This window comes from Phyllopteryx taeniolatus, unplaced genomic scaffold (genome assembly GCF_024500385.1).
Source record: "Phyllopteryx taeniolatus isolate TA_2022b unplaced genomic scaffold, UOR_Ptae_1.2 contig_27, whole genome shotgun sequence".
NCBI classification, from domain to species: domain Eukaryota; kingdom Metazoa; phylum Chordata; class Actinopteri; order Syngnathiformes; family Syngnathidae; genus Phyllopteryx; species Phyllopteryx taeniolatus.
Window position 1 is genome coordinate 1 of NW_026903195.1, and position 66168 is coordinate 66168.

General features: G+C 45.1%; 2 protein-coding genes across 2 annotated transcripts; both read right to left on the minus strand.

The window, feature by feature from the left end:
• Nucleotides 1-6583: 6583 nt before the first annotated feature.
• On the minus strand, nt 6584-8042 carry LOC133473513 (uncharacterized). The gene is made up of 3 exons (XM_061765183.1): nt 7577-8042; nt 7253-7498; nt 6584-7170 (listed from the first exon to the last, which is right to left on the minus strand). Exons 1-3 carry the CDS (start codon nt 7660-7662, stop codon nt 6606-6608), a joined length of 897 nt encoding a protein of 298 aa, XP_061621167.1. The 5' UTR covers nt 7663-8042; the 3' UTR covers nt 6584-6605.
• A 16650-nt stretch (nt 8043-24692) lies between these two features.
• LOC133473514 (peptidase inhibitor 16-like) lies at nt 24693-47600 on the minus strand. The gene is made up of 5 exons (XM_061765184.1): nt 47287-47600; nt 44182-44249; nt 43059-43168; nt 42671-42762; nt 24693-25667 (listed from the first exon to the last, which is right to left on the minus strand). The coding sequence occupies exons 1-5, from the start codon at nt 47492-47494 to the stop codon at nt 25141-25143; spliced, it is 1005 nt and encodes a 334-aa protein (XP_061621168.1). The 5' UTR covers nt 47495-47600; the 3' UTR covers nt 24693-25140.
• Nucleotides 47601-66168: the final 18568 nt, after the last annotated feature.

Genomic DNA, 66168 nt, shown 5'->3' on the forward strand with positions numbered 1-66168 from the left:
TTTCAGTGTCCCAAACTCAGAATGTCCTGTAAATTGAAATCCACCTCCTCATACTCTGTAATGTTTACACAGGAGGATTGAAGATTTGGGAGCAGGTCAGGCTTAGTCATGCAGAAGTATGTCCGGTATTTCTCATATTATATTTTAATTAGGCAAACACGCGCAATGTTGGCCTTTGTTACCACAGCACCAACAGAATTTCATATCACAATAAATTACGATTTCTATCAATTCTAACTCTCCAACGCCTCTGCCGCGTCCCCTAAAATTAACTCTAGACTCTGCCTTGATAGTATCTTTCTGCTCTTTCGTCGATGAAGACATAAATTTTTTTTTCTTCTTTTCTCTAACACTCCTCTCCGCGTGGAGGATGGATATAACATATTCCTCCAGTGGCCCCAGTTAGCTAGGTTAATCCAATGTTTATTCTACCCATCTGTTAAAGTGTTCTTTTGAAATTGCAAGAAAAAGGCGATATTTAACTGCTGTTGATAAGGGCCTGAGGACTAGCATCCTCATCAAGAGAGCCGCTGTTTGCTTAAAACAAGCAGTCATTCCTAACTCTATATCTCAATAAAGTTCGGCTCATCCTTTGTGTTGTCACCACATACAAACAACAACCCTATAGTAATCCGTGTAATTGCTACTTATTGCCGAACCGGCGTGTGGTTCTCTCTATCAACCCCCTAACTCAATATTGTAATTCTTTAGTCAACATGTGGTCATTATAACACCATGGTGCCTTTGGGTCCCCATCCCTCGCAAGATGCCAATCAGGCCCCATTGCCGGGCATCCAAACTTGTTGAGTCTCTGGTCCATTAAATGATAAGATTGTCTAAGATTTTCTATTTCCTCAAGAACAACTGACAATGTCTACTTTGCAAGGTGTGATGCCGCTACGGCCTCACATCCTCATTTGTCCTGGTCCTATAGACAAAAGACGTTTCTATCTCTGTCGATCTTCTTGTACATTTGATTGCACGTACACATCATCGGAAATAAATCCATATCTCCCTCGTCTGAGGTTATATTGTATTATTGTGGAGTGGAGAGAAAATGTTTCTCCCAAATGTCTAGACAATTCATGTGTACCAACCCCTCCCGCTCGTAAAATTCAGTTGTGTTAGTTGCTCTGGAGTTGGGAGGATTTCGATGAGGTGGCAAAACCGGGTACAATGGTGCTGATGCTTTTGTTTCCATTACTGTTTGTGACCAACGGTCCTTCAATTTCTTTTCCTCGCTAGTGTCTTATTATTGTCCGGTCTCGTCATCTTCCTGTCTTTGAAACATCATAGTTTGATGTCTACCTTCCGGCTCTTTGTGTTCCTTTGTTAAGTGTTTCTTATTCTCCCCTTTGTCCTTTTCTTCACATTTTGACGCCATGTTTAACCAGACAGATAAGTCGTCAAATCCATCTTGTTGTATTTTGTGATATAGCATTTTGTGTCAACACACTTTATCGTGTTTGAAGTTTCATCACTATTTTTTGCGATTAGACTGGCCAGCGAAACCGTATTATTGGTATACCATGTGTGTTTAAGATGTTCTATTGTGGAAGGGTTTTGGAGTTGAAACATATTTCAATCTTTACATGTTATGGCCTATTTTTAGGATCCGTTTATTTGTTGTGTATTTCCATTTTGTGAATTGAAGTCAGTTCATTTAGCACTAGAGTGACCTAAATACGGACATTTATTCCAAAAATGACGGTGACAATTAATGATCTGAGTTTTGTAATTCTCTACGCTATCTACCCTATGTGGGCGGAGAATTCTTGTGCCTTTGCTTCCAAACTCAGTTGTCACTTACAATCTGTCTTATATATTCATACTTTTATCACATACACACGATATAATGAAAACGTTTTATAAACACACGAAAAACACGGAAACACAGAACACAGAAATACAGAAAATACGGAATTTAAGTACGTAACTGGACTTCCGCCGACCCCACGATTTTATCGGATTCCGTCCACCATCTTTCTCACTAGCGCCAGTAGACTAGTATTACACAAGGTTAATTCTGCTCGCAGACTTCTTCGTCGCGCAATCATTTCACTCCTTTTATATTCCTTTTTCTAAAATTTTTTTAAAATATAACTCACACCAGAAAGTCTCTTCAATCCTGTGATTAGTCGTCAACCCCTATCCCAGTTAGAAGTCCGAAGACCATCCCGAAAGGGTCTCACATGCCGTGGCCACGGTCTCTTAACTGGATGTCGGGTCCTCCACAACTTGAATCTTCCGGTGTGTTGACATCCGGCTTCGAATGACCAATTTTAAGTTGGATTTATCATACCCAACATAGTAATAGACACAAAAGGAATGAAGACCGCAATTTTACATTTTCTCATGAGGAGGGCGTATGGAGATTGTTCAGATCACATTCTCTCACACAACGCTCTAAACAATCCCCCCCCCCCCCTCGCGCCTGCAATAATTTGAAATATGGAGGGATAGTACAATCAATGTTCTAAACAATAGACACAACACAGAATATTTGAATAATAAGAGGTTTTATCCTCAACATAGTAATGCTAAAGCAAAAGACACAACACATAATATTGGAATCAACACCTGTCACGACCCGACCACATCTCGATCACGTCCTTGGTCCAAGCAGTCCTTTCCATGGATGAATCGAGTCTTCTTTTTTGAATGCCGAAACAATCTAAAATTGTCCATCATACTATGCAAGCTAAGCAAATAAATGAATAACTTCTATAATATATTTAACCGTGCGGAACCTCAAAGTACAGGAAATCAAACAAGGAAAGAGGTTAGGTAAGAAGAAGTGGGACACTGAGAGGATTGAGGAGAGGAGAAAGAAATACATGGAGATGCGACGTAGGGCGAAGTTAGAGGTAGCAAAGGCCAAACAAGAGGCATATGATGACATGTATGCCAGGTTAAACACTAAGAAGGAGAAAAAGATCTATAGAGTGAGTTGGAAAATGGGAGTGATTGATCATCCAGGACCAACGCACGAGTCCTGCCTCCACCCAAAGAAATAAGGACTAACTGTTTCTTTGTCACAGCAAATGTCTTTTATTCTTGTAGTTATTTATAGGCCTCCCACATCAAATGCCGCTTTCTATGAAAAGCTGGAAATGTTACTGAAACAACTCAATCTTGCAAAAGAGGCGATAATAATGGGTGACCTAAATGTTAGTTGGGAAGTTAACAAAGTTAGGAAAAAATTGAAAAGGGTTATGGATGATATGGATTTGACTCAGGTTATTAATGGCCCTACGAGAATTACAAACTCCACCCGAACTCAGATTGATCTAGCCTTTACTAATAGGCCAGAAAGGATCTTGAAGCCATACAATATGCTCACAGTATTGTCTGATCACAATCTTATAATGGTTTCAAGAAAATTAAATAAAAAGCGCTTCAAACCCTTGGCCACCACTGAATCCAATAGGATACCAAAACATGAACAACAAAATTTCCAAGATTCCATCCAAGAAGTAAACTGGGATGTATTACTCGCTGGTAAAAATTTAGATGAGGATTGTTCTAAATTTGCCAACAAAATACAAGAAATTATTATACAATTTACACGGATAATTAAACTAAAAGCTAGAAAGAATGGCCTGCCTTGGTTAAACACATTTATTCTGAAACTGATGAAAGAACGCGATCATTCCTTGAAGTTGTCGGTCAAATCAGGATACAATAGACAGCACTTTATCTCACTGAGAAATAGCCGGGCTGGCTTGAGGAGGCTGACGTGAAAAGCAGGGTGGACCTGCATCGACCTTGGGAGCCTAAGCTTCATGGTGACAGGGTTGATGATCTTTGTGATGGGGAAGGGCCCAATGAACCTGGGAGCGAGCTTCTTGGACTCCACCCGGAGTGGAATATGTTTGGTCGAGAGCCAAACTCGCTGACCCACTTTGTAGTTCGAGGCCGGTGTCCTCCGACGGTCAGCAGCGGCTTTGTAGGATCGTCCCTGGTGCAGCAGCATCTGGCGGGCTCGCTCCCAGGTCCTCCTGCAGCGTCTCACCAAGGTCAATGCCGCTGGAACTGTGGACTCGGGGGCTATGGCAGGAAACAGAGATGGTTGGTAACCATGCACAACGTGAAAAGGCGATAGACCAGTGGATGCAGAGGGGAGGGAATTGTGGGAGAATTCGACCCAAACCAGTTTCTGAGACCAGGATTGCGGCTCCTGTGAAGCGAGACATCGGAGCCCAGTCTCCAGGTCTTGGTTCAGCCTCTCGGTTTGGCCGTTGGTTTCAGGGTGAAACCCAGATGACAGACTGACGGTAGCACCTATGAGATTGCAAAACTCCTTCCAAATTGCAAAATGAATTGGGGACCCCTATCAGACACCACATTCTTGGGGAAACCATGGAACTTGAAAACCTGATTAATCATCAACTCGGCAGTGTCTTTAGCTGAGGGGAGTTTTGGAAGTGCAATGAAGTGTGCCATCTTAGAGAACCTGTCAACAACTGTAAGAATGGTCGTATTACCTTTAGAGGCCGATAATCCTGTCACAAAGTCTACGGAAATGTCTGACCAAGGAGGTTGTGGTATTGGCTGGGGTCGCAACTCCCCAGAAGGACGTTGACGAGAGGGCACATACCTGGCAAGCATTGACGTAATTGATAACATCCCTCCTAACATTAGGCCACCAAAAGCGCTGTTCGACCACTGATTGCGTTTTGGCAATGCCTGGGTGACATACGGTACAATTCGTGTGAGCCCAGTGGATGACTCTTCCCCTTAAGGTCGGAACCACATAAAGCCTGTTTTCAGGGCAATTTCAGGGCTAAGAATGTTTTTCAGAGCCTCTTTAACCGCAGTTTCAACGTCCCAAACAAAGGCGGAAATGAAACATGACTTGGGCAAAATAGTCTTAGGGTCGGACAAAGAATTCTCTTCGCAGAAAATACGTGACAAAGCATCTGGCTTACCATTTTTAGAACCAGGTCGGTAGCATAACATGAAATTAAATCTAGTGAAGAACAGAGCCCATCTATCTTGCCTCGCATTTAGTCTTTTAGCAGATTTAATATACTCAAGGTTCTTGTGATCTGTCCATACTAAAAACGGAGTCTGTGCCCCCTCTAGCCAGTGCCTCCACTCCATCAAAGACACCTTGACTGCCAGCAGTTCACGGTCACCAATTTTATAATTTCTCTCAGCTGGGGTCAGTTTTTTGGAGAGAAAAGCACAAGTATGTAATTTACCATCCTTGAGAAATTTCTGGAAGAGCACTGCTCCTATTCCGGCATCAGACGCATCGACTTCTACCACAAACTGCTGTTTGAGATCTGGCAAAGTAAGGATGGGGGCGGAGGTAAAGCTCGATTTAAGTTTCTGAAAAGGGTTCCATACAAAAGGTCTGTGTGGCGAGGTAAGATCATGCAAAGGAGAGGCTATAGAACTGAAATTTCTGAGAAATTTTCTGTAGAAGTTAGCGAACCCTAAGAACCTTTGTACATCTTTGCGTGACGTGGGAGTAGGCCAATTAATAACGGCATCAACTTTGCAAGGGTCCATTTTGACTTCACCTTGAGCCAGGACGAAACCCAGAAAAGAAACGGACGCCTTGTGGAACTCACATTTCTCAGCCTTGACATATAGTTGATTCTGCAGTAACCACTGCAATACAGAGCGGACATGAATAATGTGAGTCTCCTCATCCGGGAAGAATATCAAAATGTCATCCAAATAAACAAAAACATACACATTCAACATGTCACGCAGGACATCATTGACAAGGTTTTGGAAAACAGCTGTAGCGTTAGTAAGTCCAAAAGGCATTACCAAATACTCATAATGTCCCGTTGGTGTGTTGAATGCTGTTTTCCATTCATCCCCCTCCCTTATCCTGACTAGATGATACGCATTTCTTAAGTCTAGTTTGGTGAAAATCTTGCTCCCTCCAGGAATTCAAAGGCGGTTGAGATGAGAGGAAGAGGGTCCCTGTTTTTTTACAGTTATCTCGGTGAGACCCCGGTAATCGATACAGGGTCGCAGGGTCTTGTCCTTTTTGTGCACAAAGAAAAATCCTGTTCCCGCAGGGGATGAAGATGGGCGAATGATCCCGGCTGCCAGTGATTCTTCCACATACTCCTTCATGGCCTTGTGTTCCGGCCCTGACAGAGAGAACAACCTCCCTCGTGGGGGTGTGGTTCCAGGCAGCAAGTCAACAGCAGTCATAAGGTCTGTGGGGTGGAAGGGATTTGGCCTTGGACTTGGAAAAAACGTCTTTAATGTCATGGTAACAGGTGGGCACTTGAGACAAGTCAGGTTCAAAGTCAATAAATACAGGTGTATGAATTTCTTGATCTGGAGAGCATAGTGTCACTTTAGGAAGAACCCGGGTAGGGTCTTCCTTAATGAAATTTAGATTCAACTCTCCCATCCCCTTGCTACCGGCACCGGCAACTTTGACGTGACACAGGCACAGGGGGGATTGTTGGGAGGTTGAGGCAGCAGATGGCGTACGGGCCAATGTTGGGTCTGCATGTGAGAAGAAAGAGAAAAATGAGAGGATGCATGGAAAGGGATGACGACTGAAAGACGCATACGCAGATGTTGTCTCCAGCATTACCTTTGATTGTGCCTCGTCCCTCTTCTTCTCAGCGAGCCAGTCTTCCACCGAACGCCCTGCCGACTGAGAGCAAAAGTGCTCGTTCCTGTAACAGCTGTGGCCAAATGCTTTGGACTTGGGGTTTCCACAGAGCTTGCATGTATGTTGAGTCGCATTTCTCCTTTTGGGACCACCACTGCTGCCAGGGGGGGTGCTGACACTTGGAGTGGCAAAGCCCAGCGGACGAGGACGAAGCGGACACAGCAGACGAAGCAGACACAGCAGCAGCAGCAGCAGCGGAGGAGGACGAAGCGGACACAGTGGCGGAGCAGGGCGAAGCGGATGCAGCAGCAGCGGCGGCGGCGGAGGAGGAGGAGGATGAAGCGGACACACACGCTGCAAAAAGCTCTGGCAGGACAGGCCCTCTGTGAGTGACTGCCAGACCAGAGGTGTCGTTCGGGTGGTGGTATTCCAGGCCTTTACTGGGCTGCACCGCCTTCTCCAGTAAAGGCTTGGACGGTGGGAGTGCCTCTGCTGCGACCTGGTCTGCGGTGGGCGCTGGAAGCACTACGCACAGGCCCCTGGCCAGTTCCTCCTTGCTTCTCCAGTTGTACCTATTAAAATAAATAAATAAAAGGCAAAATAAAAATGCACAAAATATACAGGCTCGGATGCGTGCAAGTGAGCGAGTCTTACCACTGTGAAAGGGTCCGTTGATTGACCTCCACCAGCTGGATCGCAGCGGCGGTCAGCAGCTGCACAGACCTGCAGATCTGTTTGATGCGCCCGAAGTCACGCATCACTAGCCCCCATCGGCTCATCCGGATTCCGGCCAGGCTGTGCCCCTGAGCGTGGATGTGGCACAGCTCGATGAAAATGGCCTCCATCAACCTGCTCACACTCGGGAAGTGCGCCACCTCCGTGCCCTTTCCGATGGCGAGACTATCCACAGAAAACGCTGCCACATGAGTTGCCAGCCTGGAAACATCTCACATACCTTACAGGACAAACCGCACGTACCGTTTGGCACTGTCCACGCCCGTCGAGTGGCGATTTCTGGCCGAGGTCTTGAAGCGGCCCTTGGACAACCTGTCCTTGTGCCGCATGGGAAGGGCAAGGGGGGCCTTGTCCCTGGAGTCCAGCTTCAGCCACAGATCCCTGATGTTGGCCACCTGAGACTGAGTGACAAAGGGACACAGACGCAGCTTCACCAGCGCCGACGCCAGGCGACAGACGTGCTGGTAGCCTGTGCGTCCGTCTGGTCCGAGGACGTCCTGCGTCAAACGGGCGGCTTTTGGTCAAACTGGCTACTTCAGCAAAAAAGACAAATGGATGGAGAGGCCTCCATCCTCTACGTGGGCATCTGGAGGTGGTGGAGGCGCAGCAGTCCTGTCCCTGTCCCTGTCCCTGTCCTGGCACTCCATCATAGACTCAGACAAGGCCATGAACTCCGGGTCTCCTTCGTCCGGCTCTTCCACGTCGACCGCCCCGTCCTCCTCCTCCTCCTCCTCCTCCTCCTTGTCCTCCTCCTCCTCCTCCTCCTCCTCCTCCTCCTCCTCCTCTTCCTCCGCCACCTTGTCCATCCAAGCAGTCGGTTCCTCATCCTCCCCCTTCTTGTCACGACCAGGGTCCGGATGGAGTGCGGCGCCGGTCTGGGCGTACAGGTAGTCCAAGCCGATGAGCTTCCCTGAACGCGAGCAATTTCAAGTCAGAACGTGTCACGCCGGTGGGAGAGAGAGGGAGGGGGTTGGCCTGGCACATATAAAGTGGCGTTTTGGGGGGGTCCCACCATAGCTGGAGCTCCGACGTCAGGATAATTTTCCCACGGGAGCGTTTGACGTAGAGCGCTTTGGCCAGCCATTCGTTCTCGGTCTCCGGCAAAGTTTGGCGCCAGCCCTTCGGCAGCACGTGCGACAGACGGACGATGACGACACGTAATAAGTGTGGGGCACCCACACAGGCACCCGTGTGCCTGCCCGCGTTGCAAAGCCTACCTTTGTGTCGGGGGTCGTCTCTGTGCCAGCTGTCTGCCCTCTGGCAAGTGCACCTACGCCAGAGGCGGACGCGGCGGAGGTTGCGGTGGCTGCTGACGGTTCCTCAGACACTGTCGAGTCGAGACATTGCTGTCAATCTAATTTCATTCTCACTCAGACTGCGCAGTAGAGACATTAAATTCACTCACGCTGAGACTCGACTTCTGCGGCAGCTTCCATTAGCTGCTGGTCAGACGGCTTACCCTCTCCAGTAAAGAAACGCCTGTAAGTGTCAACAATCATTTTTAATAATGATTATGGTCTCTATGATGAACACGTTTACCTGCGTTGTACTTGGCCTGTCTGTCTCGGCCCAGAATGTACTGTTGGAAGGAGTGCAACCGCGAGCCCTGGAACACCTTGGTCTTCCTCATCCATGCCACGTATCGAGGATAGGATCATTTCATTTAACCTAACCTCCCTCATTTTGGTTCATGACATTTTTCACAGGCAATAAGACAACTTACGATCGATGCTCCTCACCGGGGGAGTCGTACAGGAAGTGATAGGTCTCATGGCGGTACTCCCCGAACTCCAGCAGCTTGTCATCCATCTCCCTGACCACCGGCGCGCCCATGAGCATCATGCGGTTGCGGACGGCCAGGGGCATGTCCGGGAATAGCTGCGCGTAGGATGCCAGGGCGTCTTTGTTCCGAGCCAGGGGCGACTGTGACGTGTCTCCGTCGTCCCGCTCCTTCTGGTGAGAGGCCAGGACAGAGCAGGCGTAGCCCACGTCATTGCTCAGCACCCACTTGAAGGTCCGACCCCGGTACTGACCAAACTGGAGCTCACACTCGCTGATTACCAGCTGCCAGTCTCCTCCACCCTGGACCACACGAGCCTTGGCGTCCGCGGTCACCTGATCCGCCATTTTGCAGGTCGTGACCGTAGCTGCAGACCTACGATCATGACCAATTTGTCATTATAATCAAATAATGTCACACGTGATAGCAATGTACATTTATTGAGAGGGGGGGGGGGGGGGGCATCGTCATCATCATCATCATCACGCTCATCCTACAGTGTACCTCGAGGCTCGGGCTATCTTGGAGGCTTCCTTGGAAGACTCCAGAGTCAGCTGTTTCGAGAAAGCCAGGTAGCGGAATTGAGGAGGGAAATCCATTGTGCTGAAAATAAAATCATATTATAATTTCTATCTACCATTAACAACTTTCTGACTGACTGGAAAGTCACGTGTGTCAACACAAACAATTAATGTGACCCAATAACAACGACGTAATAGGCTGAATACTATTATATCATCATTCAGTTAGAATTTTTCACAGACACCTGTTGAACTGTTGCTGTACTCATGACTCAGGAACAACGTGTGTGGACACAAACAAATTCATTCGCTACAAAAAAGTCATTTTAACCCAATAAAAACGATGTAATAGGCTGAATGCTATTATATCATCATTCAGTTAGAATTTTCACAGACACCTGTTGAACTGTTGCACTAATGATTCGGAAGCAACATGTGTGGACACAAACAAATTCATTTGACGACGCAAATAAGTAATTGGACGGACCCAATAAAAACTATGTAAAGTGAAGAAATTAATCAAAGGAAGCTTACCTTGAACGGCAATGGCGTCTGTATTACAAACGGTGGCGGAGGGTGGGAGGCACCCTCACTGAGGACAGCCAATCGTGAGTGTAGAGAGTTTATGGTGTACGCTGATTGGCCATCCTAATAAGTTAAGTGGACCCATCAGCGAACCCCGAGTATGGCTTCCCACGGGGTATTTGAAACAATCTTCCCTTTGTTTTAAGTGGTATTAGTAATTGCTCTCCCCACATTCCATTGGTAGGGTCCGACTCCTTACGTTCGGGTTAAAGTCTAGGTTAAGGTCCTGGATTAAAGTCCTTAGGTTCGAGTCCAGTTAAAGTCCAGGTTATAAAGTCTCCAGGTTCGAGTCCGATGTGGTTAGAGGTTCGAGTCCCCTACAATTACAGGTTTGAGTCCGACAATCAGGGGTTCGGGTCCCAAGGTTCGAGTCCGATAATCAGGGGTTTAGCTCCCCAACAATTTCGAAGATGTTCAAATATTGTGAAAAAAAGAGAAGCGCTTCTAACGGGTATTGGAAAATGGGAGGTGGGAAGAACAAAAACGAATTACTAGTGTACACGTCACCTATTATGTCTCGTATGAGGGAAGAATATGGAGAGAAGTCTGTGGAATGCATGGAGATGTGGATAAATGAATGTGGTTTCCCGGCCTGTGTACAACAACTAAAAAGATTGAGGGAAAAAGAAAGTTGGTTGAGAAAGAACAAAGAAAGTCAAGGATTTGGAACTTTTAGATAGAACTGTCAAATGTCTGGAAATGTGGTTTACTGTTAGATTTAGTTAGAGCGTCAGCCTCACAGTTCTGAGGACCCGGGTTCAATCCCCGGCCCGCCTGTGTGGAGTTTGCATGTTCTCCCCGTGCCTGCGTGGGTTTTCTCCGGGCACTCCGGTTTCCTCCCACATCCCAAAAAACATGCATTAATTGGAGACTCTAAATTGCCCGTAGGCATGACTGTGAGTGCGAATGGTTGTTTGTTTCTATGTGCCCTGCGATTTGCTGGCAACCACTTCAGGATGTACCCCGCCTCCTGCCCGATGACAGCTGGGATAGGGTCCAGCACGCCCGTGACCCTAGTGAGGAGAAGCGGCTCAGAAAATGGGAAAAATATTTGATAATAAGAGGGTTTTTTCCCAGACATAGTATTCTAAGTAATAAGACACAACACATAATATTGAACCAACACCTGTCACGACCCGACCACATCCGATCACGTCCTTGGTCCAGGCGCCCTTCCATCGGATGATGCTGAGTCTTCTTTTTGAAGGCGAGACATCTAAAATTGTCCATTATACTAATGCAAGCTAAGCAAATAAATGATAACTTCTACAATTTATCTAACATTTCCCTCCTGTTTATCATGTATTTGCACAAATTCTCATATCATCTTACAGTCACTTCATTTCGATTTTTAACTGTAGAATCATTTTTATGAAACAAATACATTTACACTCAGAGTAAACTTGTCATATATGAATGTTGTAGTTTAAACATTGTAATCATCTGTATCAGGTAACAAATCAGGTAAAGCAAAATCATCATTATCATCATAATCATCATTATCATCATACAGTATACATCAGCTCCATACGATTTCTCCATGGGGGTTATGGCTGTGGTGATTAATTTACTGATTAATGCCAGAATGCATGGGATACAACAACATCCACATAATGTCAGAATGGCTGCAAAAACAGCAATTGATATCAATATTGGTGTAATTAGGGTTTTATATTTACCAAAAACGTCCATTCGAGCTGTCCCACAAGGAGTGTTGATTGAGGGTCCGTAGACCATCGATGGCTCTGGTCAAGCTGCCATCTGAAGCAGTATTGTTTGTTCTCCAAACATACCGCAAACACCTCCCTCTCTTGCGAGGAGCATGTCGACAGCTATGCGGTCTTTGGAACGTCCTTGAGCTGCTCGTGCACAGCTTTCAACCCACTCTGAGTCCAATTTCCTAATCTCTGTACATTGAAGTGGATGTAGTTTATCCCATCAACATTTTTATTAATCGTACACCACCAGCATATGAAAGACTCAAATCCTCCTGCAACCTGGTCACCCAATTTGTATTGATTAGGAACCCCCACGAGGAACACCTGGCGTCGATGTATGTTGGATTATTTTGCCCCTGCCATGACAAATCTCTTTTTTGTATATGTTTTTAGATTGGACAAAAACATTGGTGCCCTTTCCATTAAATCTTGAACAGGCATAGGGTATACTGACACATGCAATATCAAAGTGATAATAGCGCATAATCTAGATATATCTTTAGGTAATCTATCAAACAGTCTATCATCTCCGCACCACCACCAGATGTCGCTCCGTGACACTGGCACAAAATTTGGTTTGACTTTTAAGATTACTTTACACTGTGTGTCGTTCAGTGGTCCTAATTTTTTTTTCCTTTATTAATCATGTTTATACAAGTGAAATTATTTGGTGCTACTAAAGTAGAAAACATCGGTTTGTGTTTATCTGCTTCTTTTACGGGATATATAGGATCCCATGATTTACAAGGAACCAATCATCAGTAGTTATGTTGTTAAAATTAAATGAAAATTTGTCCACCTTTCTTTGAAGTTTTCAATGGCATTTTTGGTTTAACACTGTTCCTATAACACAGTACACAATATACAATACACAATATAACACAAGCCGTTTTGCTTAGGTTAAACTTCTTTCTATGTTCTTTTGCTGTTTTTTTTTTTTTTTTTTTTTTTTGACCAACTGGACCAATCATAACTTGTTTCACCAATGAGGTGTTCACATCCAAAGCCTATAGTTGCATACCAGTCATATCCAAATCCCCAATTCTGCCCATTCTCTTGAGCATCATTGGTGAGAGCCGCATATGGAATTATGATTAAAGCAGCTTGATTTTGGGGGGCACAAAATATTAAACCTTTTTGCCGCGTTTGGAGGCCATGTCCACAATTTTGATCATCAGCTGTACTCCTTTTGATACGAGTTAATGATTTGAAAAATTTTTTTTTTTATTATTGGGTTTGTCATATTGGTCCAGTTGGTAGGTGATTTTCTATCTAAAAAATGGGTTTTATCATTGAGGGTGGGACGTCCCATGTACCACAAAAACAAAACCAACATCATAGTAGCCAAAGTTGCTACGTAACAACTTAGCGAATCTCATAACCAACGTGGGTGTGCCTTTCTGCTGAGTTCTCACTAAAAGGGTTGGTGTCTTTTTTCTTCACTGACCAGCAAGCGTTTTCAGAATCTACACATCTGCTCCCGCTCCGTTATCAGACTTTTGCTCACCTTCCCTGTTTGAGTACTCAGCTGAAATGACTCTTTTACAGTGTGTTAAATGAACCCACGTGTTTCTTTCTGCTATTTTTTAGGGCTGTAAAGTGTCAATCTATCTGTGCCACCATCCCTTTTTTTTTTTTTTTTTTTTCTTTGCTAATGTAAATTTCATTTTGTAGTTTTGCACTTTGTTTTTCACAATAATTACGGTCTTGTTGTGGAATACTCATATTGGCTATCAGTATAGATTGTACCATCTTTATTTTTCATTAGTTTGCATGCCTCGGTTAATGCTACTAATTCAGCAGCTTGTTCAGCCAATTCCTGTCAATCATGCTGCGTGCCTTCATCAAGTAAGGGTATTAGTGTGGCTGGATTTAAGGTTGTGAGAGCAGACACTGTATGTGGGACCTTAAGGGTGAACTGCTCTCTAGTTGAAAAATAAGCTATTGGTTTTAGCTTATCACCATATTGTTGTGTAAGTATGGAGGTCATGCAATAGCTTTTACAATCTACCATTTGAATGAATGTTTTATCATTAAATTTGGAAGGCCTAGCGCAGCACTGGACACCAAATGTTGTTTAATGTCACAGAAGGCCTTTTCTGCCTCTGTACTCCATTAAACAGGTGATGTCATTTTAAGGTTGTTTTTATACATTAATTTTGACAATGGTGCAACAATTTCTGCATAGTTTGGAATCCATGCTCTACAATAATTTGTCAGACCTAAAAATGATTATTATATGTTTCTTCGTCTGTGGTTTAGGATTTTTTAAGACTATAGCTCTCCTTGTCTTCTAATATAGTCTTTCCTCCTATACTTAAATTATGGCCTAGATATTTAACTTGTCTTTTACATCATTGCAATTTATTTTTTGTTAACTTTATGTCCCTCTTCTGTTAGATGATGCAGTAAAGTCAATGAATCCTTGCATGTCTCTCCATCTGTAGATGCCAGAAGACATGCGTGTTGTCATAACTTGTGAATAATTAGTTAGACTTTCACAGTAACCTTGCGGTAATCTAGTAAAAGTATATATATATTTTTTTTTTTCTCAAATGTGAATGCAAACCAAAATTGACTGTTATTTTCTATTGGTACTGTAAAGAATGCATTACTTATGTCTACTACTGTAAACACAGTAGCGTCTGGTCTTAATGAATTTAACAATGTGCGTGGGATTGGTACGCATGCTGCTCTCTGTATTACTGCAGCTCATCACATTCTTTTTTATCTTCTATTTTTGTGATAAGCTGCAAGGCTGCAGACAACAGGGCCTTTTCCATGTTTAACTGTGGTTTGTCTGGGATATCGATTGTGTAATAGAATGTACTTTCTCTGTTTTCCAGTGTTACATCGAGGTCCTCTCTTTTTAATTTATGTTTAATTCATGTTTGAGTACAAGTCCTAGTTGGAATAAGCCGTCTCTTCCCAACAAATTCACAGGGCACTCCGGGACTTCGAAAATGGGCATTCTACAAGGTTATTTCAGGTTTTTCAGTGTCCAAACTCAGAATGTCCTGTAAATTGAAATCCACCTCCTCATTCTCTGTAATGTTTACACAAGAGGATTTGTTGAGTTGGGAAGCAGGCTGGCCTAGTCATGCAGTAGTTTGTCCGTATTCTCTTTTATTTTTCTTTTTTTCTTTTTTAGGGCATTCACGTGCAATGTGGCCTTTGTTTCCACAGCACCAACAGATGGTATTATCATAATAATTTCGATTTCTACCATATCTTACTCTCCCACGGTCTCTGCCGTGTCCTCTAAAATTCTCTCTCTCTCTGCCTTGATAGTATATTTCTGCTTCTTCGTCGAGGAAGACATCTATCTTCTCTTTTTGTTTTTTGTCTAACACTCTTTCTGCGTGGAGGGCATGATTAACATATTCCTCCAGAGGGCCAGTTGCTAGGTTTATCCAATGTTTATCTACCCATCTGTTAATGTGTTCTTTCGAATTCGCATGTAAAGCATTTTTTAACTGTTGTTGATAAGGTGTGATGCCGGCTACGGCCTTTTTCACATCCTCATTAGTCCAGTTTAACGAGAAGAGTAAGTCGTCAAATCCATCTTTTTGTATTTGTGATATATCATTTTTGTGTTGACACTTTATTTCGTTTTGAAGTTGAACTATTTTTTGCGAATTTAGCTGGCCAGCGAAACCGTATTTGGTTATCCACGTGTTTAAATGTTCTATTTTGAAATGGTTTTGTAGTTGAACATATTTCCAATCTTTACACGTTAGGTCTATTTTTTGATCCGGTTTACTGTTATTTATTCCCATTTTTGTGAATTTGGAAGTCAGTTCATTTGCACCTAGAGTGACCTAAATACTGACTTTATTCAAAAATGACAGGGTGACAATAAATGTCTGAGTTTTGGTAATTCTCAAGCTTCTACCCTAATTGGGGCGGAGAATTCTTGCCTTTGCTTCCAAACTCAGTTGTCACTTACAATCCCGTCTTATACATTCATACTTTTACACATACACACAATATTAATAACGTTTTTATAAACACACGAAAACACGGAAACACAGAAATACGGAATTTAAGTACGTACAGGACCCCGCCGTCCCCACGGATTTTATCGGATTCCGTCGTCCATCTTGACCACTTGCCAGTGACTAGTATTACACAAGGTTTGTTCTGCCGCAGACTTCTTCGTCGCGCAATTCACTCACTCTTTAATCCTTTTTTCCCCAAAAATTTTTTTAAAATTTAACTCACCACTCGTCTTCAATCCTGTGGATTGTCGTCAACCTTCAGATCCCAGTTGAGGAGGACGAAGACCAGTCCCGTAAAGGGTCTTACTTGCCGTGGCCACGGTCTCTTAACTGGAAGTCGGCTCCACAACTGGAATCCTCGGGTGTGTTGACATCCGGCTCGAAGGACCAATTTAATGTTGGATTTATCTTACCCAACATTATAAAAAATAGACACAAAAGGAATGAAGACGCTGGTTTCTTTTTCTCATGAGGAGGGCGTATGGGAGATTGTTCAGATCACAGCCTCTCAACACGCTCTAAACAATCCCCCCCCCTCGCTCCTGCTTTTATTTGAAATAGGAGGGATTTACAAATCATAATGTTCTAAGCAATAAGACACAACACAAAATATTTGATAATAAGAGGGTTTTTCCCAGACATAGTATTCTAAGTAATAAGACACAACACATAATATTGAACCAACACCTGTCACGACCCGACCACATCCGATCACGTCCTTGGTCCAGGCGCCCTTCCATCGGATGATGCTGAGTCTTCTTTTTGAAGGCGAGACATCTAAAATTGTCCATTATACTAATGCAAGCTAAGCAAATAAATGATAACTTCTACAATTTATCTAACAGAACCACAATTTGTTTGCACTCACAGATTAACAGTTTTGTTTGAAATAATGTTTGTTTCAAATGCTGTCAAATGATCAAAGCAAATGTATTTATATAGCACGTTTCATTAATTAAAAATGTAACACCAAGTGCTTTACAGCAATTAAAAGGACGAAAAAGCTTTAAAGGTATTTGAGAATGAAGAGATAAGACTATCTGACTGACAAGACGTGTGTTCAATTTATGGACGAAAATGACTTGGTGTGAGTGACTGTGCGGTCTGCTGATTACTGGTGTGTTGGCGTGTTTAGCTATGTGTGTTGTGTTTGAGAGACGAATGCTGGAATTTTGGCCAAGTGTTTGATGAAAGTACGTTGTTTGATTACAGGAAGATCTGTTTTTCGCTGTGGCTACAGTATATATCTGTGTGCGTATTAGAACTTAAGCAATGTGTTTTGAGCTGTTGCTCCAGGGGAAAAGAAGTTATGGAAATTTATTTATTTATTTGAGGATTCGATTGAGGATTAACTAGTGTGATGCTGTGATATTGTTGATCAAGAGTTTTGTTTTGTTTTTATGAAGTAGTGACAATGAGGCCTAGAGACCTGAACGAGAGTAACCTACTGATAGCAAGATAGAGTCCATTGGGGGGGGGGGGGGGGGGGGGTGCATTCAGTGTGCATTCAAAGTTAAACATAGTACAACTTTAACAATTTCAACATCAAACAGATATTTAATCTTTAAAAGGATTGTTGTATGCTGCAACCTCCAGTAATGACTTTGTGCAGCTGTGTGTTTTTATTTAATGTTGTGTTGTCTGTGTGTTTATGCGCAGCTATGTGTCATGTGCACATTTCTCTGGCGGAGCAAACTTCAGCGCGATTAGAAGAATGTCAGCCTTTTGCTTATCTGTTGGCGCACGATTAATTGGGAACGTTTTTTGTTTAACTCTGTCAAAGAACACAGATTTTTCACAACACGCATACGTGCTTTACATCGCGTCCTTCTTACGAATTGAACTTCATTTGCAATGTTCTTTTCTGCTTCCTTGACATTTCCCAAGTCCCAAGTAAAATCCCACCAATTGGGCTACCAGCAAATATAGGGTTAATCCGCAACTATCCGCCGATTTGATTGAACCTAAACTGCCCACCCGCCAGCATCCACTTGGCACGGACACTGTTGATGATATTTGTCCAGTATTGGAGTCGATACCCATTGGGCCAAATTCTGTCCGGTATTAACCACTTTTTGGTTGTCGAGAATGTTTTTTTGTTTTTGTATTTTATGAAAGTGAGCATGGATGGGACCATGTGTCACTTTATCAAAAAAAGGGGGAGTTTTGTCTGGAATTGTTTTTGGTTTTGTGTTGTTTTGTGCTCTGGAGTATGAAGGTCGCATTACACGTTGTTGCAGTGTTATTATGCTCGACTCGTTTGGTGCTGCTACAAAAAAGGACAAACTCCGACTGCAACGGACAATCAAAACTGCTGAAAAGATTGTCGGTACCCCCCTCCCCACCCTGGAGGACTTGCACGCTGCCAGAACTAAGACAAGAGCGTGCAAAATCCTCTTGGACCCTCCACATCCTGGTCACCAGCTCTTCCAGCTCCTTCCCTCAGGAAGGCACGACCGAACAATGCAAACTAAAACAAGCATACATTCCAACAGCTTCTTCCCTTTTGCCATCAACTTCTTAAACAGCTAACTTACAATTCCATTGCAACATGCTGCCAATTTTCTCTTGAGTTTGTTGGCACATTTCTGTGGGGCCAATTATACATTACCCGTGCACTCACATAGTAGTCTCGCCACGCTGCACTATTTGCATATCTGTTGTTGACCAATACTGGCCACTCATGCCAGAGTAGCATCTGCACCACATGCACACTGACTGAGGAGTATCTGCAACATTTGCACAATCGACATTGTCTCAGATTATCGCACTGTCGTCACTTTAAACTGCATACATTCCTTGAAGTCTCGGCGCCCTTTGCACAATGGTCATTGCACCTGACTATTGCTATATTAGTCATTCAAACTGCTCTAATTGCTAGAGGACTATGCATCTTTTTGCACAATTGCTAAAAAAATAATAATAAATGTATCGGCATTGCCAGATTACTAGCAACCTTTTATTGCTCAGTGACTGTTTTTCTCAATGTCTTTATGTCTCAAAAGTATTTTCTGTCAATTGACTGTCTGTTGTTGTACTAGAGTGGCTCCAACTACCGGAGACAAATTCCTTGCGTGTTTTTTGGACATACTTGGCAAAATAAAGATGATTCTGATTCTGATACATATGGTGATTGGTCTACAAACATTTAATGACAATAATTTTGAACTCATTATGGAACATTCACCTATTTGGGTTGACATATGAAGCGATATAAAATTGTGCACATTTGTGATTAGGTCAACATGGTATGATATAGTGGCTGGCCACATACAGTATATATACTACAAATTGTAGACAATAGACTTGTAGACAATAGAATGTTCATGTTTGAAAAAGCCAGACATGGGCCTTACTGAAATTCTTAGCTGATACTGGCATACAGTTAGCAAAGATACATTTTAAATGTCGTCTGAAAAACAAAATTTCTAAATTTAAAATCCCTGAACCTTCAGACGAAAAACCTAATAATGATACAGATGTTACGTTTGAGCATGACAAATTACTGCAGGTCCTGGATCAGTAATTATGCTTAACTGACTGTGTCACTGGCATCCCTTGGACAAAAAATGCTGAGGCAGAATAGCCAGTTTTGAAATTAGGGCCCTATAAAATCATGTTTTTCAACTATTACAGTTGTTTTCAAAGGGGGATTGGTAACACAAAAATGTTTGCAAATATCTTAATGGTATTACACCAGAACACAATTAACAATTTTGATTTGCTTTCGTGGGCCACATAAAATGATGGGATGACCAGTTTAACACCTGTGGTCTAGAGCTTTTTTTTTATGTACAGTATTTACATTGAGTAATGTTTTGATTATCAGTCTCAAAGATAATGATAATATACAAATGTTATATTAGTTTAATGCTGACAATGGATAATGGGTCAGCCCATATTGACCCTATACTGATAATGTATCGAATGAAATAACGATCAATGCGCTTACAAAATACTGTCTAGATATGGTAGACATGTTAAAGTAAAAATTTAAGTAAGTGTTGGTAGCACAATTGACCAAAATTATTTTAAGAATTTTATTACAATTGTTCGAAAGCTTTTCTCTGACAACATCTTTCTGACAGATTTCAATTTGACTGCAGAACACATGATAGCTACCACCCGGAAATAAATACTGGGAAGTCAATTAAATTAGGTCAAGTATATATGAGGATGTGTGTGCCCCCTATCCCTTTTTTAAGATTGTCTTTGCAGGCACTCCATTGGACCGGATCCATTCGGGTCTACCAAAGCCAGATCTGGTGATGGGCATACAAATCGTTCAGGTATAACACATTATCGACTAATCAATTTCAGGAAAAAAGTCCAATCAGCACTCCCAAGGCTGGCCGACGGACCCCTGCATGTCATCAAACATTGCGACTTCATGCTGATTAAGAAATTCTGACGGAAAATGTGGCGACATCAGTTCTGGCTGGGGCCTTTCCAAGTCCTCCTTCTGACCCACACTGCAGTGGAATTTGCTGAAAGAGCTACGTGGGTTCACACGTCACACTGCAAGAAGGTCCCAGCGCCTCCTCTGGTCCCGACTCCTCCACTTCCCTCACCTTCTACGACGTATGACCGTAAGGGTCGGCCTAATAAGGCTAAGTAATCACCTCTAAGAAAGAGGATTCACTGTTAGCATGCACTTTTAGCTACAATCAGTGCTCGTAACTCATTGCACATTGATAGGTCATAGAGGAGCAGAAGATAGGTCATAAAAGCCGAGCAACAACCAATCATCTATCTGAACTGATGCGCGCGCACACACACACAAATGTATGTTTCATATATACCAAATATTACTTCTCTTAGTTTATACAACTTTCACATGCTTTATTGTTCCACGTTGTGACAGTTTTCCGGCCATGCCGTGCATACTAGTTGTTCCCAGCCATGTTGTGACGACTTGCTGTTTTTCGATAAAGATATGTTGAGTGCAGCTGGACAAAGATAATTGTTTTGCTTTTCTTCTGTCTTTCTCACTTCAATACAACAAAGGTGTTTTTTTTGTCTGGGCTTCAGTAAAGGGTGACAAGTCGTAAGACGTGTACCGTTTCCTCTCTTTGCAAAGACTTTTCCTTTTTTCTTGTAATAAAAATCCACAAAGACAAGATTGCTTCCTTACTTATTCTGTCAGAAAAAGATTTGCCAAAACAACAGGTTGGCCAGACAGGGGGATAGAGATGGGAAGGATGTGTAGCAGATGAGGGTGATTAAGGATAGAGAGCGACATAGATGTGTTGACTTGTACCAGGAGTGTGCTGGATAGATAGAAAGAATACTTTGAGTAGTTGATGAAAGAGGAAATTCAGAGAGAAAGAAGAGTAGAAGAACCTTCGGCCCAGTCTGAGGTCCTGAGCACTCTGGAGAAGGTTTTCATCCAGGATATCCCTGTACTTTGCCGCTTTCATCTTTCCTTGGATTGCAACCAGTCGTCCTGTCCCTGCAGTTGAAAAACCCCCAGAGCATGATGCTGCCACCACCATGCTTCACTGTTGGGACTGTATTGGACAGGTGATGAGCAGTGCCTGGTTTTCTCCACACATTCTGCTTAGAATTAAAGCCAAAAGGTTCTACCTTGGTCTCATCAGACCAGAGATTCTTATTTCTCACCATCTTGGAGTCCTTCAGGTGTTTTTTAGCTCCATGCGGGCTTTCATGTATCTTACACTGAGGACAGGCTTCCGTTGGGCCACTCAGCCATAAAGCCCCGACTGGTGGAGAGCTGCAGTGATGGTTGACGTTCCAGAACTTTCTCCATCTCCCGACCGACTGCATCTCTGGAGCTCAGCCACAGTGATCTCTGGGTTCTTCTTTACCTCTCTCACCAAGGATTTTCTCCCCCGATTGTTCAGTTTGGCCGGACGGACAGCTCTAGGTAGGATTCTGGTCGCCCCAAACGTCTTCCATTTAAGGATTATGGAGGCCACTGTGCTCTTAGGAACCTTAAGTGCAGCAGATTATTTTTGTAACCTTGGTCAGATCTGTGCCTAGCCACAATTCTGTCTCTGAGCTCTTCAGGCAGATCCTTTGACCTCATGATGCTCATTTGCACTGACATGCACTGTGAGCTGTAAGGTCTTATAGAGACAGGTGTGTGGCTTTCCTAATCAAGTCCAATCACAATAATCATACACAGCTGGACTCCAATGAAGGTGTAGAACCATCTCAAGGATGATCAGAAGAAATGGACAGCACCTGAGTTAAATATGAATGTCACAGCATAGGGTCTGAATACTTATGGCTGTGTGATATTTCAGTTTTTATCTTTTAATAAATCTGCAAAAGTTTCAACAATTCAGTTTTTTTCTGTCAATATGGGGTGATGTGTATACATTAATGAGGAAAAAAATGAACTTAAATGATTTTAGCAAATCGCTGCAATATAAGAGAATATATGTGCATGAATGAGAGGGGTGGAGGGGGAAGAGTGAGGCTACGGGGAGAAGAGATACCGATAAGAGATAATTTTAAATACTTGGAGTCAACAGTCCAGAGCAATTGTGAGTGTGGTCAGGAAGTGAAGAAACGAGTTCAAGCAGGTTGGAATGGTTGGCGGAAGGTGTCAGGTGTCTTATGTGACAGAAGAGTCTCTGCTAGGATGAAGGGCAAAGTTTATAAGACAGTGGTGAGGCCAGCCATGATGTACAGATTAGAGACAGTGGCACTGAAGAGACAACAGGAAGCAGAGCTGGAGGTGGCGGAAATGAAGATGTTGAGGTTCGCTCTTGGAGTGACCAGGTTGGATAAAATTAGAAATGAGCTCATCAGAGGGACAGCCAAGGTTCGATGTTTTGGAGACAAAGTTAGAGAGAGCAGACTTCAATGGTTTGGACACATCCAGAGGAGAAATAGTGAGTATATTGGTAGAAGGATGATGAGGATGGAGCTGCCAGGCAAGAAAGCGAGAGGAAGACCAAAGAGAAGGTTGATACATGTCGTGAGGGAAGACATGAGGGCAGTTGGTGTTAGAGAGGATAGAGGAGATAGGCTTACATGGAAAAGGATGACACGCTGTGGCGACCCCTAACGGGACAAGCCGAAAGGAAAAGAAGAAGGAGAATATTGTATATCTGTGACGAGCTTCGCCAAGTCAAGAAGACGAAGCTTTCCGCGGAAACAAGGCGAGCTGGCCCGAGTTGGAAGACCAACTCGAGCAATGGATTAATGAGCAAAGAACAGCCGGGAGAAGCGTCTCTACAGTCACCATTTGACTTAGTGCAATAACTCGGAGCTTGCCATCGGAGAGGCTCGACGAAGGAACTCCAACCGCTGGAGATTGGTGTAAACAGGGCGTTCAAAGTGAAGTTGTGAGCGGCATGGGAGCCATGGATGATAGATGGCTAACACAGCTTTATGAAGACTAGGAGGCAGTTACGCGAGTTACGCCAGAATTTGTGAATGGATTGTGGATGCTTGGGCTAACGTGTCTGCTTGCACTGTTGTTCGAGCTTTCATAAAAGCTGGCATCATTTCTGAGGAACCGCATGGCAACGAGACTGACTCCAACAATGACAAGAGGGAACCTGCCGTGTTTGATGGAGAACTTGCCCAGCTGTTAATTTCGGATACAGAAGAAGAGGACTTTGATGGATTTGTGGATGAGGATTGCTCAAAAAATAACATTAGTACATTGTTAAATACTTCAATAAAGTACAACCAAACTCAGTTTTGCTCCCACTGCCTTTTTAAAAACATTGTTTTAGCGTGCATGCATGCTACCGTATGTTTTATGCTAGCGTATGTTTTACCATGCCTGCGCCCAATAATACGGTGCGCCTTATGCATCTGTTAAATACAGAAATAGACCCCGTAACTGAGACTGCGCCTTTTAATACGGTGCGCCTTATGGTCGTGAAAATGCGGTATTTTTTTTTTTTTAGATTCAGATTTATCAGATTATGAAGATGGCCCCGTTTTAGTTAATCTTCTTTGACACCGATTCAGACCTCAATTTAGTTTTTTACGGTTATTCCCGTAGTCATTTTTCTCATCCTCGTCAATTTTTGTCACATTTTCCGACCTCTGCGAGTCCAAGCCCAAGTCATTTCCCTCTGACCTTTACTTGGGCACCCGTTTGGCCATCTCTCCGCGTGTTTGCCAACGGAGGCGCCCAAGTAAAGGTCAAATTTTGTCCTCCCGCTTTTCTGCCCCTGTTTCAAAGTCACATAATTTTTCAACAGTTTCCACACCTTGTTCCACACCTCCAACAAAGTCACCTCCGTCCAAACCTGCCCCCAAGTCACCTCGTTCCATGCCTATTTCGTCACCTTGTCTCGTACCACCCGTGTTTCCTCATCCACCGTTCCTGTGCACTCTCCCCTCTTGTTTCTTGTGTTCCCAAACCTCTATGGCGGCAGGCTGAGGAAGCGCCTGCAAACCCTATCTGTGCTCCTCGGCAGCTGCGGCAGGTCCCCGTGCCTGCTCCTCGGCAGCTGCGGCAGGTCCCCGTGCCTGCTCCTTGGCAGCTGTGGCAGGCCCCCGTGCCTGCTCCTCGGCAGCTGTGGCAGGCCCCCGTGCCTGCTACTCGGCAGGTGCTGCAGGCCCCTGTGCCTTTTTTTGGAAATTATTTTTTGTTTTAATATTCCTGCACTCCTGCCTTTCCTCCCTGCTTCCCTGCATTTGGGTCCTCCATATTTTGTCTTGCCTTCCAACACCACAAAAACCCAACCGTGAGATTTACAACTTCAAAAAAGTCTCATCAAGCTCAAAACAAATTCATGAAATTGTCAAAATACTTGTAACTTCCTGTTTTTAGTTTTTTATTTCTTGCTGGAAGCTCCTAGTTTGTCAGTCCACTTCCCATTAAAGGGACACTGTGAAGGATTTACATTTATGTCACTGGTCGCTAACTTTTTTTTTTTCACCTTGTCACCCTCGCCCTGTTGTCTCTTCATGCTAGTTTGCATCCATGCCATGCTCATTAGCTTCCTAGCCGTCTCATGCAACATGCAAACTCTACATAGGAGGGCCTGAGCCAAGATTCAAACTCTCAACTGATGTAAAGATGCTGACCACTACACTACGGTGCAGCTTGAAATTATAATTACTAGAGAAATACATTTCTAATAGTTGTATGTATACACTTGTCATCATATCATCACAAAATTTCCCCTGATTTCTCATAGTATTTTGGACAAACTGATAAGAGATGTGTTGTGTGTGTGTGTGTGTGTGTGTGTCATCCTCTCCCTCACAATGGCACCATGATGAAGATGATGAGGCTAAAGGCGAGAAAAAGAACAAGCATGAGTGACGGTGGGGAAGGTGAGGAGGTGGCACTCGTCATGATTGGAATGTCTTTCTGAGCTATTGTGAAGATTGGTAGGCCCTCCATTCTTGTTTCTTGTTGTCCTGCCTTTGAATCCACCTCCTTCCTCATGGCTGACTTCCTCTGGACTGTAGTGGGGGTCTGTGGGGGTGGAATGGTTCTGCTAGTGCTGCTGGTGATGTCCGCTTTGTGGTATGACTCTGTTGTTGTGAGAGGAAGAACAGGCACACCCTCCTCCTCCTCTTCTTCACCCGAGAGGAAGTTGGATTTGGATGTCACGAGAGGAGGTAGAAGACTGGGAGTCGGTGGCGGAAGGGTGGTTTTGCTAGTTCTGCTGATTCTGGTGGTGACGTCTGCCTGGTGGAATAACTCTGTTGTTGCGGCAGGAAGAAGAAGCATACCCTCCTCCTCCTCCTCTTCTTCGCCATCCATGTCATCCATGTCGGGAACTGCGAACCACACCACCATATAACATCTTACTAACATTTACCAGTTTTTTTTTCTGAACAGACGTTACATTAGCTACCATACTCTACATATTTCATTAAGCAAGTGTCCAACATCATTTATTCCAAATTATTTAGTGTGTAATACGTGTAACACGGTGGCACTGAAGTGCAAAACACAAAAGAAAATAACTAAACGCAACGGCAATTTAAAAACCACAACAGCAAATAATTAATCACGACAGATAACATAATACAACAGCAAATAAAAAATGACACAACAACAAATAACTGATCACAACAACAAATCAAAAAACACAACAAATAATTAATCACAACAACAAATAACTAAACACAACAACAAATAATTAATAACAACAACACATAACTAAACACAACAGCAAATCAAAAACACAACAAATAACTAAACACAAAAGCAAATAAAAAAACACGGCAACAGCAAAAAACACAGCAACAGCAAATGAAAAATCATAACAGCAAATAAAAAAACAAAAGCTTTAAGCTACCGGAAGAGGTACGTACTGGTGAGGGAGACTCATCGCTGATTGGATGAGAGGGAGGACTGGATGCTTTGACCAGGAAGTTATTCTGCATCTGATTTTGTGCCTCTGAGTTGTGTTCTCGGTCACATAACTATGGCGATGCTTCGTGTGCGGTCGACCACACCAGGGTTCCAAACCACACTTCCACCGTGTCATGTATTGGTAGTACACAAACTGCTAACTCAGCGGCCAGCGCCCTCTTTTAAGAACTGGCGAGTGAGGTTTCTTAACGTATATCCACGCAGCCTAGCTTGTGAGTGCAAATGGTTGTTTGTTTATATGTGCCCTGCGATTGGCTGGCAACACGTTCAGGGTGTACCCCGCCTCCTGCCCGCAGTTAGCTGTGATAAGCTCCAGCATACCCGCGACCCTAGTGAGGATAAGCAGTATGGAAAATGGATGATGGATGTTCGATAGTGCTTAACTGAGCAAAGGAGCTGGAAGAGGCGGTGACCAGGATGTGGAGAGTCCAAGAGGATTTTGCATGCCGGGTGATTTGAGGTGCAGTCGTTCGTGTAGAGAGAGAACAGCAGCGGAGAGAGGACACATCCTAAGGGCGCCCCGGTGCTGGTGGTGCGTGTGGATGAGGGGGTGTCGCCAAGCCTCACCTGTTGTGTCCTGCCCGTCACGAAGCTGTAAATCCATTGGCAGGTGGCAGGCGGCACGCTGAGCTGGAGAAGCTTGGAGGAGATTAGTTCGGGGATGATGGTGTTGAATACAGAGCTGAAGTACACAAACAGGATCCTCGCATAGATCCTCGCGCCGTCGAAGTGTTCTAGGATCAAGTGCAGTCCCATGTTGACTGCGTCATCCACAGACCTGTTTGCTTGGTAGGCAAATTTCAGGGGTCCTGTGATGCTCTTGAGGTGGTCCAGCATGATGCGATCCTTCATGACCACAGATGTCAGGGTGACAGGCATGTAGTAATTCAGACCCAAAATTGCAGCTTTCTTGGGGACTGGGATGATGGTGGAGCGCTTAAAACAGGATGGAATGTCACACAGTTCCAGAGATCTATTGAAGATCTGTGTGAAGACTGGAGCGGGCTGGTCCGCACAGACTTTGAGGCAGGATGGGGACACAAGGTCTGGATCCGCCGATTTGTTGGTCTTTTGTAGTTTGAAGATACGGCTCACATCCTGTTCATGAGTGGTCAACTCAGAAGTCAGAGGTGCCATGGTGGTCTGTGGTACGGCTGGGTGGATGTGGGGTCTGAAAGTGTCCTTTTCAAATCTGCAGTAGAAGGTGTTCAAGTCGTCAGCTAGTCCTCTTTTGTTCTCTCCTTGGGGGTATAGTCGCTTGTAGTTGGTTAGCGATTTTAATCCTCCCCAGATTGATTTAGAGTCGTTGGCAGTGAACTGTTTTTCCAGCTTTTCTGGATAATTTCTCTTTGCTATGTTAATTTTTTTTGTCAGCTGATTTCTAGCGCAATTGTACAGGCTCTGTCCCCACTCTGATGGCCGTCCTTTTTAGCCTGCCGAAGTTGCTTAAGTTTGGCAGTGAATCAAGGCTTGTTGTTATTGAACATGAAAATGTCTTTTTTTTGGCACACACATCTTCACAGGAACTGATATAGGATGTGACAGTGTCTGTATATTCATCCAGGCTGCCAGTTGACGTTTCAAAGACACTCCAGTCTGTGCAGTCTAAACAGGTTTGAAGTTCTATCTTTGCTACATTGGTCCACTTCTTCAGTGTTTTCACTATATATAGGCGAGAGGTGGGTAGTAACGCGTTACATTTACTCCGTGACATTTACCCAAGTAACATTTTCCATAAACCGTACTTGTCAGAGTACTTTAAATGCACTGTACTTTTTACTTTTACTTGAGCATTTATGTGAAGAAGGATCAATACTTTTACTCCGTTACAATGATCGACATGCCGTTGGCTACTTTTATTTTATTCAATGCGCTAATGTTGTTTCGTTCGCGAACATTTCGTTCAGAAGAACGAATATTTTTAGTAAACAAACTGAACCAAATCAGTTTATGAAATGATTCGTTCTTTTAGCTTGGTCGCTGCCGTGAGACAAGCGAGTCGGCTGGGAGCGGAAATGGAACTGCTGAAGCGTTCTGTCACTCACTTCTGAATGTTCGGCGAGTGACCAATGAGCAGCCAGCGTAAGGTAGCGCTGTGCAGGCAAGGGAGGGGGACTTAAGTGAACTGAGTGATTCATTCAGTGAACTGGTGAACTGGTGTACTGAGGAACTGAAAAACTGAAGAATGATTTGTTCGTTGAACTTATCGTTCGCGATCCGTTAGACACGAGTGATTCGTTCATTGAACTTCTTCGTTTGGAATCCGCTAAGGAGCGATGTACTAGTACGATGAGTGATTCATTTGCGCAAGGGACGACGTAGTACGCAGTGAACATACTCATGATTGATTTTAACCGCAAGTCCTGAGGTCCTCACGGGGATAGCTTTCACTAGCAGCTTCAAGCTAACGGCTAATTTTTGAGTCAGTCAAGCACATGAAAACAAGCACACATATTTAAAATCAATGTAAATTAATAATAAATGTTTTTACGTACACATACACATTCCCTCAGTGTCTCTAATGAGATTATTAAAGTTTTTATTTCATCCATCCATCCATCCATTTTCTGAGCCGCTTCTCCTCACTAGGGTCGCGGGCGTGCTGGAGCCTATCCCAGCTGTCATCGGGCAGGAGGCGGGGTACACCCTGAACTGGTTGCCAGCCAATCGCAGGGCACATAGAAACAAACAACCATTCGCACTCACAGTCATGCCTACGGGCAATTTAGAGTCTCCAATTAATGCATGTTTTTGGGATGTGGGAGGAAACCGGAGTGCCCGGAGAAAACCCACGCAGGCACGGGGAGAACATGCAAACTCCACACAGGCGGGGCCGGGGATTGAACCCGGGTCCTCAGAACTGTGAGCCTGACGCTCTAACCAGTCGACCACCGTGCCGCCTCTTTTATTTCATAATAATAATAATAATAATAATAATTATACATTAACCTTCAGCGCTTCTCAACACTCAAAGACACTTTGACAATAACAGTGAGTGAGCAGAAAGCCCGGCTGGTGGGTGCTGGTGTCAGCGACGCTGTCCACCGCGGTGGAATGCAGAAAAGTCACGCCGGCTGGCGAGAGCCTAGCTAGACGTCAGGGGACGCGGAGTATATTCGGTAGTTGAGCTCGCTGCACGCATCTTCAGAGAGAAAGATTGGTAGTTGATAATTTAGCAGTTTTTTTTTTTTTTAAATAATAATAACCTTTCCTAGTTTATAATACATGACAACAACAACGCATAGTCTTTCGGTGAATGTGTTGAGTGAACATGAACCTCAGGGATGGATAATTAAATGAATGAGGAAGCACCTGAATGATTTTGTGTAAAAGAACTCGATTCGGCGAACGAATCTTTTTAATGAACTGATTCCAATGATTCAGTACACTCAAAAGAACTGCCATGCCCATCACTACTGTGTGCGTCTATTTTTAGAATCGATCTTCGACATCTGCATAGGGTGCCCGTTGCACCAATCAAACGGGATCACTAATGTCATTTGACTCCAATTCACCAATCAGATGACACAAGGAAGTCACATGACCACGTACGTAGCGTTCGCGAGCCAATCAAAATGAAAAATTTTTCACCAATCAGACAACACAAGGCATTCGCCTGACCACGCACATAGCCTTCGCGAGCCAATCAAAATGACTCATTTTGGGGGGAAAAAACAGCCGCGCGACTGTGTTTATTTTACAGACTCCAAAAAACTTAAATTATGAATGCCGAAACTTGGATTTTTCACCCCACTTCTAGCTTGGGAAAACACCTTGCGGTAAGTTGCAGATGTTTCTATTGTTGTTTTGGCAGTGGATATGGCAAAATTAACACTATGCCTTGATGTCGCACACGCACACACATAAGTCTGTTCAGGAAACAGCTTCTTCATGAAGTCATTTAAGCAAATAAAGAAAATAATGTTTCTGTAGGGCCCAATCTATGTGTTGTAGGTATTTGGGCAGATAAAAATTTAAATGGTGGCAGGTGTGTCAACGCCCATATATTATCCATCCATCCATTTTCTGAGCCGCTTCTCCTCACTAGGGTCGCGGGCGTGCTGGAGCCTATCCCAGCTATCATCGGGCAGGAGGCGGGGTACACCCTTAACTGGTTGCCAGCCAATCGCAGGGCACATACAAACAAACAACATTCGCACTCACATTCACACCTACGGGCAATTTAGAGTCCCCAATTAATGCATGTTTTTGGGATGTGGGAGGAAACCGGAGTGCCCGGAGAAAACCCACGCAGGCACGGGGAAAACATGCAAACTCCACACAGGCGGGACCGGGGATTGAATCCCGCTCCTCAGAACTGTGAGGCTGACGCTCTAACCAGTCGGCCACCGTGCCGCCCCCATATATTATTATATTTTTTAATTTTATTTTATGTTCATGCTCTGATAAAAAAAATAATAATCAGAAGTTACTCACAAGTTAATCTTTACTTGAGTAGTTTTTCCATTTAGTACTTTCTTACTCTTACCAAAGTAAATATTTGGATGCCTACTTTTTACTTTTACTTAAGTTATATTATTCTAAAGTAACAGTACTCTTACTTGAAAACAATATTTGGCTACTCTACCTGCCTCTGCTATAGATGGTATGGGTCATTTTGCGTGGTATAGCAGTGGTCAAGAATGTTGTTTTCCCTGGTAGGATGACAGTTGATGTGCTGCTTGTATTTAGGGAGTTCATGGTTGAGTTTAGGGTGGCATGGTGAGCGACTGGTTAGAGCGTCTGCCACAAAGTTCTGAGGACCGGGGTTCAATCCCCGGCCCCGCCTGTGTGGAGTTTGCATGTTCTCCCCGTGCCTGCGTGGGTTTTTTCCGGGCACTCCGGTTTCCTCCCACATCCCAAAAACATGATCGGTTAATTGACAACTCTAAATTGCCCGTAGGTGTGAATGTGAGTGCGAATGGTTGTTTGTTTGTATGTGCCCTGCGATTGGCTGGCAACCAGTTCAGGGTGTACCCCGCCTCCTGCCCGATGATAGCTGGGATAGGCTCCAGCACACCCGCGACCCTGGTGAGGAGAAACGGCTCAGAAAATGGATGGATGGAGGGAAGATGATTATGTTTTACCTCAGACAACACGAAAATGTTACATCACAGACATTAAGTGTACTTAGCCACCAAATAAGGTTGAAACACTCATTGCATAGATTAACCATGGTGTGTGAGACAATGCAAACGCTGGGAATTGATTTCTTAGTTTAGATCCACTGCGTTTAGACCACAGATAATTCCAGAGTGAAATTCAATATCAGAGGTGTGGTCTGTCCTTCCTGCTCTGGCCTTTTGGGGCAACTGCCCTTTTTCTTGGTACAAAAGACCAAAGCCTTTTGTTCTCTCTTGCTGGTCTTCCTGCTCTGCTGGCTCCCAGCCAAAAAGCCCCACTTCTCACCACGAGAAGGAGATGGCGAGGCAAAATGGGCTAGGCCCGGCCAAATCTTCCTTGCCGCACCGACACGCTGACCGCAGTTATTCTGCCAACTCCCCAACTACACTTTTGTGTGAGGGTGAGTCACCACCAAGAGGAATCTGGCAGGAAGGATTTGCATGTGAAAGTTTTCTCTTAGCATGTGGTGAACATCATCACACAGGCGCTTTGGCCACTCTACCCTTGCTTTTTCTTTTTCCTCCTTTTTCTTCAAATCAACCTGTCGACGGCCGTGCCCAGCCATCGGAAGGATTGACCCGCCTGCCTATTTGTGTTCTGTGCAAATGTGAGTACAACTTTCTGATTACCAAGTACAAATTGGTGTATAATTGGGCTTAAACTAGCGGTCACCTAATTCCCAGCTCTAGCATCGCTCACTGCACATCCATTCACCCCACACTTACGTCACAAGTTCAGGCTTCTTTTACGAATGTTTATCTGTATCTTTTTGTAGTAAAGTCCCTCTGCATTGTTTCCCCAACTTCCCCTGTAGATTTAATTAAATGTTCTCTAAAATTCCACTTCCTGTTGTGTACTTTGTGTGTTTGAGTGAAATAGTAAAACTGCTGTAATCGAGAACTATGATTTCATCCATGTTGCGAGCCTTCTAAAGTACTGAGATTGATTGAGGTTTTTCGTCACTTTTCCTAAATTTTACCAATATAAAAAGAGACGTGGTGCCCTACACGAGACAAATATAATTGGATTACAACCTTCTGGAGTTCGTTGGATCCTACCGGAGGTAGATGCAGGCATCTAACTACCGACTTTCCTTTTCCCAAATAACTTAAGCTTTTATCCAAACGCAATATAAGATACATTCCCAATGATTCCATTTTAATGGTTTCAAACTTTAGATTCTGCCATACTAAATTTTTCCTCAAAGAATAAGGAAAATAGAATTATTTTATCCACTCATCAGAAAAGTAAACAGGGGGGAGGCAAAAATGCTCCCAACATTTAACACTATTATTTAGCTAACCAATTAAAATACCTTATCAAATGGATGCACCACATCTTTCTTCTTCTTTCTTTTCCTTTCGGCTTGTCCCTTTAGGGGTCGCCACAGCGCGTCATCTTTTTCCATGTAAGCCTATCTCCTGCATCCTTCTCTCGAACATCAACTGCCCTCATGTCTTCCCTCACGACATGTATCAACCTTCTCTTTGGTCTTCCTCTCGCTTTCTTCCCTGGCAGCTCCATCCTCATCACCCTTCTACCAATATACTCACTCTCTCCTATGGATGTGTCCAAACCATCAAAGTCTGGTCTTTCTAACTTTGTCTCCAAAACATCAAACCTTGGTTGTCCCTTTGATGAGCTCATTTCTAATTTTATCCAAATGGTCGCTTCCTGTTGTCTCTTCAGTGCCAGTGTCTCTTATCCGTACATCATGGCTGGTCTCACCACTGTTTTAAAAACTTTGCCCTTCATCCTAGCAGAGACTCTTCTGTCACATAACACCTGATACCTTCCTCCACCCATTCCAATCTGCTTGGACCCGTTTCTTCACTTCCTGACCACACTCACCATTGCTCTGGACTTTTGACCCCAAGTATTTAAAGTCCTCCACCCTTGCTATATCTTCTCCCTGTAGCCTCACTCTTCGCCCACCACCCCTCTCATTCATGCACATATATTCTTACATAGTTACAGTCTTACTTTGGCTAATCTTCATTCCTCGGCTTTCCAGTGCATGCCTCCATCTTTCTAACTGTTCCTCCACCTGCTCCCTGCTTTCACTGCAGATCACAATGTCATCTGCAAACATCATGGTCCAAGGGGATTCCAGTCTAACCTCATCTGTCAGCCTATCCATCACCACTGCAAACAGGAAGGGGCTCAGGGCTGATCCCTGATACAGTCCCACCTCTGCCTTAAATTCGTCTGTCACACCTACAGCACATCTCACCACTGTTCTTCTGCCCTCGTACATGTCCTGTATTATTCTAACATATTATTCTAACATACTTCTGCCACTCCAGACTTCCGTACCACAGTTCCTCTCTGGGTACTCTGTCATAGGCTTTCTCTTGATCTACAAAGACACAATGTAGCTCCTTCTGACCTTCTCTGTACTTTTCCATCAACATCCTCAAGGCAAATAATGCATCTGTGGTACTTTTCTAGGCATGAAACCATACTGTTGCTTGCAAATACTAATTTCTGTCCTGAGTCTAACCTCCACTACTCTTTCCCATAACTTCATTATGTGGCTCATCTACTTTATTCCTCTATAGTTCCAACAGCTCTGCACATCACCCTTGTTCTTAAAAATGGGCACCAGCACACTTTTCCTCCATTCCTCAGGCATCTTCTCACCCGCTAGAATTCTATTGAACAAGCTGGTCAAAAACCCCACAGCCCCCTCTTCTAGTTGCTTCCATACCTCCACAGGAATGTCATCAGGACCCACTTCCTTTCCATTTTTCATCCTCTTTAATGCCTTTCTAACTTCCCCCTTACTAATCATTGCCACTTTCTGGTCCACCACACTTGCCTCTTCTACTCTCCCTTCTCTCTCATTTTCGTCATTCATCAACTCCTCAAAGTATTCTTTCCATCTATCCAGCTCATTACTGGCACCAGTCAACATATGTCCATCTCTATCCTTAATCACCCTAACCTGCTGCACATCCTTCCCATCTCTATCCCTCTGTCTGGCCAACCTGTATAGATCCTTTTCTCCTTCTTTAGTGTCCAACCTGGAATACATGTCATCATATGCCTCTTGTTTGGCCTTTGCCACCTCTACCTTTGTCCTATGTCGCATCTCAATGTATTCCTTTCGCCTCTCCTCGCTCCTCTCAGTGTCCCACTTCTTCTTAGGTAACCTTTTTCATTGTATGATGTCCTGTACTGTGAGGTTCCACCACCAAGTCTCCTTCTCTCCTTTCCTGCCAGAAGATATACCAAGTACTCTCCTGCCTGTCTCTCTGATCACCTTGGCTGTAGTGGTCCAGTCTTCTGGAAGCTCCTCCTGCCCACCGAGAGCCTGTCTCACCTCTTCTCGATAAGCTGCACAACACTCGTCCTCTCTCAGCTTCCACCACATGGTTCTCTGCTCTGCCTTTGTCTTCCTAATCTTCCTCCCCACCACCAGAGTCATTTTACACACCTCCATCCTATGCTGTCTAGCCACACTCTCCCCTACGACTACCTTACAGTCAGTAACCTCCTTCAGATTACATTGTCTGCACAAGATGTAATCCACCTGCGTGCTTCTACCTGCGCTCTTGTAGGTCACCCTATGTTCCCGCCTCTTCTGGTAAAAAGTGTTCACTACAGCCATTTGCATCCTTGTTGCAAAGTCTACCACCATCTGTCCCTCCAAGTTCCTTTCCTGGATGCCGTACTTACCCATCACTTCTTCATCACCCCTATTACCTTCACCAACATGTCCATTACAATCTGCACCAATTACAACTCTCTCTCTGTCTGGGATGCTCAGAACTACTTCGTCTAGCTCCTTCCAGAATTTCTCTTTCACCTCTAGGTCACATCCTCCCTGTGGGGCATAGCCACTAATCACATTACACATAATACTCTCAAGTTCAAGTTTCAGCCTCATCACTCAATCTGATACTATTTTCACCTCCAAGACATTCTTAGCCACTCTTCTTAAAATAACCCAGAATCCATTTCTCTTCCAATCTACACCATAATAAAATAATTTCAACCCTGCCCCTAAACTTCTAGCCTTACTGCCTTTCCACCTGGTCTCCTGGACACACAATATATTAACCTTTCTCCTAATCATCATGTCAACCAACTCCCGAGATTTTCCTGTCATAGTCCCAACATTCAATGTCTCCACATTCAATTTCCTCTTCAATTTCTGCCGAAGAACCCGCTTTCCACCTCTTCTTCGTCTTCGACCCACAGTAGCTGAATTTCCACCGGCGCCCTGCAGGTTGACGGCGCCGGTGGTGGACGTTGTTAACCCGGGCCACGACCGATCCGGTATGGAATTCTTTGGATGAATGCTCATATTTGTTTTGCAAAGTTTTAAGCCGTATGCCCTTCCTGACGCAACCATCTGCATTTATCCGGGCTTGGGACCGGCCTACAGTTTGCACTGGCTTGTGCCTCCCATAGGGCTGCATAGGAGGCACCACATCATTATTGGCTAGAAACATCAAACTCCCAAAACTCCAATTTATTTCTACAAGTCTCAAAAGCCATAACTGTTTCAAGAACCCAATAATCGCATGGTGGAAAAGTCTAGAAGCTACAGAGTCTGACACAATCCATATTTTGCAGTATTCAGTGCTGGCTCCTGGTCTAGACGTTTTGCTCCTCCACCCTGCCTGCCCCCCAGGTCTGCATTACACACACCCGTCCCTGTTTTTTAATGCCCTACATACACTGATTTCTGGGGGGCGGTGGAATTTGGGTTGTGGGGTTTTGGATGTGGGGCAGCAGTGCCCAGCAGCTGTAACGGGGGGAGGTGGGTTTCCACTAGGCTCACGGTGGTGCTCATGGGGCTGGCCCCCTCTGGCTGAATGGCTGCTCGGGGGCTCCCCTCTCATGCCCCGTGGCTGCTCTCCAGGGTGCCCCCTTTATCGTTCCCCTGTTATCGTCCCTACCCGCCATCCTTTCCACCAAGCGGATAGAAAATAAAAAATATATTGATGGATGGATGTAATCACGATTATTAATCATGATTTTTCCTCATGTTCGGGAAAAATCTTTGCTTCTATTGCATAAAAAAATCTTTACTTCTATTGCATAACTTTTCAACAAACAAGATGTAAAGCATTTTACACTTAAAACTATGTGAGTCCCAGGATGCACATGTCGGGAAACAATGAGTCTCAGCCCTATAACAATGAGTCCCTGCAACTTAACGGAAGACAGATACAGTTATCCTGCGCTCTATCACAGTTCTTGCTTCGCTGTCCTGCTACATTGCAGATTTTTATGACTGTTGTTGCTCTATTTTTATACTGTTTGTACAATATATTTTGTTATCCATTACTCTCGCTCTCAATATACAGTATTATATGTGTTTAGTTCATCCATCCATTTTCTGTTCCGCTTCTTCTCACTAGGGTCGCGGGCATGCTGGAGCCAATCACAGCTATCTTCGGGCGAGAGGTGCGGTACACCCTGAAATGGTCGCCAGCCAATCGCAGGGCACTTATAAACAAACAACCTTTCGCACTCACATTCACAGCTACGGGCAAGTTAGAGTCTTCAATTAACTGGTTAGCACATCTGCCTCACAGTTCTGAGGACCTGGGTTCAATCCCCGGCCCCGCCTGTGTGGAGTTTGCATGTTCTCCCCGTGCCTGCATGGGTTTTCTCCGGGTACTCCGGTTTCCTCCCACATCCCAAAAACATGCATGAATTGGAGACTCTAAATTGCCCGTAGGCATGACTGTGAGTGTGAATGGTTGTTTGTTCCTATGTGCCCTGCGATTGGCTGGCAACCAGTTCAGGGTGTACCCCGCCTCCTGCCCGATGACAGCTGGGATAGGCTCCAGCACGCCCGTGACCCTGGTGAGGAGAAGCGGCTCAGAAAATGGATGGATGGATGGATGAAATTGAATATCTTCCCCAAAACTATCACAACAAACGATAGTATCATTGATGGTTTTATACCACTGATATAGTGACATTAGAGCATAATACTTCAAATACATCCTTTTTAAGAACAATTCGCGCAAACAATATGTTGAACATTAGCTTTGTAATGTCGAACAATAAATAAATATAAAAAATAAGAAAACACTGAGGCTCTGTTCACAAAAATTGCACTTGAACAAACAAATATTTGGCATAGATTACAGATTACACACATTCATGCCTGAGCAGGCAATACACTGCCAATCCAGTTTCCAGTTGATTATGAAAAAATGCAGATTAGTGCAACATTAACAGCACAAGTAGATCAAAGCAACCTCTTTTGATTCAAGATTTGTACTACTTTTCAAAAGTCTGCAGCTTTTCTTGAAACGTTGCTTTGTGAACAAGAAATTGGGTGGGATAGTTATGTTTAAAACGGATTTTGTCACTTTGAAATTTGAAATTTTGTCTTTGTTGCAACTTCAATGCAGCCCTATGGGGGCACAAGCCAGTGCAAACTGTAGGCCCAAGCCCGGATAAATGCAGAGGGTTACGTCAGGAAGGGCATCCGTCTTAAAACTTTGCCAAACAAATATGAGCGTTCATCCAAAGAATTCCATACCGGATCTGTCGTGGCCCGGGTTAACAACTTCCGCCACCGGCGCCGTCAACCTGTAGGGCACCGGTGGAAATTCAGCTACTGTGGGTCAAAGTCAAAAATAAGAAGAGGTCGAAAGCGGATTCTTTGGCAGAAAGAGAAGAGGAAAGCACAGAACCTAGAACTGAATGTAGGTACTTTGAATGTTGGGACTATGACAGGAAAATCTCAGGATTTGGTTGACATGATGATTAGGAGAAAGGTTGATATATTGTGTGTCCAGGAGGCCAGGTGGAAAGGCAGTAAGGCTAGAAGTTTAGGGGCAGGGTTAAAATTATTTTACCATGGTGTAGCTGGGAAGATAAATGGAGTCGGAGTTATTTAAAAGAAGAGTTGGCTAAGAGTGTCTTGGAGGTGAAAAGAGTATCAGATCGAGTGATGAGGCTGAAACTTGAAATTGAGGGTGTTATGTATAATGTGATTAGAGGCTATGCCCCACAGGTAGGGTGTGACCTAGAGGTGAAAGAGAAATTCTGGAAGGAGCTAGACGAAGTAGTTCTGAGCATCCCAGACAGAGAAAGAGTTGTGATTGGTGCAGATTGTAATGGACATGCTGGTGAAGGAAATAGGGGTGATGAAGAAGTGATGAAGTACGGCATCCAGGAAAGGAACTTGGAGGGACAGATGGTGGTAGACTTTACAAAGAGGATGCAAATGGCTGTAGTGAACACTTTTTTCCAGAAGAGGCGGGAACATAGGGTGACCTACAAGAGCGGAGATAGAAGCACGCAGGTGGATTACATCTTGTGCAGACAATGTAATCTGAAGGAGGTTACCGACTGTAAATTAGTGGTAGGGGAGACTGTGGCTAGACAGCATTGGATGGTGGTGTGTAAAATGACTCTGGTGGTGGGGAGGAAGATATAGGAAGACAAAGACAGAGCAGAGAACCATGTGGTGGAAGCTGAGACAGGACGAGTGTTGTGTAGCTTTTCGGGAAGAGGTGAGACAGGCTCTCGGTGGACAGGAGGAGTTCCCAGAAGACTGGACCACTACAGCTAAGGTGATCAGAGAGGCAGGCAGGAGAGTACTTGGTGTATCTTCTGGCAGGAAAGGAGAGAAGGAGACTTGGTGGTGGAACCTCACAGTACAGGAAATCATACAAGGAAAAAGGTTACCTAAGAAGAAGTGGGACACTGAGAGGACCGAGGAGAGGCGAAAGGAATGCATTGAGATGCGACATAGGGCAAAGGTAGAGGTGGCAAAGGCCAAACAAGAGGCATATGATGACATGTATGCCAGGTTGGACACTAAAGAAGGAGAAAAGGATCTATACAAGTTGGCCAGACAGAGGGATAGAGATGGGAAGGATGTGCAGCAGGTTAGGGTGATTAAGGATAGAGATGGAAATATGTTGACTGGTGCCAGTAATGAGCTGGATAGATGGAAAGAATACTTTGAGGAGTTGATGAATGAGGAAAATGAAAGAGAAGGCAGAGTAGAAGAGGCAAGTGTGGTGGACCAGGAAGTGGCAATGATTAGTAAGGGGGAAGTTAGAAAGACATTAAAGAGGATGAAAAATGGAAAGGAAGTGGGTCCTGATGACATTCCTGTGGAGGTATGGAAGTAACTAGAAGAGGTGGCTGTGGGGTTTTTGACCAGCTTGTTCAATAGAATTGTAGTGCGTGAGAAGATGCCTGAGGAATGGAGGAAAAGTGTGCTGGTGCCCATTTTTAAGAACAAGGGTGATCTGGGAACTATAGAGGAATAAAGTTGATGAGCCACACAATGAAGTTATGAGAAAGAGTAGTGCATACTAGACTCAGGGCAGAAGTGAGTATTTGCGAGCAACAGTATGGTTTCATGCCTAGAAAGAGTTCTACAGATGCATTATTTGCCTTGAGGATGTTGATGGAAAAGTCCAGAGAAGGTCAGAAGGAGCTACATTGTGTCTTTGTAGATCTAGAGAAAGCCTATGACAGAGTACCCAGAGAGGAACTGTTGTACTGCATGCGGAAGTCTGGTGCGGCAGATAAGTATGTCAGAATAATACAGGTACATGTACGAGGGCGGCGGCACGGTGGCCGACTGGTTAGAGCGTCAGCCTCACAGTTCTGAGGACCAGGGTTCAATCCCCGGCCCCGCCTGTGTGGAGTTTGCATGTTCTCCCCGTGCCTGCGTGGGTTTTCTCCGGGCACTCCGGTTTCCTCCCACATCCCAAAAACATGCATGAATTGGAGACTCTAAATTGCCCGTAGGTGTGAATGTGAGTGCAAATGGTTGTTTGTTTGTATTTGCCCTGCGATTGGCTGGCAACCAGTTCAGGGTGTACCCCGCCTCCTGCCCGATGATAGCTGGGATAGGCTCCAGCACCCCCGCGACCCTAGTGAGGAGAAGCGGCTCACAAAATGGATGGATGGATGGATGTACGAGGGCAGCAGAACAGTGGTGAGGTGTACTGTAGGTGTGACAGAAGAATTTAAGGTGGAGGTGGAACTGCATCAGGGATCAGCCCTGAGCCCCTTCCTGTTTGCAATGGTGATGGATAGGCTGACAGATGAGGTTAGACTGGAATCCCCGTGGACCATGATGTTTGCAGATGACATTGTGATCTGCAGTGAAAGCAGGGAGGAGGTGAAGGAGCAGTTAGAAAGATGGTGGCATGCACTGGAAAGCAGAGGAATGAAGATTAGCCCAAGTAAAACAGAATATATGTGCATGAATAAGAGGGGTGAAGGGTGAAGAGTGAGGCTACAGGGAGAAGAGCTAGCAAGGATAGAGGACTTGAAATACTTGGTCCAGAGCAATGGTGAGTGTGGTCAGGAAGTGAACGCTCTGGGTCCCTCGGTGTGATACGAGTCCCGTCCGCTGGGCAGCTCTCGGGTGGGCTCCTGGGCGCGGTCCCACCTCTCAATTGATTGGGTGAGGTCCTCAGCCTCGGCAGTACAGGCACAGTAATTACAGGACATTTTTGTCAGGCATTGTGTATGTGAAACGATGCGAATTCACTTGCATGTGTCCGCAGGCACACATCCCTGGGACCTTTTTGCTGGGTTTGGGGCCACTCAGTCATTGCGACAAATAACTCATGAATATGCGAATTGCTTTGGTATTCCTTCACTCACACTCTGGTCCTATAGATATTTATAATTTACATAACCACTCCCACCACACTTCATTTGTACAGCCGGGTTCACGACCCTTGTCCAGCATGCTTCCTCTCCTGTCTCTGTCCTGTCTTGTCTTGTCCTATCTTTCCCTCAGAGGGTGTAGCACTACTGCTCCATACACCACTCATATCTAATGTGTCATTGTTCTAGATATATAATGATTTACTTTCCTCATCTTGTTTACAGTTAGTGCTTTGTCTTTTGTTGTCTTCTTTTCTCACTCCCCTCTAGAAACCTTGCTCTGTTCGACTGATCGACTCTGATTCTCAATAAATATCCATTATAAAGCTAAGAAACCACAGCGGCAGCTTAAAAATTCCACTGTGACACAGTAAAACTGTAAAAGGGATATAGATCCTCCATTCTGCCTGACCTATCAGCCAAACAGGACACCCAAAAAAAATCTGATAGAGAGTATGAGGGTCCCGCCCCCGCCCACCCTTCACTATCTCTGATTGCTTTAGAGACCAGATTGGTTTAATGTGTCTGCTTTCAAGTTGCAGAGATTTTTTTTTCTTTCTCAAATGGCTGGGCATACAGGTGGACCATATCCTACTACATTATTTGACTGTATTACACAAATTTTTTCGATTACAGTAATCCCTCGCTATATCGCGGTTTCACTTCAGTGCATCGCAATAGGTCAGTGTACTGCAGTTACTCACCTGCACATCTCTGGTACAGTTAACTTTACTGCCTGTATGATTTGAATGTGGCAGCAATGACTCACCTAAGGTCAATTGCCATATTATTCTTAGCAGAAGAAGAAACCTTTCTGAGTAATCTCAACTGTAATACAGTCAAATAATGTAGTGTAGTCAGATAATGTTGGTTGCATCAGGAAGGGCATCCGGCTTAAAACTTTGCCAAACAAATATGAGCGTTCATCCAAAGAATTCCGTACTGGATCGGTCGTGGGCCGGGTTAACAATGTCCTCCACCAGTAACGTTAACCTACAGTCCAGAGCAATGGTGAGTGTGGTCAGGAAGTGGAAAAAAACGGGTTCAAGCAGGTTGGAACGAGTGGAGGAAGGTAACAGGTGTGTTATGTGACAGAAAAGTCTCTGCTAGGATGAAGTGGTGAGGCCAGCAATGATGTACGGATTAGAGAGAGTGGCACTGAAGAGACAACAGGAAGCAGAGCTGGAGATGGCAGAAAGGAAGTTGTTGTTTCACTCTAGGAGTGGCCAGATTGGAAAAAATTAGAAATGAGCTCATCTGAGGGACAGCCAAGTTTAGATGTTTTGGAGACAAAGTTAGAGAGAGTAGACTTCGATGGTTTGGACAAATCCAGAGGAGAGACAACGAGTACATTGGTAAAAGGGTGATGAGGATGGACCAGTTATGCAAGAGAGCTAGAGGAAGACCAAAGAGAAGGTTAATAGATGTAGTGAGGGTTGACATGAGGGCAGTTGATGTTCGAGAGGAGAATACAGGAGATAGGCTTACATGGAAAAGGATGACACACTGTGGGGACCCCTCACGGGACAAGCCGAAAGGAAAAGAACAACTCAGATAATGTAGTATGTCGAGCGTGTGTGTGTGTGTGTGTGTGTGCGTGCATGGGTGCGTGTGTCTGTGTATTAGTAGTAAGATAGTTAGAATAATGTTTTCATACCACAGAGGTTGTTTTCACATGTTTGTAGTTTTTCCGGACATTGGGAGCACGAATCTCCTTCCACGTAAGGACGCTCGTCTTCGTAGTTCCCCCTGCACGCATGCACACGTTCACGCACACATGCACACAGACACAGACACAGACACACACACACACACACACACACACACAAACCCACTTAAAAAGTAGTGTTAGCACTGGGTTGCAGTACTCTTAACATTAGCATTAGCTCTGGTAATTAAGAGAAAGTAGCACTAACGCTGAGTAGCAGTACTGTTAGCAATAGCATTGGCTCTCATGGTAATGATGTGAGAGTAGCACCGGTATTGGGTAGCAGTTCTGTTAGCATTCGCATTAGCTCTGGTAATCGAGAGAAGTTAGCACTGACGCTGGGTAGTAGTTGCAGACCAGGAAAGAGATCCTCTCCCACTCCAGACCCTCCATGTTGTTACACAGGTGGACGGCACAGCCCACCCTGTGTGTATCTGACCACACCATCTGCAAAGTCAGAGCAAGGTTTCACGTCACGTACTTCCACCAGACTGCGGAACCATGCAGCATCCTTGTCGGGTGTGCTGAACATGACAAACACTGCGATGGACTGGTTGGCTATCTTCCTTTAGGGATGACATACAGTGGGAGTCCATTGTGAGATTAGCAATGTTTTGAAAGCCCTTGAACAGGGAAGATTAGCGGTGTTTAAAGGCCAGACCTTGGATCAAATGGGAATACAATCAGATGGTCATTTTATGTCATTTTGACAATTTGTGGTTGGAGCAGTGGTGTCCAAAGCTCCGGTGCTTCCCAGGGCAAATTTATATTATTTCAGGCCCCCTAAAACAAATAATCAGCGGTGGTGGTGTTGGTGTTGGTTGTGGTGGTGGGGATTGAACGTTTAATGCCCCCGAAAACGTATCCTCGATCTGGGGTGTTGATCCAGCTTTTGTGATGCCCCCTCCAGGTGGATGCCCTGGGCCACGGCCGCCCGCTTTGCAGACCCATGGTTTGGAGCCTGTACTTTTGATGAAAAATGCTACAGCCGCTACTCTGTTACAGTAGAGGAATACACTGCAGTGACTTAGATGCACAGGCAGTAAAAAAGTCATTTATTACTTTGTGACAGCAAAGATGAATGAGAAATGTCAAATGCATAGAACTGCAAAAATGTTCAATTCTACATTTACAACCCCATTACAGCCAGGAAAAGAAAAGTGCAATGTGAATAGTGTGAAAGTAAAGTCAATCAAAGTTATACTACTATACAATACCATACTATTCAATGCAAGTTCAGTGAGCAGTACTTCTACTTTAGTAACTGAAGCTGATCTGCAAGAAGGGCATACCCGCAAGTAGATAACCCCCTCACGTTGCACACCTCGGACCGGGGGACACCTCCCGCTCGACAACTGCACTAGCCGTGTGTGCGCGTGTGTGTGTGTGTGCGTGTGCGTGTTGTACGTGCCTGCGTGCGTGAGCGTGCGTGCATGTGCGTGTGTGTGTGTGTCACTGACCTGTGTGTAGTGTCCACACATCTTGTCATCATCACAACTGTTGTTACGGAAGTCATAGTAGAGATGTTCTACACGCACACACACACACGCACACACACACAGACATTTTAGTGATTGAATTTGGAGCTTGTGACGACTCTCAACTCGAAGCGATACTTAATGAGCTCGTTAGGTTCTGTTGTTGGGGTTAGTAACAGAGTTGAAATGGACTCTGCAGTCTTTAAAATAAAGCTTCTTAACTTGTTCCAGTGGATGCTGCAACTGCCTTACTGCTTTTTAATTTCAACTGCACCAAATAAAAGTCTCCCCCCGAGGCTAGACCCCTCCTCTTATGCAGGATATGCAATGTGGTCAAATAATATGGTAAAATTGTGTAGTAATGTGGCTCAGTGATCAACAGTATGGTTTTGTGAGAGTACCACAGATGCGTTATTTGCATTGAGGCAGTTGATGGAGAAGTACAGAGAAGGTCAGAGGGAGCTGCAGTGTGTCTTATTAGATCTAGAGAAAGCCTATGACAAGGTACCCAGAGAGGAACTGTGGCAGAGAAGTATTTAACAGTAATATATGACATACTGTATGGGAGAAGTAGAACAGTGTTGAGGTGTGCTGTAGGTTTGCCAGAGGAGTTTAAGGTGGAGGTGGGACAGCTGGGAGCGCTTTCCTCTTTGCAATAGTGATAAATAGGCTGACAGATGAGTGGAATCCTCATGGAACATGATGTTTGTAAATGACATTGTGATCTGCAATGAAAGCAGGGAGCAGGTGGAGGAATATTTAAAAAAGTGGAGGCATGCGCTGGAAAGGAGAGGAATGAAGATTAGCCAAAGTAAGATGGCTGGGGGAAGCCACCTCTTCCACACGCAGCATCAGCACTGGGGCGCCCCAAGGTTGTGTCCTCTCTCCGCTGCTCTTCTCTCTCTACATGAACGACTGCACCTCAGCACACCCGACTGTCAAACTCCTGAAGTTTGCAGATGACACCACTCTCATCGGCCTCATCAAGGACGGTGACGAGTCTGCATATCGACAGGAAGTGGAGCGGCTGGAACTGTGGTGCGCCAGACACAACCTGGAGCAGAACATGCTCAAGACTGTAGAGATGATCGTGGACTTCAGGAGGCATCCTTCGCCACAGCTGCCCCTCACATTGTCCAGCTGCCTTGTGTCAACCGTCGAGACCTTCAAGTTACTGGGAATTACACTCTCTCAGGACCTGAAGTGGGCGACCAAAATCAACTCTGAGGTAGTTCTACACAGCGGTCATCGAATCAGTCCTGTGTTCTTCCATCACAGTCTGGTTTGGTGCTGCTACAAAAATGGACAAACTCCGACTGCAACGGACAATCAAAACTGCTGAAAGGATTGTCGGTACCCCCCTACCCACCCTTGAGGACTTGCACGCTGCCAGACTAAGACAAGAGCGTGCAAAATCCTCTCGGACCCTCCGCATCCCGGTCACCAGCTCTTCCAGCTCCTTCCCTCAAGTAGGCGCTACCGATCAATGCAAACTAGAACTAGCAGACATTCCAACAGCTTCTTCCCTCTTGCAATCAACTTCTTAAACACCTAACCTACAATTCCATTACAACATGAAGATGGTTCTTTCTAGGAGTGACCAGGTTGAGTAAAATTAGAAATGAGCTCGTCAGAGGGACGGACGGCCAAGGTTAGATGTTTTTGAGACAAAGTTAGAGAGAGCAGACTTCCATGGTTTGGACACATCCAGAGGAGAGAGAGTGAGTATATTGGTAGAAGGATGATGAGGATGAAGCAAGTGATTATGTAGTAATTAACTACAGTTTCCCCCACGTCATAGGATTCTGGTTGACGTCACACAGAGAGTTACTGTATTTTGTAGCAGAAGCCACGTGGCTTGCAGTATGCTTTGTACCATGAAATGTTGAACTGTTGCCGTTTATTCTTAAATGGGACATATTTGGTCAAACATTTTCTTGTATTTGGGATGAAATATTGACTCTATGGTGCCTCAGTAAATATGTGAAACATGTTCTCCCCGTGCCTGCATGAGTTTTCTCCGGGCGCTTCGGTTTCCTCCCACATCCCAAAAACATGCATGGTAGGTTAATTGACAACTCTAAATTGCTCGTAGGTGTGAATGTGAGTGTGAATGGTTGTTTGTTTGTATGTGCCCTGCGATTGGCTGGCAACCAGTTCAGGGTGTACCCCGCCTCCTGCCCGATGATGGCTGGGATAGGCTCCAGCACGCCTGTGACCCTAATGAGGAGAAGAGGCTCAGAAAATGGATGGATGGATGGATGAATTAAAATCGTCCATACATTCCTGAGTTCGTTTTTCTGAAATCAGGTAATTCGAATTTGTCGATCTTATCTACGTCACTAGCGAAGACCTTCCCTTTCCGCTCCGAGCCAGCACTGTCAACATAACAAACACGTGTACTCTCTCAAGTGGGTCTTCTACACAGAGGAAAGGGGGCGGAAAAGGATGCGTTCTTAGCCAAATATGGACAAAGCGGATACAAAACTGGGTCAAACAAGTATCTGTCAGAGGGGCCTTTTCTGAACACTTGAATGACAAAAGATTTTGAAATTAAATTGACACTTTTATACTAACTCCATGTTAGAGAGTCACATTGCAGTATTTTACTGAATGGTATGTGATAAGTAACTGCAGAATTTACAGCAATGTCAAGTGTACTGTAATATATGTTCCCAGCATGCATTGTAATATTCCACAGTGTTTAAGTATTTCGGTGTAAGTATCATGACACATATATAACAAGAGACACATGCAAGAAATACAAGAAAGAGAAAGATTATAAAATCTATTGTGTAGAAATACTGAACACCAGTATGGCACCGTATAACCAGAGGTGGGTGTTAACGTGATACATTTACTAAGTAACATTTTACATAAACTGGACTTGTCAGAGTATACTTTAAATGCACCGTACTTTTTACTTTTACTTGAGTATTTATGTGAAGAAGGATCGATACTTTTACTCCGTTACAATGATCGACATGCCCTTTGCTACTTTTATTTATTCTTCTTATTTTGTTTTACCAGGAAAAACAAAAAGCTTTAGTTTTCCTTTTCATGTGTGTCCTCTGCTGTCTCACTCACCCAGGAACCACTTCTCCAGCGCTGCCCGCAGGTCTACGGGCCCAGTGCCAGCATATAGGTTCTCTCCAGTGTCCTCCAGGTCCGGGTTGTGGTTCCAGATGCACTTGGTGGCGTAGCTCTCTGCCAGCAGCTTCAGCACTGGGTCCCATTTCTGAAGAAGCAGCGAGTGAGTGAAGGTTTCACAGGTCAGTGCAAGCATCGTATTCATGTCTCGTCAAATCTTAAACTTCAACACTCAAGAGCATCAGAATCAGAATCATCTTTATTTGACAAGTATCTAACTTTGTCTCCAAAACATCTAACCTTGGCCGTCCCTCTGAGACGCTCATTTCTCAACCTGGTCACTCCTAGAAAGAACCTCAGCATCTTAATTTCTGCCACCTCCAGCTCTGCTTCCTGTTGTCTCCTCAGTGTCACTGCCTCTAATCCGTACATCATGGCTGGCCTCACCACTGTCTTATAAATGTTGCTCTTTATCCTAGCAGAGACTCATCTGTCACCTGAAAAAAACCTCACACTTTCTTCCAACCTTTCCAACCTGCTTGGAACCAATTCTCACCATTGCTCTGGACTGTTGACCTCAAGTACTCTCAAGTCCTCCACCTCTGCTAAGACTTCTCCCTGGAGCCTTACTCTTTCTTCTTCCCCTCTCATTCATGTACATACTGTATAGTCCACCAGAATCAGAATCATCTTTATTTGCCAAGTATGTCCAAAAAACACACAAGGAATTTGTCTCCGGTAGTTGGAGCCGCTCTAGTACGACAACAGACAGTCAATTGACAGAGAACACCTTTGAGACATAAAGACATTGACAAAAAAAAAAAAAAAAAAAAAACAGTCACTGAGCAGTAAAGGGTTGCTAGTTATCTGGTAATCTGGTAATGCCGGTACATTTTATTTTTTTGGGACAATTGTGCAAAAAGATGCAGAGTTCTCTAGCACTTAGAGCAGTTCGAATGACTAATATTGCAATAGTCCGGTGCAATGACCATTGTGCAAAGGGCGCCGATACTTCAAGGAGTGTATGCGGTTTAAAGTGACGAGTAGTGTGATAATCTGGGACAATGTTGGTTGTGCAAAGGTTGCAAATACTCCTCAATCAGTGTGCAAGTGGAGCAGATGCTCCTCTGGCATGAGTGGCCAGTATTGGTCAACAACAGATATGCAAATAGTGCAGCGTGGCGAGACAACTACAGTGAGTGTACGAGTAATATATAATTGGCCCCACAGAAATGTGACAACGAACTCAAGTCAAAAATTGCCAGCATGTTGTAATGGAATTGTAGGTTAGGTGTTTAAGAAGTTGATTGCAAGAGGGAAGAAGCTGTTGGAATGTCTGCTAGTTCTAGTTTGCATTGATCGGTAGCGCCTACCTGAGGGAAGGAGCTGGAAGAGCTGGTGACCGGGATGTGGAGGATTCGAGAGGATTTCTTCAAATGGGGCCTTTGTTTACCCAACTGCTGTGGAGGGGGGCCTGTATTTGTCAGATTAAATGATACGAGACAAAGTTCTCGCTGTATGAAAATTGATGTCAAGTGAAAGTAACATTCCATCCATCTTCTTCCGATTATGCGAGGTCAGATTGCAAGGGCAGGAGCCTAAGCAGAGAAGCCCAGAATTCACTCAACCCAACCACTTTGTCCAGCTATTCCATGGCATCCGAGGTGGCCTGTCAGGAGATATAGTCTCTCTAGAGCATCCATCTCTTCCCCGTGTCCGAACCAACTCAATAGGGAAGTGTCCAGGAGGCATCCTAACCAGATGTCCAAGCCATCTCATCTGGCCTTTCTTGATATGGAAGAGCAGCGGCACTACTCTGAGCTTCTCACCATATTTCTAAGGGTAAGGCAACTCAACCTTTTGCCGCTTATGTCCATGATCTCATTCTTTCGATCACTCCCACAGTTTGTGACCATGGGTCAGGGTGGGACTATAAATCGAGGGGTAAATTGGTATGTCTTCACCACGACAGACCAATCATCACTGCAGATGCTGCTCCACTCCATTTTTCCGTCACTCATGAACAAGACCTCAAGATACTTAAACTCCTCCACTTCGGGCAGGATCTTATCCCTGACCCAAAGAAGGCACTTCAACCTTTTCCGACGTAATACTCTCAGATTTGGTTCTCGTGTCATTTTCGGTTGTGAACCGCTTGAGCAATAGTTAAAGCTCATGGCTTGATGAAGCCAATGGCCTGTTAAAGTAAAAAGTTTAAAACAAACAAATAAGAACTATGAGGGATGGGAGAAGCAGTGTGCGCCTATCCTTATTAGCAACTCAAGGCACTTCTGATGACAAACGGACATGTGTGGCAGTGTTGGTTTATGACCATGTCTCCAAAGACACACGCATATGAGAGGGCCACTCTTAAATTGATATACGCAGCCCTTTTGAATAATCCTGACTTCCTTGAATGTCCTCTAATCCATCCATCCATCTATTTTCTGAGCCGCTTCTCCTCACTAGGGTCGCGGGCGTGCTGGAGCCTATGCGAGCTATCATCGGGCAGGAGGCGGGCAACACCCTGAACTGGTTGCCAGCCAATCGCAGGGCACATACAAACAAACAACCATTCGCACTCACATTCACACCTACGGGCAATTTAGAGTCTCCAATTCATGCATGTTTTTGGGATGTGGGAGGAAACCGGAGTGGCCAGAGAAAACCCACGCAGGCACGGGGAGAACATGCAAACTCCACACAGGCGGAGCCGGGGATTGAACCCCAGTCCTCAGAACTGTGAGGCCGCCATCTTTATGAGGGACTCCTGCAATGGGCCCACCCTTCCACTCCATTCATTTCTTTTGAGACTTTGAGTTTAAGCACGCTAAAAAAAAATCATAACTGCCTAGACTCACATATGATATAAAGTGATATCCCATTTAATATGATGTTGGCCTACCATTTACAGCTATAACAGCTTCAACTCTCGTGGGAAGGCTTTCAACAAGGTTTAGCAGTGAGGTTATGGGAATTTTTGCTCATTCTTCCAGGACCATATTTGTGAGGTCACACACTGATCTTGGACGGGAAGGCCTGGCTCACTGTCCACTCCAAATCAACCCAAAGGTGTTCTCTCAGGTTGAGGGCAGGACTCTGTGCAGGCCAATCAAGTTCATCCATATCAAATTCCATGGTGGACGAATGGTTAGAGCGTCAGCCTCACAGTTCTGAGGACCCGGGTTCAAACCCCGGCCCTGCCTGTGTGGAGTTTGCATGTTCTCCCCGTGCCTGCGTGGGTTTTCTCCGGTTTCCTCCCACATCCCCGAAACATGCATGAATTGGCGACTATAAATTGCCCGTAGGTGTGAATGTGAGTACAAATGGTTGTTTGTTTGTATGTGCCCTGCGATTGGCTGGCAACCAGTTCAGGGTGTACCCCGCCTCCTGCCCGATGATAGCTGGGATAGGTTCCAGCACGCCTAGTGAGGAGAAGTGGCTCGGAAAATGGATGGATGGATGTCTTTTTGGACCTTGCTTTGTGCACCGGTGCACAGACATATTGGAACAGGTAGGGGTAATCAAACTGTTTGACTGTCCAAAATCTCTTGGTATACTGAAGCATTTTGAGTTCCTTTCATTGGCGCTCAGGGGCTAATATTTTGCAAATTTCCAATGTTAGGAATTCCGAGCGAGACCCAGGAGTTGCTCAGCCAGGCTCACAAGGAAAAATTCCTTGATGGAATTCCTTCTTCACAGTTCTTTTAATGTTTGGTGGTGATCCTGTTTCCAAATAAGAATTCTGATACACTAAAATTGTCTTTTGAGAATTTAATACAACAAAATCAGGCATACAGATTTACAAGCTTGGTGAAGTAGAAGGCAGCCCACCTGCTGGACTCTCTTCCCTCTCTCGTGGGATCCGGAAGCCGAGTGGCTCCCCTTTTCAGATAACAGTCTGTTCCTTCAGTGGCTCCTTATCAAACCAGTTATTGCCTGTTCTCAGTCTGAATATTATCATAACAATGTCTGTGGCGCATGTGTGTGCGTGTGTGTGTGTGTGTGTGTGTGTGCATTTATAACAGTCTGTGGTCAGTTTTAACAACCAAAAGCTAATGTGTGTGTGTCCTAGTGTCCTGTAAGCAGCAGCAGAGAAATATACTGTATCTAACACCAACTTTGTTGGAACAGTTTGGAGATTTACCATTCCTGTTCCAACATGACTGTGCATCAGTGTACAAATTAAGGCTCATAAAGACACAGATGAGAGCGTTTGATGTGATGAACTTGACTGGGCTGCACAATCCTGACCTCAACCCTATTTGAGGGTCCAAACACTTTTGGATGAATTAAGAGCGGAGACTGGGAGCCAGGCTTTCTTTTCCAACACCAGTGTGTGACCTCACAAATGCACTTCTGGAAAAATGGTCATAAATTCCCACAAACACACTCCTAAACCTTGTGGAAAGCTTTTCCAGAAGAGTATAAGATGTTATAATTGTAGAGAGTGTTCTAATGTCATATTAAATGCTATGGATTCACTTAAATTCACATCTGAGTCAAGGCAGGTGAGCAAATACTTTTGGCAATGTAGTGTGTGTGTGTGTGTGTGTGTACGAATGTATATATATATATATATATATATATATATATATATATATATATATATATATATATATATATATATATATATAATTTTTTTTTTTTTTTTTACGTGCAGTGCATTTTGGACCTGGGCCTTCAACGGGCCTAAAGTGTCCAAATCCACATCTTAATCCCACCATAACATCACAAAATAATGTCCATAAACGCAATATAAGCGTGGCATGGAGAGAGGCGTTTAAGCGTATTTCAGGATGTATACCAACGTGGTGCTCGCACGCCTGTTCTAGAAGTTGCTCTCCCGAGATGGGACATTGCGACTTTCTAGATCTTGCAGAAGTGATCATTTGAAAATGTAAACACTGGCAGAGATTTATATAAATAGTGTTGCATATTGATATACATGTTTCCTAATTATTGTGAGAAATTATTAACGTGATCAATGTCTTTACACAAATGAAGATCATTAATAATTAATAATAACATTATAATAACATATTAAAGGTAATTTGAGCATTTTTGTTATTTCAGAAGTGTGTATCAAACTGGTAGCCCTTCGCATTAATCAGTACCCAAGAAGTAGGTCAGTTTCATTAAGGTTGGTGACCCCTGATGTATACCATTCAGGGATCTCGTTTGAATTGCGTCCTGCGTCTGAGATGCACAAAAATTAGCCGGGGATGCATAAGGTACGATCAATCTGCATCTTAGGACACAGAGCTATGGCTTAGTACTCCGTCGAGGTGCTGGAAATCCGGTGTGTGAATTTATTTATTTTTCTTCTGGCGAGACAGGACTCGAGAGTGCTACTAATGTGGTAGCATATGCGACTTAATTCCTGAATGGTGCGGCAAAAAAAAAGAGGGTGCGAACAGGTGCCCAGTCATTTGGGGAAGGAAAAAACATTTCCTTTACTTCAAAGCACACACATGAAACCCATCGTGGTCTCTAAACCAGTCAGACATAGTGAAGGGTGGGGACGGCTGGGGACCCTTCCGGTGGGGACCCTGCCTCTGGGGACCTTCCCTCTGATTGGCCATGTGGTCCCCATCCTCTGATTGGCCATGTGTGTGTGTGTGTGTGTGTGTGTGTGTGTATGTGTGCGTGCAGGCGTTTGAAATTTCTGACGGCGAGCTGGTAGCTATACAGTTACAGAAAATTGAGCGGTATTGATGGAATTAAGTTCCCAAGCCTAACACCACCGTGATGATGTGGGTATATTTTGGACTCAAACCAGATGGACACAGCCATCCCGCTAACACCAGCGAGCTGGTATGTCGAATTTATATGAAGTCGCAACAAAGACAACACAACTTAAAACCTCAAAGTGACAAAAATCCATTTTAAACAACTATCCCACCCAATTTCTTCAGCTGGGAACAAAAAACACTGTGGGACATTTCCCGTTACCTGTCAGCTTGCAATTATGGAACCCTTTGCCCAACAATACAGATACAAACGTGACAGCAAATATGGTGCACGTATGCTCACATTATATATAGTATAGTATAGCGTACCCACTATTGTAAGAGATATAGTCACTGAACATGTTGACAAAGCAGCGTTTAAAGAAAGGCTTTTGAAATGTAAGTACAAATCTTGAATCAAAACAGGCTGCTTTGATCTACTTGTTGTGTTGTTATTAATGTTGCTATTTTGCACTTTTTCTTAACTGTTAACTTGATTGGCAGTATATTGCCTGTTAAGCCATGAATGACTGTTTATACCTCTGTGCCAAATGTTTTTTTAAGTGCAATTTTTATGAACAGAGTTTGAGTCTGTTTTATAAATTTTTTTTATCCAAGATATTTATTGTTCTACATTACAAAGTCCATCCATCCATACATCCATTTTCTGAGCCACTTCTCTTCACTAGGGTCGCGGGCATGCTGGAGCCTTACCCAGCCATCATCGGGCAGGAGGCGGGGTACACCCTGAACTGGTTGCCAGCCAATCGCAGGGTACATACAAACAAACAAACAATCATTTCCACTCACATTCACACCTACAGGCAATTTAGAGTTGTCAAATAACCTACCACGCATGTTTTTGGGATGTGGGAGGAAACCGGAGTACCCGGAGAAAACCCACGCAGGCACGGGGAGAACATGCAAACTCCACACAGGCGGGGCCAGGGATTGAACCCCGCTCCTCAGAACTGCGAGGCAGACGCTCTAACCAGTAGGGCCACCGTGCCGCCAATTACAATTACAATTGTTCTTAAAAAGGATGGACTTGCATTATTATGCTCTTATATCATTATGTCAGTAGCATTAAAAAAATCGATACTATCGTTTGTCCTGATAGTTTTTGGGAAAATATATCGTTCTAAAATATTTGCTATTGTGACAGGCCTAAACACATATAATATATTGAGAGAGAGCAGGAGCAATAGATAACACAAAAAGTATTTTACAAACAGTATAAAAAATAAAGAAAAGACTATAATAAAAATCCACAATTATAGTGGGACCGTGAAGCAAGAACCGTGATATAGCAGAGGATTACTGTACCTGTATTCCATGATGATAAGTTGCAGGGACTCATTGTTCCCGGGTTAGGACTCATTGTTTCTGTGACATGTGCATCCCGGGACTCACATAGTCTCAAGTGTAAAATTATCTATGCCAATATCACTGAAGCAAGGAACAAATACTGTAATGAAACCATTAACTTCTAACATCAACTCCCAAAAAATTTCAAACCTCTACACTACAATATGTCAGTTCTAAATTCTAATAACATGACAAAAGCATAAATAAAATACATTGTACGCACCAAAGATGCATATTATTTATAGACACACTGCGATATTGTTTGTGTTGGGTTGTCAGAGCTACCAGTAGCTTGCAGTCACAACTAGCAAGTTGTTGCTGCTCTCGAAGTGAAGCGAATAAACCCTTTCTGGGTTCAAACAACATCTTTAAGGCACCTGCGCGAACCCCAATGAATCCCCCTGTGTGGAGTTTGCATGTTCTCCCCATGCCTGCGTGGCTTTTCTGCAGGTACTCCGGTTTCCTCCCACATCCCAAAAACATGCATCGTAGGTTAATTTAAGACTCTAAATTGCTGGTAGGTGTGAATGTGAGTGCAAATGGTTGTTTGTTTATATGTGCCCTGCGATTGGCTGGCGACCAGTTCAGGGTGCCTCTCGCCCAGAGTCTGCTGAGATAGGCTCCAGCACCCCCGCAACCCTAGTGAGCATAAGCGATACAGAAAATTAATGAATGAATGCGAATGTCAGTGCTTATCATGTTTAGGCCAAACAGAGAAGGCTTTGGGCCAGCAGAGAAGGCTTCTTCTTGTCATATTTGTTCGAGTGCAAGTTTTAATGGTTGAAAGTCACCTTTTTTCCACTGCAATCTTCTCCTCTTGCACTAGAGAGAGAAAGAGAAAGAGAGAGAGAGAGAGAGAGAGAGGGAGAGAGAGAGAGCGAGAGAGAGAGAGAGAGAGAGAGAGCACCCTGTGACGCAGTGTTAGTCATTGTTCTGCATTCCATTTGAGTTCAAAGCGACCTGCTGCAATATGATTGGCTGCCTGCTACAACATAAATTTAAATCCCCAAATTGACTGCTTTCACAAACAGGCCAGTACGTCATTGTATCTGGCCAGTGGTGTGGCCACCACATACCTCTATTGACGCTGGCCCGCTACTTATTCATTTGAAATGACAAGTGTGAGCCGCCAACTCATCTGGACTATTGCTGAGCAAGCTAGCTAGTTCACACCTACCTTGTGAAGTAAAGTACTCCCGCTGCAAGTCACCTACAGCTAGTGATGGAGAGATGAAACTTCATGACGCATTGAAACTCTTCAGCCATTGGTTCGAGTGATGGTTCATTTCTTGATGCTTCATGTGCAAACGAAACCACCTGCTGGCCATGTGCATAATCACAGGCAGCTGTATCTTAAAGTGACTAAGATGAAAGACGAAGCAGATATCCGTTTTTTGTTTCTAAATACAGTACATTAAATATGTTTGACGATACGGTAAGTGCTGAAAACATATGTAGAGACATATAGTGCTGAATAGTTGACATAGAGCTTAAGCATCTTTTTCACTGTTAGAATTTTCCTGATTTTGTGGGCGGGGCTAAAACAGCCCTGTGAATTCTCTGAGCTGGGGCTTATACTCTCTAGCGCGAGTTCCCTCCCCCACTATATTCGGACAAAGTGACGTGTTTGGCTATGCTGCTCAGTTGTGAGTTAGCTGTGTTTAGCTTCCATAACAAGGCCTATTTACCACTCCAGCGTGCAGTGAGCAAGCTAACGACGGCTACACCCCGAAAATGAATCTTTGCTGGATGGCTCAATTTACAGAACAGCTCGGTGACGATTTAAAAAAAAAAAAAAATAAGGAAATACAAAAGTGATGGATTCACATTTTGAAGAGACACACAGAAGGCGAGTTGAAGAGCAGCAGTACCACCTGACTCTGCAGTGCGCTTTTTACGACCGATAGTTTTGTCAACTTTCACCAGAGACAACATGGCTTCGTAGGTAACTTGATACTAGTGACTAAAAAGCGATGATTGACTTTTTGAAAACACGCAGATGGCGAGCTGAACTATCAACACCACCACCCGTCTCTGCAATGCGCATTTTGCAACGGGTAGTTTTGTAAACTTTCACCATAGACAACATGGTTTCGTGGGTAACTTGATACTAGTGAATGGGCAATGCTGACTGTCTAACAACCTGGGCTTTCTCCTACGGTCCCGCTGTTCTCAGGTGCCATTTTCGGCTCTGACATTATGTCACCAACAATAAGGAGGGGGCTCTCCTTGAGCCATCACCTTATCGTGGTGGAGGGGTTTGTGTCCCAATGATCCGAGGAGCTAAGTTGTCTGGGGCTTCACGCCCCTGGTAGGCTCACCCATGGCAAACAGGTCCGAGGTGAGGGATCAGACAAAGCACGGCTCCCAAAACCCCAATGAAGAATACATTAAATGGATCTAGGTTTCCCTTGCCCGGATGCGGGTCACCGGGGCCCCCCTCTGGAGCCAGATCTGGAGGTGGGTTCGAAGGCGAACGCTTGGTGGCCGTGCCTGCACCCATGGGGCCCAGCCGGGCACAGCCCGAAAGGGTAACGTGGGTAACCCTTCCCATGACCTCACCACCTGTGGGAGGGGCCATAGGGGTCGGGTGCAGTGTGAGCTGGGCGGTGGCCGAAGGCGGGGACCTTGGTGATCCGATCCCCGGCTACAGAAACTGCTCTAGGGACGTGGAACGTCACCTTTCTGGCAGGGAAGGAGCTGGTCTTTGAGGTTGAGAAGTTCCGACTAGATATAGTCGGGCTCGCCTCAACACACGCCTTGGGCTCTGGTACCAGTCCTCTTGAGAGGGGTTGGACTCTTTTCCACTCTGGAGTTGCCATGGTGAGAGGCGCCAAGCAGGTGTGGGTATACTTATTGCCCCCCAGCTCGGCGCCTGTACATTGGGGTTCACCCCGGTGGACGGGAGGGTAGCCTCCCTCCGCCTTCGGGCTGACTGTTGTTTGTGCCTATGCACCAAACAGCAGTTCAGAGTATCCACCCTTTTTGGAGTCCTTAGAGGGGTTGCTGGATAGCGCGCCCGCTGGGGACTCCATCGTTCTGCTGGGGGACTTTAATGCTCACGTGGGCAATGACAGTGAGACCTGGAAGGGGCTGATTGGGAGGAACGGCCCCCCCCAATCAGAACCCGAGTGGTGTTCTGTTATTAGACTTCTGAGCTCACCATGGATTGTCCATAACGAACACCATGTGCAAGCATAAGGGTGTCCACACGTCCACTTGGCACCAGGACACCCTAGGTCATCGTTCGATGATCGACTTTGTGGTCATGTCATCGGACTTATGGCCGCATGTCTTGGACACTCGGGTGAAGAGAGGGGCTGTCAAATGATCACCACCTGGTGGTGAGTTGGCGCCGATGGTGGGGAAGATGCCGGTCTGACCTGGCAGGCCCAAACGTATCGTGAGTCTCTGCTGGGAACGTCTAGCAGAATCCCCTGTCAGAAGGAGTTCCAACTATAGGGGGATCACACTCCTCAGCCTCCCTGGTAACCTCTATTTAGGGGTGCTGGAGAGGAGGGTCTGTCGGGAAGTCAAATCTCAGATTCAGGAGGAGCAGTGTGTATATTTTCCTGGCCGTGGAACAGTGGACCAGCTCTTCACCCTGGGCAGGGTCCTCGAGGGTGCATGGGAGTTCGCCCAACCAGTCTACATGTGTTTTATGGAATTGGAGAAGGCGTTCGACCGAGTCCCTTGTGGAGTCCTGTGGGGGGTGCTTCGGGAGTATGGGGTACCGAACCCCCTGATATGGGCTATACGACCGGTGTCAGAGTTTGGTACGCATTGCCGGCAGTAAGTCGGACTCGTTTCCAGTGATGGTTGGACTCCGCCAAGGCTGCCCTTTGTCACCAATTCTGTTCATAACTTTTATGGACAGAATTTCTAGGCGCAGCCGAGGCGTAGAGGGTGTCCAGTTTGGTGGCCTCAGTATTGCAACTTTGCTTTGTGCAGATGATGTGGTTCTGTTGGCTTCATCAGGCCGTGATCTCCAACTCTCACTGGAGCGGTTTGCAGCCGAGTGTGAAGCGGCTGGGATGAGAATAATCCGTTATGCATCATCGTGAGTTGTATTTTAAATGCATTTAACATTTGTTTTTAAGCTGGTCGCATTAATAAATTTTTTTGCAATATGTTTATATGCGGCGGCACGGTGGCCGACTGGTTTTCTCGTGGGTTTTCTCCGGGCACTCCGGTTTCCTCCCACATCCAAAAACATGCATTAATTGGAGACTCTAAATTTCCCGGAGGTGTGACTGTGAGTGCGAATGGCTGTTTATCACCCCCTCAGTATGTCTGATTCCTTTTGGCGCATCCATTCGACACACCCACAGCATCTGAGAGCTGAGAGGTTCCCCTTATAATTCAAGTTGAAGCCGGATTTTATATACTTAGCGATTTATTCATTTATACATCTTCCATTCCGCTTATCCTCACTAGGGACGCGGGCGTGCTGGAGCCTATCCCAGCTATCTTCGGGCGAGTGACGGGGTACACCCTGAACTGGTCGCCAGCCAATCGCAGGGCACATATAAACAAACAAGCATTCACACTCACATTCACACCAACAGGCAATTTAGAGTATTCAATTAACCTACCCTGCATGTTTTTGGGATGTGGGGGGAAACCGGAGTACCTGGAGAAAACCCATGCAGGCATGGGGAGAACATGCAAACTCCACACAGGCGGGGCCAGGATTTGAAGCCCGGTCCTTAGAACTGTGAGGCAGATGTGCTAACCAGTCGACCAGGTTTGAAGTCACTCGATCACCATCCGCCACGCAGAGAGTCGAGTCCACCAACCGCTGGGTTGTTTCCTGCCTGTTTCCAAATATTCCCAGGTGTGACGTTTGACACCATGCAAGCTGTAATCAGTTCCAGCGATCTCCAAACTATAAACATTATAAAAACTCTACAAACTAGTAAGCTATACAAAGTACTGTATAAAATATTGGTCCAAACTCTGAGCTGACCGGGACTTTATTTGAAAATTTTTTTGGGGGAATTTTTGAATGTTTAAATTGCTGTCAAACCTCTCGGCAAAATCTGAAGCGCTTCTTGAATCGGTCACATGGTACAGTGCAGTTTCGGACAGGAGTTGTGACGTTCACCAACGAACCAAATCTTTTAACCGGCTCATTAACATGAACGATGGGAACAGAGTCTCGTTTGGCTGGGAGCCGTTCTTTTTTCTCTCTCACACAGATGCTCACACAAGCTCCTCCACTGAGTGAGACGGAGAGTGCATGTGGAGGAGCGCTTATTTCATATACAAATGTCGCATGAGTTGTGCACGCTCCCTTCATGTGAGTGCTTCAGTGAAAAACGAAAACAAAAAAGCGAGTGCCTAAGAGTCGCCAGTGCAGTCAACATGTTGCAGACTTTCCTCACCGACAAGAACCCCATTGTCTCCACCCTGGTCGTCACCAGTGCACCTGTCTACCCTTTATCTTCAGAAAAATGGACTACATTCCAGGAGTTATGCACCCTCTTGAAGCCATTTGAAGAGGTGACTGTTGAACTCAGTGCAGAAAGGTATGTAGTCCAACTGGTCAGTGGTAGTTTCCTACAGCATGCATGAAAAATAGCTGATACTAAATGACGAATATTTGATATACATAAAGGATACTGTATTATGCATTATAGTATTTATTATTGTTGGTACAACTTCATCATTGTATCATTATAATAACATTTATCTTTTTTCTCTCGAGCTACGTGACTGCCTCCAAAGTAATACTGCTGGGCAGGCGACTGCAGAGAGCCACATCTGATTTCCAGAGGAGGGTAACAACACAGGCAACAAAAGACATGGTCAACTCCCTTTCTTCTGGCATGTCAGCTAGATTCCATAGAATGGAATCATACCACTTCCCATGGGCTCACCACCTGTGGGAGGGCCCATAGGGGTCAGGTGCAGTGGGAGCTGGGCGGTGGCCGAAGGCGGGGACCTTGGCGTTCCGATCCCCGGCTACAGAAGCTGGCTCTCGGGACGTGGAATGTCACCTCTCTGGCAGGGAAGGAGCCTGAGCTCGTGTATGAGGTCGAGAAATTCCGACTAGATATAGTCGGACTCGCCTCCACGCACAGCTAGGGCTCTGGTACCAGTCCTCTCGAGAAGGGTTGGACTCTCTTCCCCTCTGGAGTTGCCCACGGTGAGAGGCGGCGAGCAGGTGTGGGTTTAACTTATTGCCCCCCGGCTCGGCGCCTATACGTTGGGGTTCACCCCGGTGGACGAGAGGGTAACCGCCCTCCGCCTTCGGGTTGGGGGGACGGGTCCTGACTGTTGTTTGTGCCTATGGACCAAACAGCAGTTTCAGAGTACCCACCCTTTTTGGAGTCCTTGGGGGGGGGGGGGGCGGGGGTGGGGGGGAGGGGGGGGGGGTGGGGTTGGACAGCACTCCCGCTGACTACTCCATCGTACTGCTGGGAGACTTCAATGCTCACGTGGGCAAGACAGTGAGACCTGGAAGGGCGTGATTGGGAGGAACGGCCCCCCCCCCCCCCCCCCCCCCCAATCATAACCCAAGCGGTGTTCGGTTATTGGACTTTAGTGCTCATCACGGCTTGTCCATAACGATACCATGTTCAAGCATAAGGGTGTCCACACGTGCACTTGGCACCAGGACACCCCAAGGTCGCAGTTCGACTGATCGACTTTGTGGTCGTGTCATCGGACTTGCGGCCGCATTGTCTTGGACACTCAGTGAGAAGCGAGGGGTGGAGCTGTCAATTGATCACCACCTGGTGGTGAGTTGGCTCTGATGGTGGGGAAGATGCTGGTCCGACGTGGCAGGCCTAACGTATTGTGTGGTCTGCTGGGAACGTCTGGCAGAATACCCTGTCAGAAGGAGTTTCAACTTCCACCTCCGACAGAACTTTCCTCATGTTCCGGGGGAGGAGGGGGACATCGAGTCCGAGTGGACCATGTCCATTGCTGAGGCGGCCAACGGGGCTGTGGCCGTAAGGTGGTCGGTGCCTGTCGTGGCGGCAATCCCCGAACCCGTTGGTGGACACCAACGGTGAAGGATGCCGTCAAGCTGAAGAAGGAGTCCAATCGGGCTATTTTGGCCTGTGGGATTCCTGAGGCAGCTCATGGGTACCGGCTGGCCAAGGGGAATGCAGCTTTGGTTGTTGCTGAAGCAAAAACTCGGGCATGGGAGTTCGGTGAGGCCATGGCGAAAGACTTCCGGACGGCTTCGAGGAAATTCTGGTCCATCATCTGGCGTCTCAGGAGGGGGAAGCAGTGCACCATCAACACTGTGTATAGTGGGGGTGGGGAGCTGCTGACTTCGACTCGGGACATGGTGAGCCGGTGGGGAGAATACTTCAAAGACCTGCTCAATTCCACCGACACGCCTTCCCATGAGGGAGCAGAGTCTGGGTTCTCTGAGGCGGGCTCTCCTATCTCTGGGTTGAGGTCACTGAGGTGGTTAAAAAAGCTCTTGATGGCAAGGCGGTGGATGAGATTCGCCGGGTGTTCCTCAAGGCTCTCAATGTTTTAGGCCTGTCCTGGTTGACACGCCTCTGCAACATCGCGTGGGCATCGGGGACAGTGCCTCTGGATTTGCAGACTGGGGTGGTGGTCTCCCTTTTTAAGAAGGGGGACCGGAGTGTGTGTTCCAACTACAGGAGGATCACACTCCTCAGCCTCCCTGTTAAGTTTTATTCAGGGGTGCTGGAGAGGTGCCTCCGTCGGGAAGTCGAATCTCAGATTCAGGAGGAGCAGTGTGGCTTTCGTCCTGGCCGTGGAACGGTGGACCAGCTCTACACCCTTGGCAGGGTCCTCGAGGGTGCATGTGTTTTGTGGACTTGGAGAAGGCGTTCGACCGTGTTCCTGGCGGAGTCCTGTGGAGGGTGCTTCGGCAGTATGGGGTGCCGAACCCCCTGATATGGGCTGTTCGGTCCCTGTACAACCAGTGTCAGAGTTTGGGCCACAGTAAGTCAGACTTGTTTCTGGTGAGGGTTGGACTCTGCCAAGGCTGCCCTTTGTCACCGATTCTGTTAATAACTTTTATGGACAGAATTTCTAGGCGCAGCCGAGGCGTAGAGGGGGTCCGGTTTGGTGGCCTCAGTATTGCATCTCTGCTTTTTGCAGATGATGTGGTTCTGTTGGCTTCATCAAGCCATGACCTCGAACTCTCACTGGAGCAGTTCGCAGCTGAGTGTGAAGCGGCTGGGATGAAAATCAGCACCTCCAAATCTGAGACCATGGTCCTCAGTCGGAAAAGGGTGGCGTGCCCTCTCCAGGTCGGGGATGAGATCCTGCCCCAAGTGGAGGAGTTCAAGTATGACCAGCCAAACCAAGGCAGATCCCCTGGTTCTGGTCTCCACCCACTGGCTAGCGTCCCCACGGATGAACCCATCCAACTGGGCAGGTTCCGTCTCTCCCCTGAGGAACGTCAACGCCGGCTGAGGGAAGGACGGTGCTTCTACTGCGGTCAGTTGGGTCATTCCGTGAGCAAATGTCACGTCAAAGTTGCCGGTGCCGGTAGCAAGGCCACGGGAGAGGTGAGTCTGAATTTTATTAAGGAAGACCCTACACGGGTTCTTCCTAAAGTGACACTATGCTCTCCTGATCAAGAAATTCATACACCTGTATTAATTGACTCTGGTTCTGACACAAACTTACTCAACTCCATTCTCGTTAGACGTATGCACCTTAGAACCTTTGAAATAAAACGCCACCGCAACACCTATGCTGCAGACGGTAGTTTTATGGGCAAGATCACTCACCACACCCAAACACTCACTCTAACACTCATTCTAACTCGGAACGCATTAGTTTTCATGTTTTTGACGCCATGAATCATGACCTTATCTTAGGGAACCCATGGTTGAAATTACATAACCCCCACATTGACTGGTCCTCTGGGCAGGTTATGTCATGGGGCAGCAATTGCGCCCGGAACTGTTTCAAGCCGCCATGTGATGTTCAGGGCTATGTTTCTAAGGACAATCCACAGACCCCCTCTGGGTATCCTGATTTATCTCAAGTGCCCACCTGTTACCAGGATATTAAAGATGTTTTTTCCAAGTCCAAGGCCAAATCCCTTCCACCCGACAGACCTTATGACTGTGCTGTTGACTTGCTGCCTGGAACCACACCCCCACGAGGGAGGTTGTTCTCTCTTTCAGGGCCGGAACACAAGGCCATGAAGGAGTACGTGGAAGAATCACTGGCAGCCGGGATCATTCGCCCATCTTCATCCCCTGCGGGAGCAAGACAAGACCCTGCGACCCTGTATCGATTACCGGGGTCTCAACGAGATCACGGTAAAAAACAGGTACCCTCTTCCTCTCATCTCCACCGCCTTTGAGTTCCTGGAGGGAGCCAAGATTTTCACCAAACTGGACTTAAGAAATGCATATCATCTAGTCAGGATAAGGGAGGGGGATGAATGGAAAACGGCATTCAACACACAAACGGGACATTATGAATATTTGGTAATGCCTTTTGGGCTTACTAACGCTCCAGCTGTTTTCCAGAACCTTGTCAATGATGTCCTGCGTGACATGTTGAATGTTTATGTTTTTGTTTATTTGGATGACATTTTGATATTCTCCCCAGATGAGGAGACTCACATTATTCATGTCCGCTCTGTTTTGCAGCAGTTACTGCAGAATCAACTATTAGTCAAGGCTGAGAAATGTGAGTTCCACAAGGCGTCCGTTTCTTTTCTGGGTTTCGTCCTGGCTCAAGGTGAAGTCAAAATGGACCCTTGCAAAGTCGATACAGTTATTAATTGGCCTACTCCCACGTCACGCAAAGATGTACAAAGGTTCTTAGGGTTCGTAAACTTCTACAGAAAATTCATCAGAAATTTCAGTTCTATAGCCTCTCCTTTGCATGATCTTACCTCGCCACACAAACCTTTTGTATGGAACCCGCTTTGTCAGGCAGCTTTTCAAAAACTTAAGTCGAGCTTTACCTCCGCTCCCATCCTTACTTTGCCAGATCTCAAACAGCAGTTTGTGGTAGAAGTCGATGCGTCTGATGCCGGAATAGGAGCAGTGCTCTCCCAGAAATCTCTCAAGGATGATAAATTACATCCTTGTACTTTTCTCTCCAAAAAACTGACCCCAGCTGAGAAAAATAATGACATTGGTGACTGTGAACTGCTGGCAGTCAAGGTGGCTTTGATGGAGTGGAGGCACTGGCTAGAGGGGGCACAGACTCCGTTTTTAGTATGGACAGATCACAAGAACCTTATATATTAAAACTGCTAAAAAGATTAAATGCGAGGCAGGCTAGATGGGCTCTATTCTTCACCAGATTTAATTTCACGTTATCCTACCGACCTGGTTCTAAAAATGGTAAGCCAGATGCTTTGTCACGTATTTTCTCCGAAGAGAATTCTTTGTCCGACCCGAAGACTATTTTGCCCAAGTCATGTTTCATTTCCGCTTTTGTTTGGGACATTGAAACTGTGGTTAAAGGGGCTCTGAAAAACACTCCTAGCCCTGAAGACTCGGGGCACATAGAAACAAACAACCATTCGCACTCACAGTCATGCCTACGGGCAATTTAGAGTCTCCAATTCATGCATGTTTTTGGGATGTGGGAGGAAACCGGAGTGCCCGGAGAAAACCCACGCAGGCATGGGGAGAACATGCAAACTCCACACAGGCGGGGACAGGGATTGAACCCCGCACCTCAGAACTGTGAGGCTGACACTCTAACCAGTCGGCCACCGTGCCGCCCCTTTGTGAAGTTATGAGTCAAAATAAAAAAAAGTGTACAGCAGGCGCTGGGAAGCGTTTTTAAGCAATAAAAAACTGCAAATGTGTGTAAAACTCCAACCAAAGCTTTGGGATTCAAAAAACTGCCTGTAACTAGTATAAAGGTGATAGTTCTACACTAAATAGCCAGAGATTTTACTGGGAAAGCATCCTTTGTTAAGTTATAGGTCAAAATAGAAAACCTGTACAGCAGGCGCTGGGAAGCGTTTTTAAGCAATAAAAAACTGCAAATGTGTGTAAAACTCCAACCAAAGCTTTGGGATTCAAACCACTGCCTGACTAGTGTAAAGGGGAGCGTTGCACTCTAAATAGCAAGAGATTTTACTGGGAAAGCATCCTTTGTGAAGTTATGAGTCAAAATAAAAAAAAGTGTACAGCAGGCACTGGGAAGCATTTTTAAGCAATAAAAAACGGCAAATGTGTGTAAAACTCCAACCAAAGCTTTGGGATTAAAACCACTGCCTGTAACTGGTATAGAGGGGAGATTTCTTATCTAATAAGCAAGAGATTTTACTGGGAAAGCATCTTTTGTGAAGTTATGAGTCAAAATTAAAAAAAAAGTGTACAGCAGGTGCTGGGAAACATTTTTCAGCAATAAAAAACTGCAAATGTGTGTAAAACTCCAACCAAAGCTTTGAGATTCAAACCACTGCATGTAACTAGTATAAAGGGGAGAGTTCTTCTCAAAATAGCAAAAGATTTTACTGGGAAAGCATCCTTTGTGAAGTTATGAGTGAAAATACAAAAAGTGGACAGCAGGTTCTGGGAAGCGTTTTTAAGCAACTAAAAGCAAATGTGTGTAAAACTCAAACCAAAGCTTTGGGATTCAAACCACTGCCTGTAATTAGTATAGAGAGGAAATTTCTACTCTAAATAGCAAGAGATTTTACTGGGAAAGCATCCTTTGTGAAGTTATGAGTCAAAATAAAAAAACAGTGTACAGCAGGCGCTGGGAAGCATTTTTAAGCAATAAAAAACGGCAAATGTGTGTAAAACTCCAACCAAAGCTTTGGGATTTAAACCACTGCCTGTAACTAGTA

Excerpts from the sequence above, each read along its gene's own strand:
- LOC133473513 (XM_061765183.1), bottom strand. The coding sequence starts at position 7,662 with ATGCGGCACAAGGACAGGTTGTCCAAGGGCCGCTTCAAGACCTCGGCC. Across the intron at positions 7,499-7,576 it reads GGCGTGGACAGTGCCAAACG|TCTCGCCATCGGAAAGGGCA; the intron begins GTACGTGCGGTT and ends TTCTGTGGATAG. Across the intron at positions 7,171-7,252 it reads CAACGGACCCTTTCACAGTG|GTACAACTGGAGAAGCAAGG; the intron begins GTAAGACTCGCT and ends TTATTTTAATAG.
- LOC133473514 (XM_061765184.1), bottom strand. The coding sequence starts at position 47,494 with ATGAATACGATGCTTGCACTGACCTGTGAAACCTTCACTCACTCGCTG. Across the intron at positions 44,250-47,286 it reads GCTGGAGAAGTGGTTCCTGG|AACATCTCTACTATGACTTC; the intron begins GTGAGTGAGACA and ends GTGTGCGTGTAG. Across the intron at positions 25,668-42,670 it reads ATGTGAAAACAACCTCTGTG|TTCCCGACATGGATGACATG; the intron begins GTATGAAAACAT and ends TGTGGTTCGCAG.